Below are 52,258 nucleotides of genomic sequence, written 5' to 3'. Positions count from 1 at the left end.
AATTACAATAGACACAGCAAACCAGAATTTTCCCCAAATCCAAGGGGAACTTCCTGAACAAAGAGTAAATTTTATTGCACAGATTTTGGAGACCTCCAATTTGTAGAGCCATAATGAATGCATCCCACAGACAAATAGGTAGTTGTTAATTATCCCAGCAATTTCTTTTTTTAATGTGCTAACAACACAGCATGCTAAGCCTTCATATCCTACACTGTTACCTGATGATCTCATCACATTTGAAAAGATGGTAGTCTGGGAAGAAGGCATTATTATAGCAAGTATGCATGACATTACATGATTATAATTCCTTATTTTCATGATTTAATAAAAAGAAAGTGTGATATTTTGGAAACAGATGGGTTTGGCTACACCTTTACTGAACCAATTGAAGTAGTTTACCTATAGTATCACTTTAAGATAAACACAATCTTTGTATTTTCCTTGATTATTCTAAAGCTTGCATATACGAATTTTGTGTCATCAAAGCACACTGTGGATAAAAAATAAATCTTGAAGGACAAGACCTCTGACCTGAGTAAGAACCCTCAATAAATTTAAAAGTAATTTATGCCTTTTATATAATTTTGAATAAAAATTGGATTCTGGAAATCTATTATGGTTAGGAAATTGTTATGGCTCCTTCCTATTGAGTAACAAACATTTGGGTGATTCTAGTATTACACCTCTAAATAAACAGAATAATGAAACACACCACTTTATTGTGCCAAGTGTTTGAAAAGTTGACTTCGTTTCCCTCATGATAAAACGTTTTGAAAACACTGCCAGGTTGCTGCTTTGACTCCATTTTAATGAAATGTGAAGTCATTTTCATTTTACCAGGAATAGTCATTCTTCTGTCGTTTTGTTAAAAATCATGGGTATATGACTATATTGACTTCACTTTAATGGATGTTACAGTCATTTGGTTTTCCCTTGTAATATTCTTCTATTATAACATGGATTTGCATAACTCATTGTGCTTCACTGTGTTTTCTGAATTTCTCACTTGTGTTGCTAAAAAAGGAGAATACAATATATTTTCTTACAGGAGGAGGCATTAACTTTCATGAGAAATCACAATTGTTATCACATCATCCATAAGTACTCTTACAGCTACTACCTTCAGAGAACATTTAAATAAAGCTCAAAGAACTGATTTCTTTGGAAGGAGGTGATTAGCATATAAATACAAAAGAATCATTTCAGAATAGGACACACTTCTAAAGTATGACATAGTAAGAGTTTACTAATAATTATAAAAATTTGGGGAGTCTATTGTGTATAGAGCATTCTTTATTACATCTGTGTCACAATTATGTATGAAACATACTTTCAGGATAAAAACAGTAACATATTTACCATCCCTTTGCCCTGATGCACATACCCTCCCTGTTACAACAGTGATCTTCAAGCTAAACAGTAAAGAAAACTCATTGTATTTGGAATTTTGCTTTCTCGTGGATACATATTCGTGTCCTTATAGGTCTGAAAAGGTCTGAACTTACGGTTTTATCTCAGCAGTATATCTGTGGTCATCCAAAGAAATAAATCTCAGACTGTTGGTAGCTTCTGTAGAGATGTCTTTTATCCTACACCTGTGACAACTACCCTGTGTTAGTGAAGCTAACAAGAGTTAGGCCATAGGTCAAGGGTCAGGGTGCTGTCAAGAGGAAGTTATTCTTCAGTTCCCTAAAATGCTTATCATTTTCATCTAATGTGATATCCACCTGTCAGTCAGAGAATGTAGGCCATTGTCTTGTGCTAAGTACTGCACTTTCTGCCTCAGAGACAGTGCATTTTATTACTTCTTTTACAATTACCACTTTCTATCATTAAAATCTCATCTTCAAAATAAATACACTGAACAAATAAACATATGTATCCTAAAATAAAAACAAGGAACAATATTAAAAAGAAGTTTCAGGTATTCGTGTTTGTTTGATAGATTCGACGGTCGTATCTGGTGAATCGAATGAAAACATCAAACATCAACCAAATGAATAATGAAATGAGTAGCATTACAGAAATAATGAATGGTGGAATAGTTCTACAATGCAACTTGGGCCTAAGTGAGTATATGTCTACATGCAGGCAGGCTCATTCCCAGTATTATGGACTAGCACAATATCCAGCTAACAGATAATAAGTATGTTTCTACAATATAATAAAGCATTTTCTGAAAAATGTTTTCATAATGGATTGTGGTGGAGTTGATATGTATACACAGTAGGACCTGCTTTTGCTATACTTGGATATAATGACATTCCATTTAGAATACGGTGCAGTAAAAGGCTCAGTTATCCTAGTAGTGGAAAATATAAATTGCAATTCCTTGTCATGAAATAACTTGCAAAGAAAATAGTCTTCCTAAAAAAACAAGAAAACAAAAAAACAAAAAAACACATACTAGATATCTCAAAGCATTAAAAGATTGGGAAGAAGGATTTAAGAGTCATATGGTTAAAAGTGAATAGGTGGGCTTGGTTAGCTCTTCTCTTCACAACAAGGATACTCAATCACAAAGAAGCTTTGTGCTATCCTTTGTCTCCAAAGAAACGTAAAGTAAATCTCTAGCATTTTTTTATGTCCCTTTCCTTCTGGTAACTCCCATGAGAATAACATAGTGGGATGGCAAGTTCTAGAGTGGAACTCAAGGATCATATACTTGAGCCTCATATCTGCTGTTCGCTAGTTGAGTAGCAGGAGTCACACTTTTCTTACCTGTCAAATGGGAGTGAGAGTTCATTATTCTCAACCCTATGGATTTTTAAGGGCTTAACAGAATCTTTTTGCCTCCTTAGTAACAGATGGAAACTAGACATCTGTGCTCCCTAAAAAGCTTTATCTTAGTTCCTAATAAGAACATATATATTCCACCCTTGTGGCCTTGATCTTTTTGAGGACAGAGATGGTGTCTTCATTTTTTCCCCAGGTACTTAGCAGAGTGCCTGTTAAATTGGTGAATAAAGGAATCATTCTTAGGGTGACTATATCTCCTGCTATTTGCCTATTTTTTAACATTTAATTATTAATAGGCCCCATTCCTTTCAAAATTATCCAAGTTTGGATGACAAATTACATGGTATTCATCATTTCCTTAATGGAAGTAGAAACTACTTATGTCACCAGTGTTCTTGAGATCAATTAATGCCCACTCAGTTCTCTTTTCTTAACAAATTAACTCCACTTCTTCTTTTTTATGCTCTGGTTGTTTTAAAGTTTGGAGATTATTTTAGTGAATAATTGAGGGATAGATTTGGGCTCCTACATTTACTGTCATCCAATATTTAAATTCCCTGCTTTTAAGAGAGCTCTGGAGTTTCTTACAAATTTAAGGTTATAGGATTCTTATAAATATAATCTTATCCTTTGAATGTTCTCCCAAATTATATCTAAAAGCTTCACATGGTACTATTATTTTAGGTAACAAGGAGGTACTGGCTTAGGTACACCAACAAGCAGAAATAAACAATACGTTCAAATAGGCCTTATCTTGAAAAACACGAATTTCATAGAACACATTTGAGAGGATGAGGATGAGAAAACAGGTCTTGTCTTTATGATAACTGCCATAGTAAAGGACAGTTTAAAATCGGAAGCACATAGTTCAAAAGTTGGCCTCAGTGTCTGAGCACACCAATATATTAGAAACATGACCATTTCTGATTCCAAAATGAAAAAATGATTTTTCTCAAGAAGTCACATCCAAATTCAACCATCTTTTTGCCAAGCCTTGACATGTTTTTCACTCACTTGTTCAAACATTCTGGATCCTGATACACCAAAAGCTCTGATTAAAAGCCTTAATATGAAAACAAACAAAAAAAGAGAATATGTAGTTTTACAAAAGAGAACTTTATTTTGTAAGTAAAGTTTTCAGCATATTTCTATTTGAAATATGGGCATTAGCTGTAGGCTCTTTAAGAAACTATACTACTGTCACTAGTCCCATATACGCAACATGTGACTCAGTTTGACTTTTGAAGTGATATCTAAGCAAATGTTGTCATCTAATATTCACAGTAAATGAGCTAATTCTGACACTTGAACAACCCAGCTGCCTTCTATTTTATTTTAGTTCTATTGCTTTATCTTCTTTATATCATATCTAAGAAGAAAAACTAAAAGAAAACATCAGAGGAAACTCAGAGATGAGTCATGAAAATCACTTGTAATCAGCCACCAGTTCAATCACCAAAGCATGGAGTTGCTCTTAATAGGCTTATCACTGGCAAAATTTACAGAGCAATAGGAGAGTGGTCCTATAAATTTCACTAATTCCTAGATCTTTAAAATAATTACATCTTTAACCTATTTCCACTCGAAATTAATACTAGTTGAAAGTAAACAAAGATAGACAAGCAAAAGGAATATGACACCTTACTAGATTTCTCAGGATTTCATATGTTCTTTTAGCATCTCTGTGGTCACCTGTAATCAATCCTGAATCAAGTCGTTTCGAAAAAAGTTGGAAAGCTAGTTAACAACAAAGGAAACTAAAAACAAATGTCTGTTTCTGTGCCTAACTTATGTACATTCAAGGAAAGAAAACTTGGAATCTTCTCAAAACGTAAAGACCTGAATGATTTTTGTGAAAAGCAAGTATATTTATTCCTTGAAATGATCCATAAAGAATGTTCTACCTCACCACATTAAACATGTAATAAACGCTCTTCTCTCAATGCAAACTACTAAACTCCACCCCAAATAGCCTCAGTTAAATAGAGATCAGTCTCCAAATCAATTCAGCTGAGCATGAAAGTCACAAAAGTGGAAACATAATGGCTTTACTTTGAGTTTTAAAGATTTCAAAAGTATTCAGGTAGAGGAAAATAAACGTCTGAAATAAGGAGTCCGGTATCATCTCTCACTTTAACTTGGTTCCCATAAGTTTGTTGATTTTGATGCTCTGGTTTTTTTTACTATTAAGATTTTAGAGGTTCTGGTTCAAGATGGTGACTTAGGAATATCCTGAGCTCACCTCTTTCCATGCACACACCAAATCTACAGCTGTATATGGAACAACTTTCTCTGGAAAAAAAATCCAAAAACTGGCAGAGCAATTCCTTCATATTGAGCAAAGGGGAGGGATACCACATCAAAGCAAGCAGGAAAGGCTGAGGCACAATCTCACCACAAACCCCACCCCTAGTGCAGCGACCCATAATCAGCAGGAAACTCAAAACCCTGAGCTTCTTCCTAAGAGCAAAAGGCTGATACCCCACAACGGGCACCCCAACTTTTGAGACCAGTACCTGAGAGAAGAGCCTTAAAAACGTCTGGCTTTGAAGACCAACAGGGCTTGCATCCCAGAGACCCATGGTCTATGGTGAACTGAGGGACGGCCCTTAAAGGGGCCACGTACAGGCTCACTGGCCCTAAGTCTCAGGGAAGAAGCAGTCCTTTGAAAACTGTCCAGTGTTTACATGAAAGAGGCTCATTTACTAATCTTAAAGCATTGGTTTGAGGGACAGGGGCCTGCTGGGATGCTCTCTGGGGAAGGACGCTGGTCGGCACCATATTTCTGATCTCCCTCTGCCAAAAGCCAGAGGGCACGATTTTTTAAATGTCTTTTATTTCTTTTCTTTTTTTCCTTTTATGGTGAGTGCCATCTTTTCATCCCACATCTGCCTCTTCTAGCCAGTAAGTGCCATCTTGGTGCTCTTCCATTGCCACATTCCAGAGCTCCAGGATGGGGCCAAGGACTCTACACAAGTCTGGTGACCCAATTTTTGCAGTGGCTACCCAGTGAACACCCCCTTGACTGCCTGATTCTGGAGGTCAGAGGGCCCTGCTTTCCTGGATCCCATGAGACTGTAACAATCAGACAGACAGTTCTTGGCAGACTACCACTCCCAGGGCACTGCATAGACATCACACTGAAACACACCCCAGGCTTCCTGAGAAAGAGGACTATTTGCTTGTCTAGGAGCTTTGGCCAGAGCAGGATTTTTTGTTTTGTTTGTTTGTTTATTTGTTTTGTTTTGTTTTAATGTTTGTTTATGTTTGAGAGAGAGAGAGAGAGAGATAGAGAGCTCGAATTGAGGAGGGACAGAGAGAGAGGGAGACACAGAATCCAAAGCAGGCTCCAGGCTCTGAGCTGCCAGCACAGAGCCCGATGTGGGATTCAAACTCACAAATCGTGAGATCATGACCTGAGCCGAAGTTGGACACTCAACCAACTGAGTTACCCAGGCACCCCAGGCCTGAGCACGGTTTTGATTTGGCACACTTATAGAGGCCTACAGAAGTTCTCTTAGAGAAGGGAGGTTAGTGAACGTTGTCTCTGCACTCTTTCTCTGCCTCACTCCAGATCGCCAGTATCTTCCAGAAGAGAGTTGATGCCAGGAGATATCTTTACATTGCTTGACTCTGGTGGCCAGTGGGGTTCATGGGTCCCATGTAATTAATGGAGAAAGTTCTTCAGTAGCTATTACTGCCAGGGCACAGCAAGAGGCAATAGACCTAAAGCTCAGTCTTTCTGGGAAGGAAGTCTATTAGCTTATCATCATAGCTGCAGCCTGAAGTATGCAGGATTATAATTAAACACATCTAAAGGCTGACTGTAATCCTTTCCTAAGACCGCAGAGGGTGGGCATGATCTTTGAACTCTCCCTCTGCCATGTTCCTGAGTGCCAGCATCTCTCAGGGGAGCTCTTACATGTGTCCAGTGCCCCAGTTTTTACATCTGTGCATAGTATTCCCTTATTACTCATTCGTTGTCTGCAGGATCTGTAGAGGTATCCCCATTTCATTCCTGATGCTGATATTTTGTGTTGTCTCTCTTTTTTTTTTCTTTTAAGATTTACTGGACTTATATGCTAGAGATTTCAACTTTATTAATCTTCACAAAGAACCAACTCTATTTCATGGATATTTCCTCTGCTGCGTTTCCTTCAATGTCATTGATTTCTGTTCTTTATTTTTTTCTTACTTCTGCTTGCTTTCCATCTATTTTGCCTCCACTGACGTGTCTCTGCCTGGGAGGGTAGGACTGCTTCATTACTGACACCACAGGGATTAGGAGAAGAGAGTGGGAAGACACCACCCTAGCTGGGAAGGGGACTGGCATCTCGTTAAAGCTACATAAGGGTCTGAGTTCAGGCTCTCTAGGTGGTCTCTGTTGATATCATGGGGTAGCAGTAGAGGCAGGTGGGGTGGTGTTGGGAGGGCTCATTACTTCCTGGTAGAGGATGAAAGCTTCTGCTCTCTACTCAACCTTCTCTGATACCACCCCACTGAGAGATTTGAGGAGACTCCTTATAGCCTCGAGAGAGGGTAGAATCCTAGGCTCTTCACCTAACCTTCGCTATTGTGAGTACAGGATGTTCCACAGGTTGGTTGGTTGGTTTGTTTGTTTTCCTACAGTGTTTTGGTAAAGCAAAGCAGTTACTTTCCATAAATTTTGTTTTGCTAGATTGCCCCAATTCCTGTCCTTTGGCCAGAGAACTGGCTTTTGTTGGAGCTTTTTGTGTCTGTACCTATTGGTATTTCTCACTTACCAACTTCTTCATCTCCAAGTCTGGGGTACATGAAGCAAAAAGAAAACCTAGGGAACTCATTCTGGGGCATAACATCCCTAGGTGGTGTGCCTTTCTCTCTTCACTTTTCAGAATGTCCTTATGTTTGTTTTATATATAATTTCCAGGGTTTTTAGTTTTACTCAGGGAGTAGTTTGTCTAATTTATCTTTCTAATTTATTTTTTTAAGTAGAAGTCAATCTACATTATTTTTATAATTTGTATCATATATTATTTTGGAGATACTCCATTCAGGATATAATAGAAATTCTGTCTCAATGGAAAATGTAGATCGACTTACCTTCAGAGTAATCAGGTAAGCAAAGATAACCCCATGTTGATAAAAACTACCTTAAAGTCATTTTTATGTTTCTGCAAGCTAGAAAATAAACCAACATACAGTTCCAGAACTAAATTATCTACAAGAAATGAAATGTTTTGAATGGCTCCCAGAGTTTAGGGAAAATAATAAAATTCTCTAAAGGATTTTAGGAGGTAGAACAGGGTTGACAAACTTTTTTTTTTTTTTTTATTTTATCTCAAGAAATATTTAGTAGGGCACCTGAGTGGTTCAGTGGGTTAAGCATCTGACACTTGATTTCATCTCAGGTCATGATCTTACGGTTTGCAAGATGGAGCTCCGTGTTGAGCTCTATTCTGACAGTACAGAGCCTTCTTGGGATTCATGATCTCCCTCTCTGTCTGCCCATCCCCCACTCCTGCTATCTCCTGCTATCTCAAAATAAATAAAATAAAAATTTTTTAAAAAGAAATATTTACTCTTGTTTAGTGAGATCCGGTTTAATTCTATTAAGAAAGCTACAATTCCTTAATTGTTAGCTGACATCAAGAACTGTTTACATTGGCTAAGCTGTTTTAAAAAGTATTTCCATGTGTTATTTCCACCTGGCAAAGTTCTGCCAAATACCTGTAGTAATGCCTCACTGAGCTTAGCTGCTTAGACCTAAAAATCATCTCATTGAAAGGAGAGTAATTATTTTGCATTTAGATAATAAAAAGTTGTCAGATTTAGCAAAAACAAAACAAAACATACAGAACACCAGTTAAATTTGAGTTTCAGATAAATAGCAAATAATTTTTAGCATAAGTATGCCCTGCACAATATTTGTAGCACACTTATACAAAATAGTTATTTGTTTTTGTTTATCTGAAATTCAAATTTGGCTGAGTATCCTGTATTTTATCTGACAATCCTATATTTTAAAATGTTAAAAAACAGGGGCACCTGGGTGGCTCGGTCAGTTAAGCATCCACTTCAGCTCAGGTCATGATCTCCCAGTTTGTGAGTTCAAGCCCCACATCGGGCTCTGTGCTAACAGCTCAGAGCCTGCAGCCTGCTTCAGATTCTTTGTCTCCCTCTTTCTCTCTCTACCCCTCCCTCACTCATGCTCTGTCTCTCTCTCTCAAAAAAAAACATTAAAAAAATAATTTGTTGTGTGTTAAAAGAAAAATATAGCTCATTATACAATATATACACATATATACATATATATTAGAAATATTTAAAAAGGTATCAAATATAATACGTTAAATTTTAGAAATTGCTCTTAGATTAATCATAAAAGTTAATACAAAAGCAAAGAATTATGGTCCAAAAAATACTAGAGCATAATGAAAGAAATTGATTAGGAGATATAAAATAAATATATTTTATATTTTGTCCTTACTTTCTCTGTATGCAAGAGAGTGGGAAGAGTGTGAAAAGGAAATGGAGAGGGGAAGGAAGGAAGGAAGGAAGGAAGGAAGGAAGGAAGGAAGGAAGGAAGGAAGACAACTGAAGGAATGGTAGAAAGCGGTGAAGAATAAAAAAAAAAAGTTGTTTTTGTATGGAAAAACACACTGTATTAGTCCTTTTGCTAAGGCAAAAAAAAAAAAAAAAGTAATAATAATAATGCCTTTGAACCCCCAAACAGAAAAAATGCTTGAGGAGGAGGAGGACCACATGAGGAGCAGTGATGGGTTGAGGGATGATTACAGTTTAGGGGCCAAATACTAATTTTCTTTTTTTACTTATGGCCTATTAATATGAAAACATTTTTAAGCATAAGCATTGTGACCTATAAGAAATTATTATTGTCATTAATCATTATCTTTGGAACAGAAAGCTAGTATAAAATTAGGCATTAGGGAAAGTTTTCAATCAGTATTTTATGCCTAGAAAAAGAAAAAATGAATCAAGGGTTAGTAAAAATTTTCATTAGATTCAAATGCCTTCTAATGTTTGACTTGAGTTATTTTATTTTGCTTAAGGAGACTCCTTCTCACACAAGGTCAACAGTATACCACTAGATTAAGTCAGTGACCTCCTACTGGGTAACCTTACTTCAGTTTTATCTATACTTAGATACAATCTACATGCCAGTGTAAGTATTCTTAAGCAATCCTTTCTCATTATCAAAATCAAATGAAAACCAAATTTTCACCCTGTCTCCTAGGGCACTTCAGTGTGATCTGACCCCATCTTCCAACTTTTGCTCCAGCCGTTTCCCCACTGACAACCCAGGAAGCAATCGAAATGAAATTACAGTTGATCCTTGAGCAATACAGACTTGAACTTCTTGGGTCCACTTATACATGGATTTTTTACAGTACTGTAAATGCACTTTCTTTTCCTTATGATTTTCTTAATAACATTCTATTTTCTCTAGCTTCCTTATTGTAAAGATACAGTATATAATACATACAACATAAAAATATGTGTTGGGGTGCCTGGATGGCCCAGTCAGTAAAGCAGCCAACTTTGGCTCAGGTCATTATTTCACAGCTTGTGAGTTCGAACACCACATCAGGCTCTGTGCTGACAGCTCAGAGCCTGGAGCCTGCTTCAGATTCTGCCTCTCCCTCTCCCTCTCTGCCCCTCCTCCGCTTGTGCGCTTGCTCACGCTCTCTCTCTCTCTCTCTCTCTCTCAAAAATAAATAAACGTTAAAAAAAATTTTTAGGGGCGCTGGGTGGCTCAGTCGAGCGTCCAACTTCAGCTCAGGTCATGATCTCACACTCCACTTCGGATTCTGTGTCTCCCCCTCTCTCTGCCCCTCCCCTGATCGTGCTCTGTCTCTATCTCAAAAATAAATAAAAACGTTAAAAATTTTTTTAAATATGTGTTAATCAACTGTTTATGTTATCAGTAAGGCTTCTGTCAACAGTAGGCTATTATTGGTAGTTAAATTTTGGGGGAGTCCAAAGTTGCATGTAAATTTTCGACTACACACAGTGTCAGTGCCCCTAATTCCTGAGTTGTTCAAGGGTCAACTGTAATCATTATTTTCTGAAGCTCTTAACTTTCCTATCTCTCTGTTTTTGTCCTTGACATATCTCTCACTTTCACCTGCCTCCCCAGATTACACTCTTTCTTATAGAAATCCTCACTTTCTTTTAATGCTCTAATTTAATTTCCTCTCCACCACACTGGTTATTCCTGGTCAGTAGCCCTAGTTGTTCTCACTCCCTACTATGATTTCTCACCTATGTTCGTCTTAACACTGTTTAACGTATTTGCATTGATTTGTCACTGCTTAGTTACTTGTTTGGTCCCTCTAGGAGGCAATAAAACCTTTGGAAATATGGTCTATGACTTGCACATCCATCTTTGAGCCCCCTGCTATGATTTTAATAGTATCCCAGATTTTATACTTTTTTTCAATAAGTTTTTGATAAATATTGATTTAATAGTATTGGTGAGAAGCCCAAAGTTTTCTGGTTTCCAATTAATGACTTAGACTTTGGGTGAAAACTCTCCCATATTCTTATGTTGTTAGGCTTGTCCTTCAGCAAAATGAACAAAATGGACCACTGGAACAGGAACATGATGTCAGTGATTAGGGTTAATAGCCTTTATGAATAAGTAATCAGAATGGCCAACTAGGAAAAACAAAAACAAAAAGAAAACACAAAACACAAAAAACAAAAAACAAAACAAGCAAACAAACAAAAACAGAAACTGGCTTGGTAATTTCAAGTGCATTAACTCCAGCTGAGTGCATACGAAACAATAAAATTCTCAGAAACAACAACTAGAATTTAAAGGACCCAACATAAGCTTATATATGACTCTTAAAGTGGACAAGAAATAATTACAACTTACTTGATAGGCTTTTTTTCTGGTTTAGTCTAAACTAGCATACCTGAGATACAGAGTGTCAATTTGGGAAACTTTTTAAAGGTTTTTAACTTTCCTACTGGAAAGGAAAGAAATGTATTTCTTTAAAATGAAAACTTACCTGTGGAAGAAAACAAGAAAAATTGCAAAAGGCAGGGAAATTACAGAATCTACAATTTTTGGTGTTCATGATTTTCCACTATCCCTAGCAGATAACCTTGAAATTAGATGACAATAAGAGGTGCTTTCTGTGGCAAGTACTTTAGTTCTTATTAGATTTCAAATAGTCATTTAGATTTGGCATGATCCAAAAAATGCTTTAAAATGGTATAACTTCTCTTATTTTCAAAGTTATATAGATGTTTTAAAACCATTCCTGATATAATCACCTCTTTAAATGGTGGGTGATATCATCTGTAATTCCTCCAATGAATCCTTTTCTTTATACCTTTTTTTTAAAGATAAAGATGTTCAATCTATATTGACAAAGAAAAAAGCTAATTATTAATCTTGTAGGGAGAGACAATCCCTGTAATTGAGAAGAATCATCCTGTTTCTCTAAGAAATCACTCTCATGGGATCTCAAAATGCCCTCTTCATTTGGATCTCCTACAAGCCTTAAGCTTCCTTCAAAGTTCCATTCAGCTCCTACATTCTTCTAAAGGCCTTGTATCACCTTTCTTTCTAGTCTTTGGTGATGACCCCCTAACTTGGATATCTGTTATATGTAGTACCTGGTAGATTTAATTAATTTTTTAATGTGAATTTGGCCTTTCAAATCATGACATGAGGTCCCTAAAGTCATAGTATCTTATTACATTGTCTTAAGCATAATGGGACACTGTCAATAATGTGTGGGCATTTAATAGAGATGATTATGCCTCAAAGTTTATGGAGCCTCCACTTGGTCCCTTTCACTTTATCAAAGAGAGTATCATAAACCAAATGTTTTTGTCCCCTAAAAATCCACATGTTGAAACCGAACCCCCCATGTGAGGGTATTAGGAGATAGAGCCTTTGCGAGGTATTTAGATTATGATGGTGGAGGCTTTGTGGATGGTGTTAGCACTCTTATAAAAGGGGCCCTAGGGAGGTCCCTTGCCCCTACCACCATGTGAGGACACAGCGAAAGACAGCCATCTATGAACCAGGAAGCAGGCCCCCACCTGACACTGAACTGGTTGGTTCCTTGATTGTGGACTTCCCATTCTCTGTAAATGTTAAATAAATTTCTGTTGTTTATAAGCTCCCCTGTTGTCTATAGTAATTTGTTATAGTAGCCTGAATAGACTAAGACAGTGAGAAAGCAAGCAATCTTAAATTTTTACTGAATGAATAAATAATTTTTCAAACCATGTAGACATTTACAAATTCTGAACATAAACACAAGATAACCAGCTTCAGCAGTGAGTAGTTTAACCTGTCATTTATCTAGGTACACTCCTTCAAACAGTAGTCTCAAAAAAGTTTCTACCGTATAAATATATTTGAGAAACACAGCAGAATAAACTGCCCTCTTGACCATTTGCAATGCAACTTTCCATATTAAAAGTTTGGAGAAATCCAAGTATAAAGACACATTTTGGACTCAGTCTTTAACCCATCATATCCTAAATTTGTTGGACCATGTAACCTTACTACCATAGCTTAAAATTGCCATTATTTGGAACACACTTTGAGGATCAAATTGCAATGCACCTTTTGAACAGCATCTAACCCACTTATCTTCACCAGAAGTGGGTGGTAGATGGGATGCTACCCAGCTAAAAGTGTGGACGTATTTTTCACAAAGGACCACATCATCGTTCTCCTGGCATCTTTCTGTACTTTCTAATAATACTTAGAGTATTATTCTAATAATACTTAAAGTACTTCTGTACTTCCTAATAGTACTTCTGTACTTTTCTAATAATACCAACAGAATGAATTTCATAGCTATTGTTAAATAGCTAAAGGTTTGACATACTGCTATTCTCATGAAAGTATATACCACTTACATTCACTAGTGGTATAGTGAACTCTGGTCTAAGGACCAATTGTAAGTAAAAAAGGACAAGTGTAGCTCGCACAAGCTGGAAGTGTTTAAAGTCATTTTGTCATAATAAAATACAGACATGTCCCTGAATATATTTAACTGCCATCTAATATTTAAGGAAAAATAAATGTATCCTTCCTATATTCAATTATTCAGAATCCAGATATTTTTGGCCAAGTCACACAAAATCATTGTCTTCTGCCCAATTTTTTAAATATTTGTTGTTGTTAATTATTCTATATACTGTAAAGCATGGAATGTGAGCGTGACAGTTGTGAGGGTCCAGTGTAAACCAGGAACCTTGTATTTCTGATCGCACTTGGTAACCATCTTGGAACCATGAAGGAAGCCACTATAAGAATGAAGTTAGCCAAAAAAAAAAAAAAAAAAAAAAAAAAAAAAAAAAAGAAAGAAGAAGAAGAAGGAAAGAAAGAATGAAAGAATGAGAGAAAGAAAGAAAGAAAGAAAGAAAGAAAGAAGAGAACAAAGTTAGTTCAAAGGAGAGAAGAAAGATACCTAAATAAATTTTCTTCAGATGGAATCATGACTAAAGCCTTTCCTACTTCTGGTTTTTATGTCATATGAAGTAATATATCTTCTTAAATATTATTGCTTGTTTGAGAGAAGATTTTCTGGCATTTACAAATAAAGACATCATACTTGCTATACAATGTTGTCCTAAAATTGGGGTCTTATAAGTAATATACCCTAAACATAGGACGACTGGGCCCAGTGATGACAGCTTGTGAAGTTGGTTGGCCTCATTGTAATGTACTTCCAGTGTTGCCCAGCTCTGTCTAGAGGCTCAAACTATGAGCTCACTGAGGCTTCAACTCTAGGATACTTCCAGGGAAAATTCAGGATTTTAAATTATGTTGTATGTAAGTGGGGTTCCAAAACAAAGTAGAGGGTATATTCAACTGCACTTTTGAGAACTTAATGAAGAGACATTTTACATAGGTGTGGACAAAATTTATGGAACCAACTAGATCTGAAGCTCCCAGATAGTTTACAACAATTGGAAGCCATGAGAATACCTTGGGCCTGTAGGGTTGAGGGGAAGAAACAGTGTTTCTGAAGCACAGAGAAAGTGAAAGCTATAAAGGAACACGACCACCACAGAAATTATGGCAAACCTGATTCAGAAGGGTAGAATTACTTCACCACTCCTCCTTCCTCCCATGTGCCTGTCTCCTGTGATTACTCTTCCTGGGAAAATCACCAACTAATTACTTTTTACCAAAAATGATCTATGAAAGAATGGGAAAGGGAAGGGGAAATGAGAAGAGAAAGAAAGAAAGAAGAAAGAAAGAAAGAAAGAAAGAAAGAAAGAAAGAAAGAAAAGAAAGAAAGAAGGGAGGGAGGGAGAGAGAGGAAGGAAAGAAGGAAGAAAGGAAGGAAGAGGGAGAGAGTAAGAGAGAGAGGGAGGGAGGGAAGAAAGAAGACAGAAAATGGAGAAACTAAATTGTTGCTATAACTAAGAATATTCTTTTGATTAGGAATATGTTTCTCTGTAATGTTCATACTTAAAATTTGAGTATGACATTTGGAAACTCCATTGCAAAATTTAAAAAATGAAACCACACTGGGAGGTCATGGGAAACTAGATTCCTCTAAATACAGTTCTTTAAACATCACCGGGGTAAGGAAATCATTTAAATAATTTGGTTTACCTTGCATTTTCTTTCTAGATTCAGTTGTTTTTAAGATCCATTGTACACAGTCAGTAAGAACTTGAAGGCGTGTGATGTTTGTCTGATCCACTGAATAAGGATCACAGAATCTGCACAGACCTTCAACTCAATGCACAGATACATTTTTAAAAATAAGACCTAAGCATGCTTTCCACAGTTCCTGACTTAGCTTTATTCCATCTAGCATGGTTTCTATACCCTTATGATAAAGTTCATCACCCCATGCTATAATTGTCTCTGCTTTCCTGCTTCCTCCATTAGATGATTCCATAAAAGTTTTATTCATTCTTCATTCACATTTCTAAGTGCTCCCAATATACAGCATTAGTAAATTCTCAATATATAAAAAGATTGAGTACATGACTGATTAGCATGTTCTCGAAGTGAAAGAAACTGTTTTTCATGATGCAATTCATATTCTGACTTAAAAACTGCCAGAGGTTTGGGATTATCCTGAGAGACCTAAGGAGGAAGAATTTTTAAAAATAATTTTATAAAACACAACAAAGAAATTTCCTACAAAATATTTTTATATTCATGAGACCAAGAGTTAATGTAAAATACACATAATGCCGCAACTCACTAGAGGCTCTTCTTTCTGTAGCTGCCACCTGACTAGACCACATCTCTTAAAATCAAATCCATCCATTTTGTAAGTTTCATTTTTCTATAGCTGAGATTACAATCTATCATTTAGAGAGAATCTGACACCTAGATAAAAGCAAGCACATAAAAAGGAATCGAAACTGATGCAGAAGGGAAAAAGTACAAATAGGCTGCATTTCTGCTAGTTAAATGACATAGTTGGGAGCAGAGGAGATAGCATGAGAAAAAAAAAAACTTTTTAGGTCATTTTTATCAAGTGATTTGTAGGTGAAGGGACATCTGAACATCAAAATTTAATCGTATCTTCTAAATTCATTGTTCTAAAATCCTTCTTTCCTCTTCCCTGCTATTTTGTGTATTTGCTAAGATACTCACTCTTTAATGTACTAATTCCATATTTGCTTTAAAGATAAGAGTATCCAAGGGGCACCTGCGTGACTCAGTCAGTTACGTGTCTGACTCTTGGTTTGGCTCAGGTCATGATCTCGTGGTTTCAAGCCCCATGTCAGTCTCTGTGCTGACAGTGTAGATCCTGCTTGGGATTCTCTGTCTCCCTCTCTCTGCCCCTCCCTCTCTCTCACTATCTTTATCTCTCTCAAAATAAATAAATAAATAAAGAAATAAATAAATAATAAGGAAAAAGATAATAGTATCCAAGATGTCTGTTTACTATGTGTAAAATCTAATCACAAACCATCACTCATCATCTTACCCTCAAGTAATAATTATCACGTACATCTGGTACGTGATGTACCTATTGCCTATGCTTGGTAAACATGCCAATCGAAGTGTGCTTACACAACAGTTGAGAAAGTTGTCCCCGGTACTGAAAGCTGAATGTTTCCCATCTTGCTTCATGTGTGTAATGAAATAAGACATAGATATAGGGAGTCAGGAGACATGGGTTTTTGTTTCTGGTTCCATGAACATGCCACTTTTCTAGACGGCATTCTCTCTTCTGTGAAGTAAAAGGACTTAGACTAGATGCTTAGTCAAAGAAAGATGTCCCTTTCTTTGACTTACATAATCTATCCTTTGAAGTCTTCTGTGAAAAATAAGAAAATGGAAAGACCATATCTATGATTGGTTACATTCCTGAAAGAACAGTTTTAATTGTTTTTCCTTATTAGTTGCAGTTATTTCTGCAAATATTATAGCAAATAAGATGGAATAAAACAGATTCCAAATATTAACAATGTTTCCAAGTTTATTAAATTAAAAATTATTGGGTCGATCTTATTATACCATTTGTGGAGAAAAAACCAGTACAGTTTGGTTGTTGTTGTTGCTTTTTTTAATTTTTGTACTTTCTACCTATTCTCTACTCCTGAAAGCTATTATATCTTCACTGTGAGCAGCTTACATACTTGTATGACTTACCAGATGACAAGGGCTGTCCTCCCCCTACAATTCTGTCCAAGCACCTGATGTGAGTTTTCAGTGGTACAAAAGTTTACTCAGTAATTCAAGGTGTCAGATGGTGTTATTTTGTCTTTTGAGTACCTAAATGATAAAAAGAGAGAGGGGACCAAAAGTCAGGCATGCTTCCAACTAAACCATTAATATTTGCAGTTTGGCTAAAATTATGCTCAACCTCGGCAAACCTGTATTTATTTACTAATTTTTAAGCAATTTTTTTTTTTAGTGCCAGCAGGTTTCTAACACTACATTCACTGAGGTGTGCCTCACACGTTTGAGAGCATCTTGAAAGAAGGTTTTCACCCTTTGTAAGCTGATCAGTTGAAACCAGGATTGGTTATGATTTCCATAGAATTTCTTATTGTAACTGAGAACCATAATCACAAACATCAAGGCAGTAAATGCTGCATAGATAGGAAAGCTTTTAATAGCTTAGAAAGAAACAAATGTGTCAAGTTATTCAACAGGATGGAAAGTACATCATAAAGAAGGAAGGGAGAAGGAAAGGGAGAGAGGAGAGAGGGTGCCGTCTGTGTTGTGATTTGCCTATTGGAGCTTGCCATAAAATCTACATGCCATTCTTCCCACCACCGATGCATCTGATACCAGGGAGTTTGCCAGATGATATCGGCCAGGGAGCAAAGCTACTTTACTGCAAGTTAGACTTGATGCAATCCCCTTGTCAAAACAGCAGCCTTTTATGTCATCTTTGTAGGTCAGAGGCATTCAAATATGTGGTCTGTAGTGCATTCAAAGCCCAGAGAGGCTTACAAGGTACTGTGCTGCTTTTTTCATGATGCACAGCATAAGATGTAATAGAATGTTTCAAGATGATGCCTAATGCTGGTTGCCCCCGCATCAAGTTCAGCTGTGTATGGTTTATAACGTTTGAAGAGGTTTTTTAGGAACTAAAGAAGAAAGATGCTGATCAGCTCAGAGGAATGAAATGACACTTTGAGTGAAAAAATACATTTTATAACTTCTCATAATTAGTTACAGAAGGCCTAAATTAACACTTAAGTAAATATGTGTACATAATGAATGTAGGCACTATACACCTAATTATAAATTTATATGTAAAATACATTGCATAATTAATTACATTTGTGTTTAAAGTAATTGTTATGTGTATATTAATTTAGACATATATATTTTTAATTTTCAAATGATCTGCCTTAATCTACAAATAATTGAGGATTATTTAACCAAATAGACATATAACATAATGAAATACATTTTTAAATTAAAATAAGGATAAGAAAAACTATAAATGAGACATTTTTCAAGCTCAGAAAAATTTTAGAAAAAAAGTACCTAAATGCAAAACACAAGTTCCTATTATAAACCCGAAAAGGCATGTGTGGTCTGTACAAATAATTATGCATTTCTGTAAGAAAATGGTATGCAAAATCATGGTCTTTGGCCTCCTTTTTGGCCTCCTTTATTTTTTTACTCCCTCATCAGATTGCCAATTCTTGGGCTCTGCACTGACATTTCCTAGAAGCAATCAATGGAACTCAGATTCCCTTATATCCACAGCGATTTATTTTTACTACACTATGAGAACTTCATTACCAATATTACTCTTCTTTATCTTCTTCTCCTAGTGCATTTCCTGACTCTATGGTTTCCCCTTGTACCCATTTCCTGCTGCTGTCAATGAAGACACTGAATATTATACTTTTTCTTTGGCTACCTACTAGCTGTTTCCTCGTGCTTACAAAAGCAATTTTCTTCCGGGTCATGCTTCCATCAATGGCTTTATTGCTCACTTATGCTTTTGTCTTTCCTGTTGCTATAAGCTGACCAGTTTAACTTCAGCCAGTCATGAATGCTGATTCTAAGTCACAAAGTAACTCGTCACAACTTCCCATTAACAGGTTGCTCTGTTCTCATTTGAGAATCTTTATGAATCTTTACAGTTTGCTATAACACAAAAGGAACGTTCTTTTCTTGATACCCTTATAGTGGGAAGCAGGAAGAAATAGCTTTGGGGAAAAGGAAAGCTACTCAGACTATCCCTAGGGAATTAAGTTCTCTTTCTTCTTATCCCTTAAAATTTTCCTCTATCCCTTAAAATTTCTTGCTAACTTCCAGGCTCATAGCAAAAGCTCCTGTAACTGTGGCAGTATGTATCTGTCCCGAATTGAGGTGTGACTTCCAGTACGTTAAAGGCAGACTAGCTACTGAGGGACAGCTTCAGACTTTTTAAATTCTCCAGCAACTCTGTCACTCTGTCTCTACTTCCCAAAAATACCCACTGAAGTATGTAAACTGATAGTTCCAAACTTCACACAAATTTTGTTATAGTTCACAGTAAAAAGTAAAGAAATGCACTATATAGATAAAATCCTTAAAGTCAAAAGTCTAAAAAAGACCAAAGGATAATTTAATTATTGAATGGGAAGCAGTTGTGTGTGTGTGTGTGTGTGTGTGTGTGTGTGTGTGATTATGAATTGAAGAATCTTTAGTAAAATAGAAGCAGAGCTTTGGAGCACTTGAATGGCTCAGTCTGGTGAGCATCTGACTTCAGCTCAGGTCATGATCTCACGGTTCGTGGGGCGCCTGGGTGGCGCAGTCGGTTAAGCGCCCGACTTCAGCCAGGTCACGATCTCGCGGTCCGTGAGTCCGAGCCCCGCGTCGGGCTCTGGGCTGATGGCTCGGAGCCTGGAGCCTGTTTCCGATTCTGTGTCTCCCTCTCTCTCTGCCCCTCCCCCGTTCATGCTCTGTCTCTCTCTGTCCCAAAAATAAAATAAACGTTGAAAAAAAAAATTAAAAAAAAAAAATGATCTCACGGTTCGTGAGTTCCAACCCCACGTCGGGCCCTGTGCTGACAGCTTGGAGCCTGGAGCCTGCTTTGGATTCTGTGTCTCCCTCTCTCTCCGCCCCTCCCCTGTTCACACTCTGTCTCTCTCTCCCTCAAAAATAAATAAACATTAATTTTTTTTAAAAGAATGAGGACAGGGGTGCCTGGGTGGCTTAGTCGGTTAAGCATCCAACTTCAGCTGAGGTCATGATCTCGCAGTTTGTGAGTTCGAGTCCCATGTGGGGCTCTGTGCTGACAAGCTTGGAGCCTGGAGCTTGCTTTGGATTCTGTGTCTCCATGCCTCTCTGCGCCTCCCCTGCTCATGCTCTGTCTCACTCTCTCTCAAAAATAAACATTAAAATTTGTTTAAAAAGCAGAGCTTTGATTTAGATTATACACATCTATTCACGAAATTTATTTAGCCACTCTTTTATAGAGGTGTGACTATAATTTTACATCTTGTGAAGGCAATTAATTTAGTACCTTAGTCCCTGCAGACGCTAATCCATATTCCTTTGATTTCCATAAAGTGATTCAACAATCATTTTTGGAGCACCTAGCATACATCAGGCCCAGGCTAGATTCTAGAATTACAAGGACGTACAATACATGACACCTGCTTCACAGAACCCCAATCTTTCTAAGCTAGTGGACATGGCTTACAACACACTCTTCTAGAATACTATGACAGAAGCATGCCCAGAGGCCATTGGAGCATCCCACAAGACAGGACCAGATTTTTCTGATGGATCTCAAAAGCCTCCATAGATCTTATACACTTCCAATGTATATATTAGGATGAAATTTCCTTTCTAGGCAGTTATGATTAAAATCCAACCATTTGAATTGACTACTTGCATGAATTAGGCCTTTTAAAAATAGACTAATCTTGATGTAATCGTGAGTTCCTAATGAAGTTAAAGTGAAGGTAGAACATCATCGTTAGTGATAAAATGTCACCCAAATGTATATTTAGGGACTATGTCTCAATGGGATCATTTCTTCTACAGCTTTGAAAATGCTGGTCTCTAATTCTGTAGAATGCTAGTAGTATTGCATTTGTAGCCATAACACAGTTGCAGAATTCCAAAAGGACTATTTTGTTCCATTTATTATAGTAAAAAAGAAATCCTTGCTGAATATAAAACATTGCTGTTTTGATTATGTGAACTGATTGTGTGTAATTTTGCCGCTTCTTTTTATGTCATCATGTCCATTGAATCCCTTTTAAAGGAAAATCATTTTCTAGACTAAAATGTTATCCTAAGAGCAGCTCTACTTTTGCTGACATGATTTTGATTAGGAAATTTAGATCTTCACTCTATATGAATACATTAGAAGAGGATTACTCTGATCGAGACTCCACAAGAGAGCTAAAATATACCACAAATAAATAATCAAGCATCTTGTATAAATTTAAAAATAAATCATGTATCATAAAGTAAAAATGGCCAGTTTAGGCTCAGAAAGAACACAGATAGCATTGCTAATTTGTAGCAGAGTGAATCCAGTAACATGGGTTTTTAATTAGATGGCAGAAACAGTAAGGTGACAGGGCTGAGAACAGGTAAATCATCCAGGAATAGCAAAGCACCGAGCACAGAGCCAGCTGGTGCAGAACTGCCTCGTGTCAGAGATCCGCGCTGCGTCCTGAAACGGGAACTGTGCAGACAGTCTGTCGCACAGCTGTTCTTACTCGGAAACAAACAGCCAGGTCTGGTAGTGCTATCACTCTGCAGGTACTATCATGACAGTAAAGTTTCTAGGAAGGACTGGGTATCTCAGGGAGATGAAAAAAAAAAAAAAAATCAAGCCTAATGGAAACACCAAAAAGATGTGTTTAAAAATACCTCCTTTCCTCTCCTTTGGTTTATCTATTGCATTATGGATGTCAATTGAATTATTTAGTCAGAACTATATTTATACCACCAGATTTGGGGTTCTCAAGAATTTGGGGCTAAGATGAATCAGAACAAAGTTGTTAGTACTGTTTTTGAAGTTGAACATGATCACAAATAAACCGTGGGATTTTGTTTTTCATGGAGCTATCAATATGGGTAAATACATTGTTTAAAAACGTTTGAGAAGGAAGGTATTTACAATGTTAACTCCTTTTCCTTTATTAACGCTTTTTTTAAGGTTTCAAAAGACGTTTTATTTGCTGAGACCCTCCCCCAGTACTAATCGAAACTTACAAAATTCATTAAAGTTAGAAATAACATGTTGGGGTGCCTGCGAGTTTCAATCAGTTGAGTGTCTGACTCTTGATTTCCACTCAGGTCATGATCCCAGGGTCGTGGGATCTGAGCCCCTTGTCAGGCTCCGTGCTGAGTATTGGGCGGGCTTGAGATTCTCTCTCTCTCTCCCTCTGCCCCTCTCGCCCACTTGCCCTCTCTCTTCCTCTCTCAAATAAATTTTTAAAAACTTAAAATAAAAAACAAATATTTAGAGAAGTTCAAAAGATAGAAAGTCCGTACTTATGATATAATTAATAAAAAAAAAAGTGTTTTGACAGGAAAGAAAGAGAATGACTTTGTGAATTGGCACTCAAACAAAGCAAGTTAAGAGGACATTACCCCAGTTCTATGGACTTAATTGCAAGCCTCACAGCCAAATCTATATTTTGAAACCCTAACCCCCAGTGTGACTCTCTTGGGAGATAGGGCCTTCAGGAGGGATTAAAAATTACTCAAGGTCATTACTCAAGTGGGGCCTTAATCTGATAGAATTTGGTGGCCTTAAGAAAGGAAAGAGATATCTCTCTCCATCTTTTTGGTGAGCCCACAAAGTTGAGGTCATGTGAGCACTCAGGAAATGGCAGCCATCTGCAAACCAGGAAGGGTGATCTCCACAGAAAGGGAAACCTGCTAAACCCTGACTGTGGACTTTCCAACATCCAAAACTGGGAGAAAATAAATTTCTGTTGTTTAAGCCACCCAGTCTACAATATTTTGCTATTGCAGCCCACACTGCAATACACCCAGAAAAGAAGGGTGTATGAGTCACAAGGACTGGGCTGTGAGTAGGTGAGAACTGCTTCTGAATGTTCCTGAAGTAGCAGTGGGGCCAATACAGTTCAGACAACATTGCCACAAATTTCAGACACTTGTCGTCTTCCTTCCTATTGATGGCTTTGGCTTTAGTTTGTCAGTTTCGTTTCGTTTCTTGTGTGTTTTTGGGTAGGAGGGAGCTGTTTGTTTAACTTCAGTTTGTTGTATATAAAAATGGAAACATTTCAATTGGGTAAATTATTGGCTTTTCAGCCATTTTGTTTGACAAAAACTATCTTGAAGAAACAAAGAAAATCATCTTTACCAAATCTGAAAAATAATCTTTTATTGAGTATTTTCTATCAATGTCTTTGATGATTCTTGGTAATTTTTATATAAAAACAAACCAACCTCCTATAGGAAATAAGTCCATTACTTTATCAAAAAAACCTTCTAGGGGCACCTGGGTGGCTCATTCAGTTGAGCGTCTCACTCTTGATTTCGGCTCAGGTCACGATCTCACAGTTTGTGAGATGGAGCCCTGCATCAGGCTCTGTGCTGACAGTGCGCAGAGCCTGCTTGGGGTTCTCTCTCTTCCTCTCTCTCTTCCTCTTCCCTGCTCATACTCTCTCTGTGTGTCTCTCTCTCAAAATAAAAATAAATAAACATAGAAAAAAAAAACCATCTAATTGCTTGCCTTGTTGAATTGGCAGAGGCTTCACAGTGGTGTCCTTAACAACATTTCCCCAAAGACAATGTAGGGAACCAATCCATAAGTGAGATTCTAGTGAAAGGGAACACAAACGTGGGGAGCAGTTTATCTTGGCCTTCACTGCTCCACCAGTCAAGGTTCTCACCCTTTTCATCTCTACTCATATTGGCTTTCCATATTTGCATGCATCCCAGGTACTATCACCATTCATTCAAAAATGTGTAATAAACACTGGCTGGATATTGAAAAAGCAAGAATACACAAGAAATTTGTTTGCTCTTTGAGAACTAAAAACATGAAAGGGGCAGACAATTATGTAGGCAACTGAATTATAATATTATAAGCATTAAGGTGGGAGTATGAATATGTCAGCACTCTATGAGTACAAAAGAGGGAAGAAGTCAAAGAAGTCAATGGAAGAAATAGTATTTGCTGTTGGCCATGAGTGACAAGTTGTAATTTTCCATAAAAGTAGAGAAGAAACCACAGATATGAATTCTTTGGTCAACACAGCATTAAAATATATGTCTTAATTTGTATGCCTTTGTGAGGAAAAGGCATAAGTTCTCCAATTCACAAAATCCCCTTCCCCACTTTGCCAGATTCCTGAAAGTACTTAAATTTGCAACTTCTAGGATAGAATAAGCAAACTTGTGCCACTTGGAGGATGGAGAGTAACACCTAGCACGTTCTGGGAACTGTAAATACTTTAATGTAGTTTAGCACACATTTCATGGAGGAGATGAGTGTAACATGATATTTGTAATAATTGCTAACAGCTATTGAGTACTTAGCATGTATCACTTTTAAGTACTTAACATGTATTAAATTCAATTACCCATCAAAACAATCTCATACAGCGTTAGGATTATTATTATTATTATTATTATTATTATTATTATTATTTTAGAAGAGGAAATCGAGACAAAGTATCTTACCTAAAGCCATACAACAGTAAAGTCAAGATTTGAAGTCAGGCCAGGGTGTGAGCTCCCAAAACCAATACGTACTGCAAAAAGGTAGAATGAGGGAAAGGGAATGGCCTTGAATGTCAGTTCAGGGAATTTATAATTTATTTTGTGATACTAGGGAGCCATTGAAGGTTTTTAAGAAGAGAATAACTGCTCAAGTTTGTGTTTTAGAAAGATAACATGGAGGATGAATGGGAGAGGAGTGAAGACTTCAGTCAAGGATAATAATCTGGAAACAACAGTGACAGCCTAGACAGAAAGAAAAAGAGAGTGAACAGGGCAATTACAGGGCAATCCCTCTTATTCTGGCCTCCACCCCAGTCAACCAGGATCTGGGTTGCTATGGCTATGTCCCCCACTGAAGCATAAGAGTTGTTCCACTTCTCCCATCTCATTCTAGGTTCAGAGTTTCTGCAGTGTGCAAGATGGCAGCTAAAGAACCTGTTACTTTAATATATGTTAATGCATTAGTTGAGCTGAAAGGGGCAACTTCATCCTCAATTTCTTCTTCAAGGCAAAGCCCATGTGAGAGGGAGTTTTCAAGGTAGAACCATTCCAAACTCAGATACAAAACAGAGTTGGAAATCTAAAAAATAGGTAGAATTTAACAGAATTATCATGTTATACCATGTAAACTAGCCATCTTTATCTAAATTTATGTGTGTAGTTTTAGTCTTCACACACATAATTTCAAAATTAATTCTCTGGGTAGGCAGAGATCCTAGAATTATGTACTATTTTTTTCATCTAGCCTTTCATTTTTATTTTTGAAAAATTTCATATATATATGTATATATATGATTTATGTAAATTATAAAAGATAATAGCAAAATGAACATCTATGTGTCTATTATCCAAGCCCCAGATTTTAAAACAGAACACTATTTATTTACTATCATGTGTTCATTATTTGTCATTTCATCTGGTAAACTAAACTGACTGAACTCTACGAATGAGAAAAGGTTTTGTATCTGAGAACACCCATGATCAACCTGCCTCGTCAAGGCTTTATTTGCTTAAAATACCTAGGAACTTCCTGGAAAAGAACTCATCTGAAGGAGACACAGAAGTGAGGGGGGAAAAAAACTCAAAGATCCAAGGGTCTTAGCCAGTATTTGAGAGGAATGTGCCAGACTACCCATCACTGTCCCATCCCCAAGTCTTAGAACAAAAACCTGAACTAGCTGCTTGACTAAAATATTTGTGGGATGACAAGAGCAGAGGGCAGCAATGCCAGAGACCTCAGAATTGATACCTCGTCATCCACAAAAAATGTTAAGGACTAGCTAATATGGAAATGTGGGAGGAGGCTTTGTAGATACTCTGGCAAGAGATTCACAGCCTTCTGAAGTTAAACAATGGCTTTACAGCAACTTCAGCTGAATTCCCCATCCCATCAGAAGCCTCTCATGGTGCTGGCATCAGAGCAAGAAAAGAGAACAAAGTGGATTCCACATAGCCTAGAAAACCACTCTGCTTTCTCAATGCACTGACTGGGACTCCGTGCACTGACTAATGTGTCTCCATATGATGAGGATTCCTTCCTGGGAGTTTGAGGGGAATCCTGCTCTAATTATTTTTTAATTAAAAATATTATTTGATTTAATCTATTCTTCTCCTATATATTCCATAAAGAAGATATTAAGCCAGGATTTGTGGTAGAGAGTTTGGAAACTGATTCGCTCCTTTTTCATGGGCAGGAACCTACATTTGAATATGTCAACGTAAATGGAAAATTCTTCCAACCATTTATTTAGAGACAAATAGAACCCTGTTATCTCTGAATCACTGGACAAAAAGTAAGGGAAATGTAACTGGATTTTAGTAATTATAAAAATTTTCAGCATCATTCACAGATATTAAGAATAGTTCCTTACTACTTACTCTATCCTTCAAAATGAAGATTTTTGGACCAGGAAGAAGGGATCATTTTTTATTCAGTCTAATCTTCGCTACAATTCTCCTAGGGCCTGTTGGTTCTCGTGGCTGGAGAGGGAAAAGTGTGAAGTGATGAGAAAGACTTTTGAATTCCATCAGCAACTTTTTGCTGTCTTCAGATATCTTGAAACTCTGTTTCAGATACCAATACTGTTCAACCTAGAACCTCATTTACACAAGAAAAGAGATAACCAAGAATTGGCAGGCATTTGAGCAAAATGACCAGCAAGAGGGAAACTAACGTCAACACAGTCCGTCGACCCAGAAAGGAGCTATTCCTCCCACCAATGAAATAGTGCTATTCGAGGAAAGCACTGGTAACTCTAAAATAATTTACATAATGTTTCCGAGAAAGAGAGAGAGAGAGAGAGAGAGAGAGAGAGAGATAGTTACTAAAGAGGATAACACATCTGTATTTCAAATTGAGATAGACTCAGTATCACAGTATTATAAACTTAATTTGGGAATTATAGGAGATAACAAAATATAATACTTCTCCTTAAAAAAAAAGGACTGAATCTGCAAGGAACAGATTATTACTATGTTACACAAATTTTTCCAGGGTACCCAAAATATGGAAACTTTCCAAACTGATTCACTGAGGTGTGATCCTGATAACAAAACTAAAAACGATTGATACTCAAAAAGAGAATCTCTAGATCTATACTGTTGATAAATGTTTATAAACAAAATACTAGCAAATTGTTAAAAGCAGTATATAAAAGAATACTACATTATGAGGGAGGTTTTATCACCAAACATCAAGGATGCTTCAACATCTGGAAAACTGTTAATGTGGTATTTACGTACTGAAGAATAAAAACCATATAATCATCACAATAGACACAGAAAAACATTTCATAAGACCATTTTTGATGAAAAAAATAGTAAATTAGAAATGGAAGGCATGTTCTTTTGCTTGGGAATGGGTTATTTACAAAGTGCCTATGGACAACTTAAATGTAATGGAAAAGTTAGAGACACTTTCATTTTGGTCAGGATCTAGTCAAGAACACTCATGATCACAGCTCCAATGTGTTCGCTTCAGACACATAAAGGTATGTGTTGTCTGTAAAGAATTGTAAAACAGTAGCAAAACCAATTAAAACTCAGACTGCTTTTATTATTGCTGTATGCCAGCAACTCTAAACATCATCAATAACAACATATTTCTCTCTGAAAAAAAAATATGTTTTTGGTCTAAGTTTTAAAACTACTGCTTTGGTGGCTGTTTTTCTTTTAAATATACATACATATGTTTCAAATTAGTACATCTTATTATTTATCTTTTAATAACTAATATCTGGAAGCTGATACGGAGCATTCTTAGTTATACAGTCAGCCCCTGTCAGAGGGCTCATTACATTGATTTTTACTGACAGAAAGTTCATATCAGTTCAGAATTAGTCAAAGTTGCTCCAGGCATTGTTTGTGTCGAGAACCTCTATTCCGCTAAATATTCCTGCATTTAAAGAACAGATTTTAAACAAAAAATAATAACATCAAAGTGATTATAAAGATAAAGAAAGTGAACTGGACTTACTTTAATTCTGTCATTATATGAAGGCCAGGAGAAAGACAAAAGATACTGGGCTTGAATGCCTCGATCATGTTCCCTAAGAACTTGACACTTGTTCTACAGCAATGGATCAAATAATGATAATGCTTGCTATTTTATTCATCTAATTCCTTTGATTTTTGCAGAAGAAAAGTTTTTGATGTTTCAAACAAATGTAATAGAAATTTATGATGACTTTTCTGATGAAGTTATTTTGTGGAACTTTTTTTATACATACAGACATCTGAAAGCTGATAAAATTAATCCCTAAGAAACAAAGACATGGACAGTATTCAATTTCTGGAATGTATTAAGAAATAGGATCTTTATAAATCACTGAAAATGTTATTCTTATGTTTAAGACTTTTCCTACTTGTATATATCCTGCTTCATGTGGGAAAAAACTTTAAAATTAAAACTAATCAAAACATAGTCTATTTACTATAAGCAAAAATGGATTAAAAAACCTAGCTATAACATTAAACATGAATATACCAAGATTAATTTTTTCCAAAATTTAATCGACAACTGTATAGAAATTAAGGCTTGAAAATAGTAATTTTAAGGTTATTATTACTGAGACAGACTGTATATAGATATTAATTCTCCTTTTCAAAAAATACATTAATGTAATTAAACATTATTAACCAACCGATCTTTTCCTTTTAAGTACTGTAATATTTGTATTATTTTTAATATTAACTGGCATGTAAAAACGTATGAACTTCAATTAAGAAAATTTCTAATCTGTCTACACTTCTTTTCTGGCCATTATTATTACTTACTTACTTTCATGATTATTACTGGAAATAATTTTGTCATATAGAGTACAGCGTGCTAAAAAATTATATACTCTAGATGTCAAGTACCTGAGGTATATTACTGTATCTACCTAGAAACTATGACTGTCAACAGAAAAATCTCACAGAAATTATGAGAGAGCTTGGCGACATGGGATATTAGCTTTCCCACCAGAGCAACAACAAACTCTAAAATACCAAGTAAAAAAGTTAACGCTAAATAAGCACTATACAACCATTAAATGACATAAAATAAAATAAATAAATGAATAGGATGGGAAGAGTCAATATTGTAAAGATCTAAATCTCTTTCTCATCAATTGGCAGAGAAGGAATCAGGTTAAGAACCAACTAGAATTGGAAGTGATTTTAAAATTCTAGTTGAATCCATGCAATTTACAAGCACAACTATCACAATCACAGTATTAATAGTTTATGTCCACTCTGAGATGGGAGATAACCAGAATAGAGCTTTGATTTCCCCATCAGTGCGATGTGGGGCTTTCATATTAAGGAAACACGAAGATACAATCTTACAGGAGAATAAAATCTCCTGCACTGTTTTTTTTTAAGTTTATTTATTTTGAGAAAGAGAGAGTACGACCTGCAGAGAGGCAGAGAGAGAAAGAGAGAGAGAACGAGAGAGAGAGAGAGAGAGAGAGAGAGAGGGAGAGAGACTCAAGCAGGCTCTGTGCTGACAGCATGGAGCCTGACACAGGACTTAATCTCAAGAACTGTGAGTTCATGACACGAGCTGAAATCAGGTCAGACGTTTAAACAACTGAGCCACCCAGGCACCCCTCTCCTGCACCAATTTTATCACATAATTTTAGTGGATTTCCCACCATTATGACCCTCAGTTTGAAACACCAGTGAAATCATATCGAGACAACAGTCAGAGACACACAATGTCAGTTGGCATTCACAAACATTCAAGACTGTGTCTTCAAAATCTCCAGAACCTTGGGGTGTCTGGGTGGCTCAGGAGGTTAAGCATCCGAGCGGATTTCGGATCAGGTCATGATCTTGTGGTTTCTTGAGTTTGGGCCCCACATCAGGCTCTTCACCAGCAGTATGGAGCCTGCTTGGGATCCTCTATCTCCCTCTCTCTCTACTTGTGCTCTCTCTGTCTCTCTCAAAATAAACTTAAAGAAAAATTTTTTAAACAAAATCTCCAGAACCAGTTGCATAAAAACAGTTCACTGATTAAGAACTTTCGTGAAACATCGTTGGTTAAAATTTCTACTGATTCTGACCTAAGAATTTTGCATTTTTCTAATAACACTGTTCTCTGGCAACACATATATATGCTAACCTCACTAGATTTGGAGCCCAAAGAAAAGAAACTATTTTTAAAGAAATACATTCTATGATTTGCCAACCTCTGGCTAAGTAAATTAAAATCTTGAAATCTCCTATTTTTAGTTGGGGGCAGTCACTATTAACCTTCTAACCATATTTACCAACATGTAATTATAGGGTAAAATAGAAAATTCCTAAATTCACCGAGGATTACTTAAGATAAATACTTCTAGCGTGCCTGGATGGCTCAGTCAGTTGAGAGTCTGACTCTTGATTTTGGCTCAGGTCATGATCTCAGGGTTTATGAGTTCAAGCCCTGCCTTAGGCTCTGTGCTGACAGGGTGGAGACTGTTTGGGATTCTCTCTGTATCTATCCCTTGCTCATGTGCCTGCTCTCTTTCTCTCTCAGTCTCAAAATAAATATATAAAATCACTTATCCTATATCCTATATTCCCTCTCTCTCATGGCATCCCCTTTTAGCCAGTGGCCAAATGTGACAAGTTGATAAAACCTATTTTCTCCAACAGTGTGCAGAACACTCAGGATTATAAAAGATTCTAAAATAAGGAAATAATTGAAAATAAGGTAGATTTGGAGAATAATTAATTTCACCTTTAAAGCACTTTTCTTCTATTTGCCCTTACTATTCTGGAGACTTCTATTTCTATGCAGGTCCAACTTTGTTTCCCTTAGCCCTGACACAACCGGACCCCGCTTTGTCAATACACCGTCATCTTCATGCCTCCATTCCCAATGTCACAAAGAAGCTTTCTGAATTTCTAAGTTGTGTCTTCCACCCTCAGAGTGCCACACAATTCTACTCGGCCTGCAGAAGCTGTGCGTCCCTCTTTCTCTATTTCCAAACTCACGCTCACTTAGTTTTTACCATGTGTCTCCCCATTTTTTTTCTCATCTGACCCTAGCTTTGGAGGAGGGCTCCACTCAGCATATTCTTATATTTGTCTTGAATGGGCAACTAATAATCTGTAATGAAATTCATAGAGTCATGATAACTCCCATATGCCCTGCCATTCACCCTCCCCAAGCCAATAACAAAGCAGGCAGCTTGGCTAATACAATATTTAGACTAGCGGTGAAGAGAGAGATCTTTTCTCCCTCCTATACTCTGAATAAATAAATTATTCTGACCAAATGAAGAAATGTGGTGTAACATGATTTATTTGGGCCACAGCTGACACTAGTAAGACAAAGTCTCGTTATCTGCTTACAGAAACTTAAGCAGAGGTCAACAGCCACATCCTCTGATTTGTTTGCCATGCATGAACATCATGGGGAAGAACTTGAACCTGGTCTTCAATAGGAGTCCAAACATATACTAATATGTCTTATAGACTAAAAGCGATTGAAGAGAGAAGGCAGGTTACACTGAGAAACAAAGGTCTCCTAAGAGGAAAAGCCTAAATGAGGCTCAAAACTGGCTTTGCCATGCAAAGTCAAACACCTCATTCAGAGGATGGAGTTTCAAGAACAGAGCATTCATGCATGAAAGCTGAAACTCAGTGTCACTTGGCACCTTACTCTCATTGCCACGGGACCACTGCCACTAACAATCTACAGACCAAAAGGGAAGGTATTTTCTTGCTGGATAGACAAAAATTCTACTGCCAAAGGCCAGAAGTGGACGCAACTAGAAACTAATCTATGTGGCCTCTGAGATAGTGTGAAACACATTAAATGAGGACAGGTCCATCATTTTTATACCAAAGACCTGGAAGAAGACTAGAAAAATAAAAGAAAAAAAGCTTCTCTCTGGAGCAGAGAGAAGCTGAGGCACACACTGGGGCTGCAATTCTGAGTCCCCTCACCGGTTTGGGAAGTGCCTACAGAGATCCCACACAAAGGAGAGTGAAAAGGCATTGCTTTTCTTGGCAGGTGAGGTCTTTGGACCCACTGTGCCCAGAAACAAATAACTAAAATGCTCTCACCCATGAGCTGTGGGATCTAGTGTAACAGTAGAGAGTAAAATCTAAGAACAAAACTATGGACCACACAGACTAGAGGAAAAGACATAAAATGTTTTCCCCACAAAATACTTCTTGTTTTTTTGGTAAAGAAATAAGCTAGTTTTCACCAAACATGAAAATTCAAAGTAACCAAATGAGGTCTTTTATCGGTAGAATGCGAAGTTTAAGAAGGAGAATAAACAGGGGGTAAGGTTGGGAGTCAGATAAACCCCCCAATTAGAGATCCCTTTCCATTAAAAAGTAGCATTAAAAATGCAAATTACACTAGAGCTAAATGTATTCACACTTCAGTTTACATTAAAATATCTAAATTAATAGACTAAGGGAGAAGAGTCTTGAGTGTTAGTTTTGGAGAAAGAAGTCCATCATTTGAAGAAATTGGCAGCATAGACAACTCAAGGGAAAGGGAATGAGTTGCCAGTCGACAGAACAGGTGGCGACATGGTGCCTGAATAAAGGTGAACAAAGGCCTTTGGGAGGTTTTCTAAGACAAACCTACAGTCCACATTAACAAAAGTGCCTGGATTTCTAGCACAAACTGCTTGTATGCTATGAAAGGTCATTTTAATGTAGCAATTGACTTTGTGCTAATGATAACCTGATAAGCTGGTTGTTAATGATAAGATTAGAGCAAGAATCACATTATACATTAACAATGTGCATAAATAAATCAATAAATAATTTTAACACATGTATTTAAGGTCCCATTATTTTTATATGGTTCCTTTCCCTGCAGAGACCAGTATCATTTTTATCTTGTCTTTTCAGTATGTATTATATACATTCCATTTGAGCTGAAATAAATTGTCCTATGTAGCTATTAGTGAAATAATTAATTCCCTTCGAATAAAGTATTTGTCCTTTTTTAAAGGAAAACAAAAGATACAGAGATATAGATATGAAACCCCTAACTCAAGAAATTAAACTAATTTTTTTTTGGTTCATTAGTGTTCCTCTTTTGTCAGCTTTCAGTATCTTTACACCTTCCGTAATGCTCAATTCTATTCATGTACACTCTATTGTTCTCCTTGTTTCAACTACTGGCAAAATCACAAAACAGAAGACAAAGGAAGTCATAATATTCTATCAGTTCAAATCGAAGGACCACGCATTTAGGAAGGATTCAAGCTTGCTTTTGCAAGATGATCCTGAAACACAAAAACATGACGAATACATCAAAAATATTTCTCACATACTGCCTTCCATAAAAAGATTGTTTGAATTAAACATCATTATTGCTCCGTTGTCAACATGTTAGAATATAGAGATAAGCCACACACAAGCCTGAGCTCTATCATAATCCATAAATTACTGTTATATGTGCCTTTGCTGGTTTGTTTTTAATATTTAATATTTTCCAGAGCATACTAATCCAGATCTTGGATTATACTTTTGTCAGTTTATTTTTCCTCAAATTATGAGACAAATTATGAGCAATCCTTTGAACCCCTCAAATGCTTTAAAGTATATTACTGATGAATGGTATCACCCAGGTCAGAGGCTGTCAATGGGATGGTGTTTTGTCATATAATGTAAGCAAGGCTAAGGCATAGTTGCTATTATTTAAAGGGCTTATTGTGGTAGAAAGACTTACTTCATTTCACATAGAAATATATCATTTTTTAATAATTTAGGATTGACCTATCTGGTTTGTAGATCATAAAAATTTTTGAGATATAAAGGATCTCAAAACTACCTTATTGAAACCCTTCCTTCTTTCTATAGGAATCAGTGGCCCAAAGTTTAAATTGCTTACCCAAGACCACTCAACTACAACAAGGGGTTGGGGGGCCTAGAATCTACCTTTCTGCTCCACTGCTGAGTCCCTCCTAGTGTGTGTCACATCTACATTTCGTGGCCAGCTATGTTTATGAGAAAACTTACTTAGAAGAAGAACTGAAGAAAAATAAAATTTTAACTACTGCCAGCCCTTACTTTAGTGCCAATAAAAGACATCAGTTGGCTTTGGGAATAATCTATGATTTTGCTTACCGGTTATCATCCCGCTTCTATTAGAGTTGGTATACTTTCAAACTTTACTAACATCTAAATGAACAGGAATTGAAGGATTCAGACTGTAGCCTTTCAAAATGTGTCAGAAAAAAATTTGCAAATTAGAGGATCCAGGCATAAGGTGTATACCCGGTTATGTTGTTGACAGTTACATGGTCAGATCGCGGTGTTCCAGCTTACAAATCAAGTGTTTCAGTGTGCCATAAGATAGCAGGGAAATGTGATTCTATGATCTGCCATCCATCTGGAAGTTATATCTGATAGAAACAAAAAAATTGAGTCCTGAAAAAATAATTAATATACACTTTTTTTTTCCTACAAAGCTTGCCGGGCTAACCAAGGTTTGCTCCAAACTGGAATACCTGAAAAACCAGGACTGAGTCTACACAGACAAAACAAAACAAGAAACAGTAATTTGATTGCTACAGATAACCAAATTTAAGAATTGTGATTGAAACAAAGTTAAGTATGCAGGCTAAACTATTTGGGTGACATTTAACCAAGTGACAGAAGCAGAAATACACAGTAAAAGAAGAAATGTTTTATTCAAAATAAAAATGAATATTGGAATTTTTTTTAAAAACATCTTGAATAAAAGGGCTATAGTGTTCATTATTCTATAGCTGAAGAGGAAGAAAGATGGGTTATTATAAACTTCTCTCTGGACATTAGATGCAAAGAGATAAAAATCTATTTAATAAATATTGAGCAACCATTATGTTCAAGACACTGTTTTAGGCACAGGGAAGGATTTTAGCAAAGACAAAACAGACAAGATCTCTGTTCTCAGGCAAGCTAGTATTCTATTATTAAAGGAAGGCAGTGTATGAAAATGAAGAGATCACCGAATGATGTTCCTATTCTTTTGTTGTCCTCCAAGTGTCAGGTTTTCACTTCTAAATCAAAAGTTTGAAGCAAGTAAATGGTGAAAAAAAATCTACATCTCTTTTCATATTTGATTTCTTTCTCTTCCATAAAATTATCCAATGATTGTCTATAAAATTTTGATTTCATCTCCTTAAATATGAATACCTATTTAGGAACATTAAATGTTTTTCATATGAATGAATCAATTTTATAGTTAATTAAACAAACATGGATTGAGTATCTACTACTTGCCAGGCACTTGCACGGGGACTGGGAATATACATTTCAAGGACTCTCTCAGGGTAAAGAGAAGCAAAGACAATTATGCTTACTTTTTGGAAGCATCAATACTCTTGTCCTGAGAAAACGGAGATAGTAATCATGCCTAATTAATTTTTAACAATATTATTACCAATATCTCCATTTTTAATCATACATCCACAGTGTCCAGTCCTTATAACTTTTCATGATATATGTTATTTTTCTTGTTTTATAAATGAGGAACCAAGTAAATACAGGTTAAATAGTTTCCAAGGCTGCACACGTGGTAAATAATAAATCCAGGAATATTCCTTTAGTTCTTGGACTATTTCTTATTCCAAGGCCTGCACTCCTTCTATCAACCCCCTCCCCCTCTGCTACCGGGTCCCTCTGACCTACCACTCCCCACTATTTCCAAGCATTTAGGCACTTCTTTATATTTGTTCAAAAGTCCAAGTAAATTGTAGAAAGTGGTTTGTTTAGAGAGTGCCTTTATGGCTCTGCCCCCACAAAACATGGTGATGGAGACCCCAAAACGACTTGTCTCTCTGTGAAGTGATGTGCCCTATTGTGTAGGAGTGTGCTTTACTCCTAAGATATGAGATGCATGCAAATCATTTCCATGTTGTAGGCAGGCTTCTGAGCAATATGTAAATAAGTGAGAGAAAAAATATCCACATTAATAAACAGCCCTTTGGATATATGAAACCCATCTGCAACATTAGGTAAAGAGTTTGTATACTGTGTAGTCAGACGGGATGTCCATATTGCATTCCTCAGTGTCTGTAAGGGAAAACAGAATGATGGTTCAGGTAGGGCGGTGCCATATGGCTGAATCCATGAAAATATCACAGAGTTATTTTTTTTCAGCAACTGTGATCGGTCCATGTAAGCAAGGATCAAGTCTCTGCAAATAGAATTATGACACTCCAAGTTTCATCCTGTTTCCAAGGTCTCTTTCTCACACATCCTGCTGAGATTAACCTATAATATTTCTCTGCACGTGGATTGAGTTCTCCTAAAATAGGGGATGGCGACCAAAGGGAAATTGCAAGTAGAAGAGACACAAGCAACAGAAATGGCCCAAAGTGAGAATCACAGATTGACAATACAACATGTGCCAGTGAGCCCATGGCTGACATTATCAAGTAAGATGACTCAGAGGGAGGAAAAAAAAAAAATCCACCAAAGGAACTGTTAACTCACACCAAACAGGAAATGACTGATTAAAGGCAGAACAGAAAATGCAAAGCCAGGACCCAACTCGAGTCTGAGATCTTTAGCTATGCCCTTGTAGGACAGGACCATAACATGTAATAGCACCTATATTTGCCCGATATTAGTGCCACTCTCTTGGAGAAGTGGGAATGATAGCAAGAGAAAAACAAGAATGCTGTCCTTTATTTTTCCCTTAATTTCTCCACTTATTATTTTTTTATTCCTTTCTTAATGAGATGAGGGGTTCAATTTTGTCATTATAACCACAAAGTAAGAATTAAAGGATGACAGGATCCAAACAGAGTAGGTCAAATTCACCTGTGACTTATGCAGGGTGGCCACCTTACCCTCTCTTATAATCCTAAAATTCTAGATAAAATAGACTACTTCCTTTGCTATTGTTATCATCTGTTTTGGAAAAGATGATTTTCAATGCCTTTAATAACACTTTTGCAAATTACACCATGCAATCCAAGAAACTCAGCAACTTTTGGCTGAGGTCTGCGGGGTTCACATCAGAATTTCGACCACTTCATGTCACAAGTGTCTTCCACTTCTGTTTGACACATGAAGCATATTCATTCGTGTTCTCAACACCCAACTCCAGGTTTAATCCTCAAAATGTATTTTAATCAATATTCTGTTTGATACCTCAAGCCAACTTACCTTCGGCTGGCTAGGCCACAGAGAGACAATGAAGAGGCCTATGACTCCTGAGACCCCAGCCAAGCAACAGCAAACAGATCTCCTCAGAAGTTCTCCTCAGAACATTGGAATGGTCAACCAAGTTTCTCTCCTAGTCCAGTCTGCTTTGCCCGCCATCCCAAACACAAGCCCCACCAGCCACTCATCTCTCCCATACTCTCACTTATTATCACTTTGCTCTTCCTGCTCCCTGAGTTCTTCTGCCAAATGAACTCCCTCTGCCTCTTTGCCCTTACAATAATCTGGCTCTCCCCTGAGAGCCTCCCATGTCTTGCACGTCTGTAGTTGGAGAAGTGGAATGGAGGGATTAATTACTATTCCAATTTCTGGTTTTCACTTTCAGACCATTATGTTCCTCCCTCACATCAAATCTTCCCTCCTGTCAGGCTTTTGCCCCCTACGATGTCATGTTTTATTCCTTCTTGCTGTTGTCAACTCACATTATCTTGATTTCATTCCACTTAATTCCTCATCACGTCAGTATGTGTTTTGAGCACTTCAGAATCTGCCTTTTTGTCTCGTCTGTCCCAAGTTCAACCTTTGTTCTAACTAGCTCCAATTTCCATACAAAACCCCTGTCTCATAGTGATTGGGCTTCCTCAATTTCATGGGTTTCACTTCTTCGCCAAGCCTCCCCCACAAAATATGTTTCATCGCCCAAAACGTTCTACCTTTAAACTATTAAAATCCATCACCTTCTTCTCTGACCACACCTGCCATCTGTCCAGCTCATTTATATTGTTCTGTTCCACAGTTTCTTGACACCCTTCAGCTTCTAGTCCCACATCCTTCCATTTGCTCCCAGTCTTCAACTCCTTGCTATCACTGAGTAGTGATGGAGAAACTGTCACTTATTTGCCCAGTTTTTTCCTCTAGAAATTTATGGTCTGGAACTTACACTTGTAAAGCTGCCTGACATTTCTTCTCCATAGTTCACTTTTCTCCTCAACTGCTCTTTCAAAACTTTACTCTCCCTAATTCCAAACTCATTCTTTTTTTGGAATTACCTAGTGACTTGATCTCTTTTCTCATGAAAGTTAAGTGAAAAGGCCTACAAAGGGGGAAATTGTTAGACTTTCTACCTTTCTTACAGGTGTTTATGTTCCCTAACGGGTGTGGAGGAAATCCAAAGTTCCCATGTGCCAAGTGAGATGTGAAGATTGGCTGAGAGAGCCAGCAGGGGTTCAGGGGATGAGGGGACACAGAACTGGTTACTGTTCCAACCACAGTCAGATACCTGAGGACAACATGGCTGCAACTCAGAGAAATCAGTTGGGCCAAAGATCCAGACAGTGTTCCAGTAAAACCACAGACTAGTCATCATTGAAGAAACACTGAACACCATTTGTGTCAAGGGATACAAGGGCTGAACATTGTCCTCTCAGACCAGTTGGTTTCCTCACCCCTTGCTTGCTTTCTGCCAGGACAAAATTCCTGTTGCTGCTAAATGTGAGGAGATGAAGGATTGCCTGATGACGTGTCACAATGACACTGTAAGCAAGGATACTGATAAGCATATCTTTGGCCGTAATGGGAAAATGAGCCCTGGATGAGGGCCAAGCAATTATTATGGATTTGTTTATTAAGGGAAGAATGAAAATGTAATACTTCATATATGGGGGGGAGCTATCATTTCCCCCCTTTCACTCATTATTACATGGTGACATCTTTCTATGCACATAAATATAGATCTACATCATTATTTTTAATTATTATATTGCATACTGTTATGCATGTCAATTATGTTTTAAGAAATAACTACTCCTTCATTGATAGATACCTTGCTTTATCCATGTCTCTCTTATTACAAATGATGCTGTGATGAACAACCTAGGACACATATCTCTTTTTGTATGGTTGATGTGTTTAAGTGGAATTTGTGCATTTTCACACTGGTAGTCATATGAATTTTTTGTTAAATGCACATATTCATGTGAATAATTTAGAACTTTATTTCCTCATGGTTCGACATCATCTCTATTATAAGCCCCCATTTTCACTGGATTACAGAAAATGTTGCCTAGTCAATTTCAGGTTCAATCAGTTCAATAAACTAACCTCACACTTGGTTGATGCAGGTTAAAAATTCAGCCTTGTGGAGGTTTACGTTTTCTGCTCTGGTTTACTCACACCATATTCTCTCCAGAGTCAGTTCTAAGTTCCAGGGGCATTTTGTAACTGCCACCAGACTTAGAGAGGGGAGCCTCTTGCTCTGGCTCTGAGTTGGGTCTGCACTGGCATTCTCTCCAGATATGACATTTTTTTGGCAAGGGGGAGATTTAGAGAGAAAGAGAGAGAGCACGCATTTGGGTGAACAGGGGAAGGGCAGAGAGAGAATTCCAAGCAGGCTCCATGCTGTCAGCAGCAGGAATTTTGTCCTGTCAGAAAGTGAGCAGGGGGTGAGGGGACCAACTAACTGGTCTGAGAGGACAGTGTTCAGCCTTAATGATGGCCCTACCCATAACTGTCGAATTCAAAATAATGGATCTTGCAGCCTACCCCTAAATTCCTTTCTTGGATATTTTTCCTTTTCGCTTTCAATGTTCTGCTTGGGTGGCCTTATTTACAACATGTCTTAGGTAGACATCCCCAAAAAGAGACCACGAGAAGAGAATTTACTTGTGTGCAAGTGGTTTCCAAGGTAGGGAAGTAGGCCAGGGAATGGGAACAAAGCATGCAAAGGTACAGTTTGGGGAAGAGTCCTAAAAGGCAAATTATACCTCACAGTTTGCTCCATCTGGAGGCAAAAGAGTTGGGCCTTTGTACGCCTGTACCCCTTGATCATTGGCTAAGGTCAGCCATGGGTACTGAAAACAACAGATACCTCCTGCTCTCTGAGCTTGCAGACAAAGCAGCCACAGTACTCAAGGGCAGCCTTCAATGGGTTCAGGCCACTAGATACAAAATCATAAGGAAGCTGGGGTAGGGATGCTGGCTAGAAAACAGAAATTGCAAAAAGGATCCCAGGGCATCTTTGTGCAAAATGTCAGTGCCCATTATAACACCACAGTTTCAACCAGTATGACAAATTTCAAATCTGTTTCATTATCGCAGACCTAACCCTTGAACTCCAGACCCATATACCTGTCCGTTGGACCTTCTCCTTGTCAATCAGGCTCCCCAAATACACCTTCTCCAAAACGAGGCTCACATATTTATCCTCATGTTTTGCTTTTCTCAGTGAATATCACTTTCATACCCTAATGGGCCAGTCCACAAAATTCAACTCACTTTGCCAGATACCTCATCCTTAATTCACCACGTCCTCCCAATTTTATCTATTCAATATATCTCTGATCTATCCCTGACTACCATCCCCAAGTCCCAGCTTAGTACTCTCCTCAATGTTCTCGTTTCCTCACTGTGCCCCCAATAATTCATCTTCCATCAGACTACCTTGGATTATCACTCTCATATTTAAATCTTACTATGGCACTCCTCTGTTTAAAATCTTTCAATGGCTTCTCAGTTTGCAGCTTAAAAAACTAAATACTTGGTGTTTCAACTTCCTGTTCTAATTCCTACTTTTCCAGCACCATCGTCCACCATTAAAATCCTAAATTCAAGACACACTTAACAATTTGTAGATACCCAAAGTTGTCTTGTTCTCTTATTCTTGAAGCAATCAATGAGTAACTTTCATCTTTCAGTACTTGGCTCCCACATCAGATCTTCTGAAGACTAGCTTGTCAATCCCTTTCCATCAGGCTGATTAACCTCCCCTATCGTTCCCCACTACAGCCTGTGCATATTCTCATGGTAGATCTGTTTACACCTAGATTGCTGGATGATTAGATTTTAAAGGACAGAAATACTGTGTTCATCCAGGGCCTGCTTTACACATCGCCTGATGTTCTAACTCTTGCCCTTTTGTCCATCTTTGGCCCCTTATCCATGATCAGGCAATATATTGCTGTATTTGGGTATTTGGTACCAGTGATACAAAGGTAAGTAAGGCTGGGTCTCTGGTTGCAGTCTAACAGGGAAGATTTTCATTTTTGAGATGGTTCAAATATAATCCTATGATGAGTTCTGAGTTAGGGGGCTCTACCGGGTACTATGAGTTTCAAAAAGAAACAGCCTAACCTAGGGGCTCAGGGAAGGCATGCTAAGGAAAATGATGCCTGGGGTGCCTGGGTTGTTCAGTTGGTTGGGTATCTGACTTTGGCTCAGGTCACGATCTTGAAGTTTGTGAGTTCAAAACCCCATGTTGGGCTCCGCGCTGACAGCTCAGAGCCTGGGAGCCTGCTTTGGATTTTGTGTCTCCCTCTCTTTCTACCCCTCCCCTGCTTCCTCATGTTCTCTCTCTTTCTCTCTCTCTCTCTGTCTCTCTCTCTGTCTCTCTCTCTAAAAAACAATGGATAAACGTTAAAAAAGAAAAAAAAAAAGAAGAAGAAAATGATGCCTTAGCGGAATTTCAAAGGAGGAATAAAGGTTAGCCAGGGAAAGAAATGTAATTCCTCCAGATGTTTCTAGTTCAGCTTAAAGTCAGCAGTATTATCAACCAAATGTGCCTTGTCCTTAAATGTTACCAAAGACACAACCAGCCAGTTTGGAAAAGGACAGTAAAATGATAGGCCTTTCTCAGCAAAAGTCTGCATGGTTTTACCACTTTGTTGCATTGTTTCTGAGTCTTTGTGAAGTTAAGCATCAAGTAAGCCTATGAATGTATTTAATAGACTCTCCTTACTGTAAACATTTTCTGGAATAAAGTTTATTTCCACTCATTCTAGATTTTACTGGGATTAAGCAAATAGCAGGCAAACTTTATATAGCTGGTTTTGCACTGCCTTTTTAAAGGTATCACCACAGTCCAAAATGTTTGCAAGGTTTTTTTTTAAACATTATTGCAATAGGGTAAATTTTTATTATTATATATGGAAGCTAATCATTTCCGAGTAAACAACAGATGTTTGCACCCTTATTACTGTTTGGTACTGACATCGGTATTAAAAGATAATATGAAAACATGTCACAGACGTGAATGATGAATTCAAATGTCAGGAATGGAGGAAAAGAAATGTTTAAAATAGAAAATTTAAGGGTCTTGGATAAGAAGTAAAACTATGAGCACCTTCTTCAGGCAATGTACAATACTACCTTTCCACAGAACAATAATAATCTGGAAAATTCCAAGGCACATTTCCCTTCAAAGAGTTATCACTGAAGTATAGGTAATTAAAATGCTCTCTTGATCTATTAAATAATATCACCTGACAAAAAATTCAGTTGTGTCAAAATAAATTTATCAGATCTTATGTATATAGATAAACAAATAGACGGATTGCTAGATAGATGCTTTCATGTTGTATACAATATTTTCTGGACATTGGTTGGTATGTTTCTAGAAACCCAAGTTCATATATTTAGATTTTAGTTGATTTATCTTATATGCAGTTGTAAATTATATTGTTAATTTAAATGATTACAGTGCTTTCTGAGAATATAATTCTGCTAAGACATTGTGCCTACCAAAATGGGTTAGTTTTCATCCAGTAAAGATTGTTACTAATCTTTTTTTTTTTTATTCATGTGGCTACAAATATTGATGCATTTCACTAAATCAAAGATTCTTTTTTCTCATCATTAAAAATCATCAGGACTGAGGAAATGAGACAGCAAAGACTTTACTTCTGCGGCACAGATTCTGTCTCCTCTGACTGGAAGGTAGGCTCCATATAACTGTGCATCTTATCTGTCTTAAGTGTTATATCCTCAGTGCCTGTGATAAGGCTCAGTACCTAGGAAGATGTACAATATATATTTGTTGAATGAATGAATGACACAATAGTAATAACATTCAGAGTTTTTAGGCTTCCTTTAAAACAATATTACCTTCAGTATAGTATTGAAACTTTCAAGACATTGAAAGTATATTAGAAATCATAATTGTTCTATCGATAAAAAATTTTTGAAATAATAACAGTATTAATGAAGAGGTTAAAAAAGTAAGTTGAGTGCACATTCATATTTGCTCCAGAGGTAAATGAGCATTGATGACAGCCCCCTGTTGACCACAGAGGAAAGCCAAGGAGGCAGTTGGCCCATTTTCTCCTCCACAACTGTTGATTCTTTGGCTAGAGTTCTCTAGAGTAGGCTGTGAAAAACCAGAATTGTTTATTTCCCAGGAGAATTAGTAAAGATGAAATGACTTAACTTCAAAGTATAAAGAAATTGTTAGTGCTGGATGAAGGGTTGTGACCCTGACCTAGAAAAATGGGGTCAGGGTCTAAGGCTTGGCTTTCTTATACATGTGCTTCTGTGTTTCTTCTCAGATTTTGGACTTGACTCTTGAAAATACACATTCTTGGCCACAACATAAACTACAATAAAAGAAAGTGACTGAATCTTTCTAATTCCATGTCTAACATACTTGTCAGTAATATGGGCTCTAGCAGAATAGCACAGGGTGAGAATCTTCACTTGAACTCTGACAAGCTGGGTGACCTTGGGTAGCTTCCATAACTTTGTTGTGCCTCTTTATTACCTGTGAAAATGAGAACAGTAATAGATCTCACTCCATGGGTTGTTGTGAGAAGAGTCAGTGATCAATTAGCACACAAGAAGTAGTTGCGCTAAAGCAGCAACAGAATAGAATATGACAGTTATTGTTTGGCCACAAAGGGTGAGAGCCTCATGTAGGGAATCAACCTCCCTCCCTCCACATCCCTCACATTGGCTGAACAGGATGTGAAAGCTGAGGCTATTAAAACAAGGAAGGACATTTTTCATTTGCAGGAAATGAAGGCAAAGGAACTAAAATATATTATTTCCCTACTTATGTCATGCACTTACCATACTTTTCTTAATGTAATCTTCACAATAAATCTAAAGGTCATTATCATTTTTCTATTTACACATTCAAGAATTTGAGGCTGAGAGAGGTCAAGTAACTTGCCAAGCTCCCAGTCCTGGTACATGGTAAAGCTAAGACTCAAACTCAGGTCCATATTGATTGAATAATGCCCTGTGCTGCTCTTCGTCACAGGCCCCTGCCCACCCACATACGGTCCCAGCTACTAGACTAAAACACTCCTGGCAACCACGGGAACAATGTGGCCCAACCACTCCTCCACCTACAGCTGCAGAAATAGTTTGAGTAAGGAGCCTCAGTGGAACAAGGACTGAGTCTCCTCCACCCGCTGACCACTTGGGGGAAGGTAACAATTTCTTAAACCAGTGCTTCTCAAAAGTGAACATGCCCCGGAGCCCCCTGTGAATTACAGGCTCTGGCTGAAGAATGGCACGCAAGATTCTGTATTTCTAAAGCCTCCCCATAATTCTGATGCTGCTAGCCCCGAGACCGTGCTTTGGGTAGCAAAAATAAGCTGTCTCATGTGTGAAAAACAAAAATCAGTTTTATACAGTGCCTGTTTACGATGGCATGCTTTGGTGGGATCTAATGTAAAACATAAGAAAGTTTTTTAAGTAATAGGGATTCATGTCCTTCTCAAATAAATTTACTTTCCCAAATCAACTGATTTATTTGACTGGTACAGAAGGGTCACTCACCAGTGAGGAAAAAAAAAACAATTGGGAAGAGCCTGCAAAAATATGAGAATGAGGGAGAGGCATAATATGATACATTAAGACAAACGTATGGACACCTATCTCCTCAAGCCCCTTCAAAATAAAATTCATTGGTTTATCATTATTATATACCTCTTTCAGCTATAGTGTCTGGCTTAGATACTCTCACATAGAAAGTTGCACCATGAGCTGAGGTATAGAAAGCTATATGCAGATATGTAGGTAGAAAAAAAAAAATACAATCCTCCTCTCTAGTCCCTAAATACCTACATGAGAAAATAATTCGGGCAAGTTAAAAAGAAACACACACATGTTCTTTCTAACTCCTCTTCTTTCCTTAAAGGAGAGGGAATGTCCCCTCTATTTCCTAGGAGGAGAAAGGTCCAAGGGGACCCATGCAGCCTTCACATTTAGGTCTCAGGAGAGGGGGAGCAATTTCTCTGAAGATACATTCAGGAGAAAGCTCAGCATTTTTCTCCTTCAGGTCTGCTGACAACAGGGAGAATGTCTAGGTCCACCCTCCTGTGAGTCAAGAGACCCTAGCCCTACTAGGGAGGCCTGCAGGTATGTGACATTGCCTGAGAGGGGTGGGAGATTTATTTACTGAGTGGTGTTTTGAGTGGCTCACCTGTTAGACCCGATTTTCCACCACTTACCAGTAACAAAGCTGGCATTTCAGCTCCATCCAGCTGCCTCGAATACCTATCATTTGTTTACTTACTTATCTAGTATTGAAGTATAATTGGCATACAGTGTTATACTAGTTTGAGGCGTACAATCGAATACCTATCTTTTAATTGATTCTAAACTTAGGAGAGCAAGAAGCTTTTATTTATTGGCTTCGTCGAGAATCCTAAGCACAGCTAACTGGAATGGGGAAGCTTGGTAGACAAGGACCCAATATGATTTGGAAGGAGAGGCAGCCATCACTGACATATTTGGAACATGTCAAATAAATGCTGCTTTTACTACTGAATGACTCATTAGATGGGCTAATTAGTTGATTTTTTTTTTTCCAAATAGCTTTGTGTACAAGAGACATTTTCTAATCCTTTTTATGTAGAAAACTTTGCTTTGGAGAACATGGGAGTGTTGGAGAAATACTGTTAGAATTAAAGTTTGGATTCCTGATAGTGCAAATGACCTATTGCATGACCTCTGGCAAAAGCTACGCAAACAGTGGAAACCAGAAGAGATTGTTGATTGAATTATCATCCTTCTGACTTAATTTTTTAATCTGCATGTGTCTAGGCTCTTGAGATTCTTGGAACAGAGAAGTTAAATGACTTCTATATATTCTATTCCAAATGCATTAATTTCACTGAGACTATGAACTATATCTGTTAAATTTCTTACCACCTTTCTTTTGATAGAAAATAGCCTTCTGTTGCATTTACTCTATTCTTAATATATTCTGATATTCATCTGCTCTTCTTTCCATTAATATTTCATTCAAATTGCAAGGTGACATCATTGTTTACATACCGGTATTTAAACATCTTTCCTGGGGAATATTTTCCCTTTTTATTGTTTAAACAAGGTAGCAAGCAGATGAACTTAAATTCAAGCTGAAGATAAGTTTTACATACATGTTTTTATTCTACTGAACACCAGATACAACCCAAACTAAATATAGCCCCCAAAGTCCAAAATGCAAAATATAGGAGGAGGAAAAATACTTATTCTCCATTAAGCGTACTTGAGCCTCTGACTGGACAAAATTTAGTATTCATGACATTTTCCACATAGAAAATATGGGATGAATTTGACATTTAAAAATATACTGTTCCCCTCCAGAATCCACTTCTGCAAAGCACCAGTGGCTCGAGGGACAATCTTTAAAATAGCAATTTATTTCCTGATTTCTTTTTCAGAATTATGATAAAATTGTGAAAATAAATGCTAGAAACCTTCAAGTTGAAACTTACTCATTGAAAAATAACATAACATGTCTCCATTGTCAAAATGTGTTTAAAAGGGAAGAGCTTAATGGTTTCTCGTTTTAGCAACCCAGATGTTTGTTGTCAGTTTATCCTATTATTATTAATAGGAATCTAATTGATATTAATTCTTCAACAACTAGGTTAGCGCTTTCTCACTGTTTAACTTCTTCTCTATAGTTGCCACATTTAACTGTTTTTTTTTTAAATTCCCTCCAGTCAAATTCTACCTGACCTTGTCATCTGTAAAGATAAGCTGCAAAGATAGCAACTTTGTTTAGAAATACATTTTACCAAGCTTAAATGCTATTAAAGTCTCCTCAGCTAGCAAAGAGCAAGCCACACTTCATTTTTTAGATAGCTCACATTGTTTTCCATAATGTAATGACTAGAACTTGGGATGTTTAAATGGTACTTCACGGTGCAGACGTGGTCTAAACTTCTTCGTGATTATACATATGCTTTTCTATGGTGCACACTAATCTCTTCTGCCTTGGGTGTTTTAACAAAATGGCTGAAATTTTCAGCCATTATGGATGAGTTATTCAGCAAATCTGTAAAAGCAATTCCACTTGACAAGCCTATAGTACTACTTTAAGTGATTGAATCTCTTTGATTCCACAATGGCAAGGTCCTTATTATTCTTGCAGGAATTTTACAAGTTCTAAGAATATTTCCAAAATGCCACTAGCCACATTGCCAAAGAGAGACAGGCAATTCAGTCAGAACTATACTAATTTGATTTAGGGAACCCAGTTAAAGCAATGATTTCTTTTAGGGAAAAAAAAAAAAAACTACTTGTTATACTTTATACCCATATGCGTTGATCTTTTATTAGATTGAGTGTCTTAAAGTTCAGTCCATAACGTGGCCTTATTCTCTTGCTTAAATTTATTTTCTAGTCAATGAATGGAACCCACAGAATAGGTGAGGTCATGAAACTTATTTATCTGAAACACTGAATTGTATACATCCCTTAAAGGCAAAGGGATGTTTTTTGCCCTGAGGGTATTAGTCATGGTCCATAGTTCGTGGGAAAAACTAAGGAAGTCTCAAAATTGTGTTCCTATTATTTCCATTTCTCTAAGACTTTGTTTGAATTCCAAAGTGAATTTTCTATTATCCCATTGTACATTGCATAGGAGGGTACCAACCAACAGGCTTTGGGGAGCAACACCTGCAGTTACATTCAAAGGCATGACTTTTCCAAGCGTTTGTGAGCTGGCCGGCATTGTCCCCAAAAGGATAAAGGCCTAGGTTCTTTACCTGACTGGCAGAAGCATTCCAGCACCACGAAAGGACTCTAAACATTGTTTTGTAAGTAATGAGTCCTGCTGGTTTCATCCTGCAAGACATTGAAATCCCACAGGGAAAATGTGGTTGGAAATAAAACAGAGGGCTGGGGCCTTTAATGAGTTTCCTATCCACAGATGCCATCAAGCTTTTATACTATTCATTTTATTTCCACAGCTTCAACAAAGATTCCCAGAGCTGTGGGCCATACTCTTAACACTGAAGTGCATAGAACTTGGCAGAATCTACACTTCAGAGATAATAACATATCATTCCATGAAATAAAGGAAAAGGCATAATCAAAAAAAGAAGTTAAATATGGAAACCTGTTTTGACAACAAAGAAATACAGATGAAGCCAGACAGGAAAGGTGTTATGTATGCATGTTTTTTTTCATGGTTCACATAAATTATGATATTGTAAGAACATATCAAGTTTTCTGTTTTCTTTTTTCAAATACTTTAAGTCAGATAGATTATTTATATTGTTCTCCATCTTACACCAAAGAAAAATTTCAAAGACTAGTGCTTTATATGAACAGAACAGTTGCTAAATCTATCAAAAATATATATGGCTCATTCCTCAATTGAATTGTATTAACTATTATAGTTGAAGATGCCTCTAAGTCACTTGGATGTCCAACAAAAGGATATTAGACTTTCTGAATTAAAAAATATAGGAAAAATGAAAAGCCATTGTTACTTAGTAGATGGAAATTACCAGTGGAAATAATATTCATCAAATATATTTTGTTAATAAAGATAATTACTGAGACATAAAAAGTTTCCCTGAAATTTGCACTGGGGGAAATATCAAGTCTCATCAAATTTTTAATTGAATGCCAGAAAAGGGAATTTCTTTGGATTTGTAATTACTTAAAACAAAATAAAACTTAGATTTTTCCAATCTTATAAACTATCCCTGACTTTGTTTTTCACTTACAAAGGGCTTTCATTTATACTGAAACTAGGAAATTTTGCAAGAGGTCTAGAAGAGAGCAAACCAAGAATTATGGAGAAACTATACCATGAAAATCTATCTTTCCTCCACCCACAAAAAAAATCTATCTTTCCAGAAATATTTTTACTTTAAAAAATATTGAGCTTGCATTTTGAGAACTTGATATTGACCCTTGACCGAATTTTTCAAACTGACTTCTGATAAACCAACATTTTCTGAATGTCTTAGATTTTACAATCCTATCTAGAAAATCATTGCTTAACTAAATTAATGGTAAGTCACCATAATAATATTCTGAGGTATTGTTAATAAGAAAGAATACTGAAACAGCCAGTAGAAATTATTGAAATAATCCTACCATTTCCAGCTTGTCTGTCCCAATGCAACTGAAAGAGAAGTGAATAATTCAAGAGATCTGAAACTTTTTTAAAAAAATAGATACACAAGACACCTAAGTTTATGAACCTTCAGACATAGAAGCTTGAAGCAGTTCAAAGGTATTAGTGGGGAAAAAAAGAAAAGAAAACCTTTTTTGGAAACAGTGAATGGAGACATCTGTAACCTTTCTTTCTCCAACTCAAATGTGTTTTAAATTCCTTAATTAATAATATTCTATATTTTTGTTTGCCTGATTTTTGTAACTCAGAAGACAGTATGATGGGAGAACTATTTGTGATTTACAATCACAGATACACCCCAGTTGTTAGGCTCCTTTCTTCCACTATCTCCACCGTCAACTTACACATTTTCTTTTCTCCATTCCGTGGGTCAAAACAACAGCTTTCATTCTTGTGAGTGCCTACTGTGTGCCGAACACGTTAATGTACATTTGCTATAAAACAACTTCCTACAAAATAGACTGTTATTCCCATTTTAGAGATGAGATTTATAAGTTTACGTAAGAAAAATTGTTCAAGCTCATACCGCTTTAAAGAAGTTGACCTAGGATTTGAACTAAGTCTCTTGTCCGAAAGCCTGTGATCTTTACACAAAACAAACTGTACTGTATGTTAACTTTTATTCTATCTTCTTTCTACACCCTGTTTATGTCTCTATTTCCTCTATTAACTCAAATATACTTTTTTCCAGATGATTTGACCAGTGAAGTTAGTCAAAATGATCAAATGGATGATTTGCAGATTTAATCTTAAGAAATTATGATGGAAGGCATCAGTGAAGAGGATTAATTTTTATTACATGAATTTTCTAAGTTTGGCAGTTCAAATAATTTTAAATTAGTTGAACTATGTTTAGCACAGAATACTGCTTGAACAACTTCAATACCTGAAATCGGCAGGGTGCATCAGACATGAAAACTAGAGAGAAGTGTCAAACAGGAACACGATGATCCCAGCAACAATGGGGAATCATTAAAGACAAGAGACTAGCAAAGATGGGCAACTTGAACAAATTAAAAAGAAACAGTTCTGATGAAAAAAAATAGGTAATATGAGTACATTTAAAGTTAAGAAACAAAAAACTTTTGACCTATATACTAATTGTCTTTTATTAAAATCTTAGATGAGACACTCACTGCATCTCCACATTAGGCAAATGTTTTAAAGTGTATTGAAGATTTGATGCTATCAGAGAATATTCCCAGTTGTTTTATTGATTTTTGACAGCAAAATGGTAGTTTGGGGCCTCATTTGCCCTTTGACTATCTCTTTGGATTTCCAGATGATTTAATAATTTAATTCTTTCAGAAAAAAAGTAGCATTAATTTACTATTATGTTTGCATTATTTTCGTCTATTTCCTAGTATTATTTATCTTACCATGAATCTTAAGCAACAATACCTTGACATTTTAATTGCATATTATTTGGAACGTGTTGATTTAGTCAGTTAACCCATTCGGGTTTTTTTGGTTTGTTTTTGTTTTTGTTTTTCGGAATAGCAAAGTCTTATATTAACCCTTGTGGTTTTAGCAAGCAATGGTTTGAACTAATTTACTGGTTAAAAAATTAACATATACGAAAAGAGACTTATTCCTCAATGTGCATTCAACAAAGGCCTCAGTGACATCGCACACACAATATGTTTGGGGGAAAAGTGACATCTCATGTTAGTTTTTGACTGGGAACCAGGCACCTATATCAACTTCTTGATTAAGAAATAATAAAATAGGGTTTCAGGTTTGTGGCTTTATATGAATTTTAAAAATTTGAGCTCTTTTTAAGCCTTACAGAGTTTAATTTGGGAGAAAACATTAGAGACTTGGATTTCACAAGGTAATTTAAAGAAAAGAAAAAGTAAGCTCCACATTTTAAGTACTCTGGAATTGGAGTCATTTGGCAGTTAACATTAAAGTTATGCACATTTTTCATTGTTTGCCATTAACCTTAATTTCATTTTTAAATTCATTTCATTTTAGCACAAATTGTGAGACGAACCTTTTCAGTTGCGTTGATTTTTGTTTCCAGAGGCACATTTTTAAATTATTGGGAAACTGAAAAGAAATTACATAGGAAATCTATAAATTTTGGAGAATCTATTCTGGCAACACCCTACTATGTACCCAAAATTACATATTTTTTAAACAAGCAACATTCTAGGTATCAATAGATTCTATGCATCATATGCTTTAAGTGCTAGTGAAAGTCTCTTAAAGACTTAAAGTCACAATAATGGAAAAAGCAATTGACAACAAAATCTCTATGCAAAATCTATTGCCATTATCTATTTTGTGTAAGTAAAATAAGTAGCAAATTATTTCGGAGGTAAATAATATTTTTCATGCTTAAATTATTTGGTAAAGCGAACAAGTTGAAGCGCTAACTAGTATTTTGCATACATACCATAAGATACAAAATAGCACGTGCTTTCTATTTATGTTGGTTACCAATCTTGATATTCAAGGGAAGAGTGTATAAAGTTAACAAGCAATTATTATTTGGCAAATTAGTACTCAACAACCCTGAGTAAATAGGAAGTTTGAAACCTATCTGTTATACAGCTACTTTAATTTGCATAGCACACTGGTGTGTTTGCTTTGCAAATACTTTGCAATGA

At 36.8% G+C, this 52,258-nt stretch overlaps 1 long non-coding RNA gene across 1 annotated transcript; it reads right to left on the bottom strand.

The window, feature by feature from the left end:
- Positions 1–17,239: 17,239 nt before the first annotated feature.
- Positions 17,240–44,095, bottom strand: LOC147580043 (uncharacterized). The gene is made up of 3 exons (XR_015251869.1): positions 44,010–44,095; positions 43,154–43,263; positions 17,240–17,479 (listed from the first exon to the last, which is right to left on the bottom strand). It is a non-coding gene; the product is annotated as an uncharacterized LOC147580043 (long non-coding RNA).
- Positions 44,096–52,258: the final 8,163 nt, after the last annotated feature.

The sequence above is a fragment of the Puma concolor genome, chromosome B3 (assembly GCF_028749965.1).
Source record: "Puma concolor isolate L17-30 chromosome B3, mPumCon1.1.hap2, whole genome shotgun sequence".
NCBI classification, from domain to species: Eukaryota; Metazoa; Chordata; class Mammalia; order Carnivora; family Felidae; genus Puma; species Puma concolor.
Note: the sequence above shows the minus strand (reverse complement) of the source record. Positions and strands in the feature narration are given on the sequence as shown.